Source organism: Pygocentrus nattereri, chromosome 6 (genome assembly GCF_015220715.1).
Source record: "Pygocentrus nattereri isolate fPygNat1 chromosome 6, fPygNat1.pri, whole genome shotgun sequence".
In the NCBI taxonomy this organism is placed as follows: Eukaryota; Metazoa; Chordata; class Actinopteri; order Characiformes; family Serrasalmidae; genus Pygocentrus; species Pygocentrus nattereri.
Genome location: NC_051216.1, coordinates 41893433 through 41965521, shown reverse-complemented (window position 1 = coordinate 41965521; position 72089 = coordinate 41893433). Strand labels below are relative to the sequence as shown.

Genomic DNA, 72089 nt, shown 5'->3' with positions numbered 1-72089 from the left:
ATAGACTTTCACTTTTGAGTCTGTTTTTGAGGTGAAAGGCATAAAGCAAGTGGCAAACTAGAGAAATGGCTACGATGAAAAGCCGAGCAATTCTGAAGATGAGATTAAGCCAAACAGCAGTTAGAACCATTATCAAAGCAATCGGGCATCGCAAAATCAATAGTGTGGAACATCTTTACAAAGAAAGAAACTACTGTGGGAGCAGCTACGCAATCAGCCATGAGCGGGTCATTAGAGGAAGACCATGTCATCATGTCAACTCACAGCAGAGAAATCATTACAGCTGTGAAGAAAACCACCGAAATAACAGCCAAAGAAACAATAAGATACAAACGGCTTATCTGGACCAATGACAGAAAAGCCAGACTGGAATGTGCAGACAGCGAGGTAGAAGCCAAGATCACCAGACCAGCAGAGTTCTGGAGGTTTTACAGCCAGAGTGAATCGATAAAGAGGCCCACTACTGAGATCTACTGAGTTCGACTACTGAGATCTACTGAGTTCGACTACTGAGATCTACTGAGTTCCACTGCTGAGATCTACTGAGTTCCACTACTGAGATCTACTGAGTCCCACTGCTGAGATCTACTGAGTCCCACTACTGAGATCTACTGCGTTCCACTGCTGAGATCTTCTGAGTTCCACTACTGAGATCTACTGAGTTCCACTACTGAGATCTACTGAGCTCCACTACTGAGATCTACTGAGTCCCACTGCTGAGATCTACTGAGTCCCACTACTGAGATCTACTGAGTCCCACTACTGAGATCTACTGCATTCCACTGCTGAGATCTACTGAGTTCCACTACTGAGATCTACTGAGTTCCACTGCTGAGATCTACTGCATTCCACTGCTGAGATCTACTGAGTCCCACTACTGAGATCTACTGAGTCCCACTACTGATATCTACTGCATTCCACTGCTGAGATCTACTGAGTCCCACTACTGAGATCTACTGCGTTCCACTGCTGAGATCTACTGAGATCTACTGAATTCCACTACTGAGATCTCAGAGAAACTTTACAGAATCAAGATGTGAGAGTGTGTTTCCGGTTACTTAGTCAGCTTAGTCAGGTTACTTTGTGGTTAGCTAGTCAGCTGGCTACATTTCTTGGTTAGTTAGCTAGCAATTCTGGTTACTTGCCTAATATTTTATGGTTAGGTTGTTAGCTGGCTAGGTTTTTTTGGTAAGCTGACGAGCTTTTTGATTAGCTATCTAGCTGTTTAGTTAGCATTTTGACAAATGTAGATTTTTTTACTGTACAAACACTGCTGTAGAACTGAATAAGGAATTTCACTCATATTTCTCAACTTGAAATGCTTACAAAATATCAGCTACGTGCAATGGAAAAGGTTCATTATTTTAACGGGATATGTGTAGTAGTAGTGCTTCATGTGTTAGTCTAATAAACAAAAAAAAACATCTTATATAGTCTAATAAACAATTAAAATGTTATATTTCCCTGTAACGTCAAATTACTCATGTTTATTTGACTTACAACAGCTAATTAGCAGCAGTGGAAGTTGATGGAAGCTGTTTTACATGATAAACTGGCAACCCTCTTACTTCGGAGACAGAACCATGACACTGATACAACTTGAATTGAGGTTATTTCATTTGCAATGCAACATTAATCTGATGAGCATCACGTGATTATTGACAACTATAATATCACAAAGTTACAGTTGCATGGATGATTTAACTGAGCTAGGCCGCTACTGTAAGAAGAGGCACGTATATAATCTTCCTTTTTTCAATGACAGGTTTTATGTTTATATTGATATTTTAAGAATTGGTTGGCTGTCTACCAACATACAATGAGTATTAGATGAATATTTTCTGAAGGAAATCTGAAACCCATTTTGAAACAGAGTCCTGCGCACACATGTCTAACTATTCAAGCATTAATCCGGGAGATTAATGCTTGAATAGTTGACTAGCAAGTCATGATACGTAATGCACATGTTCTATGTAGAAATCCCCCAGAAATCTGCTGCTGACTCACAGTTTCATTCCTGGGGAGATTTAACAAAAAGCGTCACATATTTTTGTGTATCCATGGCATCAAAGCTCTTGCATACCATGGTTAGGAATCCAACATTGGGTTCACCACCATAAACCAACTGACTAGGTTGGTGTAATCTGCATTTAGTGAAATATTTACCCATGAAATCATCTGTTTTTAATCCAGTGGCTTTTGCAGTGTACACACACACACACCCTGATGGTCCAACCTGTCACTAATTCTGGCTAAACACAAAGGCGAAAGGCTAATCTATTCATTTATATGTATGTATGCAAAGGCAGCGTCTCTATTAAGACAATGCAAACGGATGGAGAAGTTCATTTTCATCGTCCCAGTGTCTGATTTAGTCACGCATGAAGAAATACTAGAATTAAAAAACATTCAAGAGTGCGCGTGGTGGCTGCTGATAGGCCGTTGGAAAAGACGGCCAACGTTCATTAGTCTGAGGAGGTCTTGAACGGGATTTCAAGACCTTATGAGTGGGTGACTTAGAGCTTTAATCAGGCCTGCGATTTTGGTCCAAACCCAAAAACAGCTGGAGAATTTTCTGATGCGATCTGAATTACAGTAGCAAATCTGAACCTAGCTCGAGCTTGACCAAATTCTGTCCAAACTCGACCCAAACCAGCCCACAGCATCAGGTTTTGAGTCTGAAACGGACCCAAATCCAATAACATTCTGTCCAAAATGGACCCAAACAGGCCATTGTGTGTAGATTATATATTTTTTTCCTTATCCATGATCTATATATATCCATGATATAATCTCTGGTATATATATATATATATATATATATATATATATATATATATATATATATATGTGTTTGTGTGTGTGTGTGTGTGTGTGCTGGAGCCTATCCCAATGCGTATTAGGCACAAAGATCAGGGAACATCCTGGACAGGTCGCCAGCCTATCACAGGGCAGACATAAACAGTTGCAGCCAGGGGCAATTCAGCATCTCCAATTCGCCTGACTGAATGTCTTTGGACTGTGGGAGAATACCCCTGCAAACACAGGGAGAACATGCGAACGACACACAGGACATTTTTGTCTGAGTGATACAGCTAATATGTACAGTGACCTTCCTCCGGTCACAAAATATGATCATCAGTGGTCAGTGGAGATGCAACTGAGACACATGGAAATGCCAGGCATAAAAGGCTATACATCTTACTGTCCACTTAAGATCAGATCACTCAAGATAATTGTTAATAACAAATGTACACAGGGCCAAAGACCTGGAAATGGTGATGAAACTTAAACTGACCACTCAATTTTCTCATGCTTTCCATAGGCTGATACTATATAAGATAGTTTCACAAGCTTTATTGAGTTATTCCGTGATCTTGCTCATCACTGTCGGACTGGAGGCTTTTAAAGGCCTTGGCAGATTTTTTAATTACTAATTAGCTTCCCGAGTTCATGCTAGGTGGTTCCTTGTTATGATCACAGCACTGGTTTTGATTCTAAACCACGAGAAGGCTGCTGAATTGGTAGGAAGATTAGGTTCAATGAGGGCCAAAGAACATCCTCAGTATCATATAACACATCAGCCTTGGTTTTCCATTACTGATATGCTGAAATATTACTGGAATTCTTGATATTGACTAATAGCTGCCTTTAATCCTCCAGACTTGTTAAAGCGTGTCCTGTTGGTTGATTCGTTTCAAAATCAGGGCCATTTCATCCACTAAGGCTTGGTCACTCCAGCTATTCAGATTTTATACACGGTCTATGATTTAGTTGCAGTGAGTTGAGAGCCACACATAGAGCTGAAAGCAAAGGAGATTCAATTGACAGGCTTATGACTGACAGCTCAAAGCTTCTCTGCTGACACAGTGAGGTGACAGAGGGTGGAGCCATCCACTGTGACACGCCTCCTGAGAGCCCATCAATAACTTTGATTGACAGCGCCAAGTGAGCAGTAGCTCTCTGGAGCTTTGGCTAAGTGTCAGTCGAAGACATTGCGATAGACTGAGAATGAGGCTTCGGTGTGAGTATGACACCAACTGAAACACCCAATACACTCAAGTGGATATAGCCTTTAGCTGGTTCTAAAAGCGTTAGCTTATGGTTATATGTTTTTGCTTTAAGGGTCAGTTGAACATATTGCTATAGATTAGGAATGAAGTGATGCTAACATAGCTTAGTCAGCTAACTGGATAATATGCAGTTTGCTTTGCTGAAACAACTATTAGCTAGTGCTAATAGCATTAACTTACAGTAATATACTTACAGTTGGGCTGTCGTGGGCTGGAGGTTAGGGATCCAGCCTTGTGACCGGAAGGTTGCTGGTTCGATCCCCAGAGCCAACAGCACATGACTGAGGTGTCCTTGAGCAAGACACCTAACCCCCAACTGCTCCCCGGGCGCTGGGGATTGGGCTGCCCACCACTCCAGGCAAGTGTCCTCACTGCCCCCTTGTGTGTGTGCTCACTAGGGTGTATGTGGTTAAAAGTGGAGGTGAAATTTCCCCATTGTGGGACTAATAATGGTCACTTAATTTAATCTTTAAAACAGGACTCTTTTCCACTTTAATTTCAGTTGAACGCTATAGATGAGGAATTTTGATGTGATGATAACATATTTCTGTTAGCCAACTGTACTATATGCAGCTCACTTTGGCTGAAACAGCCATTTGCTTGTGCTAATAGCGTTAGCTAATGGCGATATATTTAGAAACAAGACTAAAATCTTGTTTTCTGCTTTAAGTGTCAGGTGAACATTGAGATAGGATAGATTAGGGATGAGGCTGTGGATATAACATGGCTAACTCTGAGATATTCAGCACTCAGGCTAACACAACCATTAGATAGTGCTAATAGTGTTATAGCATTATCTTAAAAAAAGACTGAAATCATGGTTTCTGTTTAATTGTCAGGTGAAGATGTTGAAGTAGTTAAGTGATTAGACTTGAGTCAACTTAGTCCGGGTTTTTTAGCTAGCTCTGAAATAAGATATATACTGAGACTGGCCTAGTCATTGGCTAGTGCTGTTAGTGTTAGCATACGGTTCTATTCTTAATAACAGGACTGAGGTGTCAGCAGAACATTGTGGCAGATTGAGGTGAGGCTTGATCTAGCTCACTTAGCTAGCTGTAGATTGCACAGTAGGCTAATACAGCCAAAAGATATGGCAAATATTTATTTACATTTATGGCATTTAGCAGACGCGGTTATCCAGAGGAACTTTTACACAGGTAGGCCAAGGTGGCGTTAGGAGTCTTGCCCAGTGACTCTTATTGGGATAGTGTAGGGTGTGTGCCCTGGTGGGGGACTGAACCCCAGTCTACAGCATAGAAGGCAGAGGTGTTAACCACTACACTATCCCAACCATGGCCCATGGCTAATAGTGTTAGCATATGTCTTAAAACTGACACTGAAGTCATGTTTTCTGCTGTGTTAGTCAAAGATATTCCAGTAGGAGATGATGCTTGAGGATAAAAATAATCCATCTCAGTTAGCTAGCTCTGAAAAATACAGTACACTCAGGCTAAATCATTAGCTAGTGTCATTAGTTTGTGATCCCTGCTGTAAAAAGCAGTTTCTGCTGGTTTATGCTGATCTAGTGCTGGACTAATGCTGGTTTGACTGGTCAACCAGCATAGTCTTGCTGGTAGAACAGCTTACCAGCATCCAAAACACAACATTAGCTGGTTTTGCTGGCAAATAGCTATGCTGGTCTATGCTGCTTTTTCTAGCAGGTATGTTAGTTAGCATATGTTTATATTCAAATCTTTTGTGCCATTTGAAGACATTGTGAGAGACTGAGGATGAAGCTCCAGAGCACTCAATCTTAGTTAGCATTGAAATAAGGAATAGACTTAGGCTAATCTAGCCATTAGCTAGTGCTAGTACTGTTAGCACATGGCTATAATCTTTAAAAATAAGACTGAAATTTTGTTTTCTCTTTTATTAAGTGCCAGTTGAAGAAACTGTGATAGACTGAGGATAAGGCCTCAGTATGAATTCCAGCTAGCTAGCTTGGAAATAGACTAAACATTGGCTAATCCAGCCATTGGGCCGTGCTGCTGGTGCTAGGATATGACTTCATGTTTAAAAACAAGATGGAAAACTTATTTTGACTCATATTAAGGTAACAATTCTCAGCAGAAATCACAAAATGCTGACAGCTAAACATAAATAGTTTCATGTTGCAAAACTCTGACAGTTAAACATAAAGAGGTTTAAATGAAGATGTTTTTCAGAGCTAAATTGTGAGCTTTGTTACGAACGTCTATCTGTATTTAGCTTGCGAAATATCAGTTTTCGGATGTGAAATCCATTTGGGAGCAAATTAGAAACTGACACCAGGCTATGAAACAAGAGAAACATGATAAAAGTCCTGCCTAAGGCAACTCGAACATCCGAGAAAAGAACAGATTCCCAAAATATCTTGACAGCGCTTTGCGTTTTTTTTTTGTTTGTTTTGTTTTCTTGCTATTTTTCCAGCCTTTATGACTTTTTCCTTGACTCGAAATGGCTGAAACAGGTCTGTGTTTCCTTGACACTTCTCATAATCCTGATTTTCGAATGCACAGTCACTTGATGTGTCAGTAAAATTGAGTCACAGTTCACACTCACACACATATCTACACACCCCGACCGAAACGTGTGCCCGCACACCCAAAAGGGAGCACACACCCATGTTCACAAACACACCAGCACACCTCGACAGAAAGCCAAGTGTGCTTGCACACTGTCCAATTGTCCTGCGCTGAGAGGGTGGGGTCCCATGCGAGTACGCATGTGTGTGTGTTTGTATGTGTGTCCAGGTGTACAGTAGCGGTCAAACTGGCTCAGGAGATTTCAGACAGCGCAGAAACTCAGACGGTGTTTGTAAATAAGGACAGAAACGCAATCGCAGGGAAGGCAAGGTGTGGAGTCTTCGATTCCACACAGAAACCCAACACTGCTCGGGCAACACCCTGGGCTTAATACGGCTTTCTTTACACATTCAGTGCCAATAACACCAAATGCTTTATTCCAACACCAAGGCTTTCATAAAAAAGCCTTTTATACAAAGCAGAAAATCACTGGGATAATAGCAGTGTTGGGGTTGTCACTCAAAAAATAGTTATCCATTACAAATTCACTGCTTCTCTGAGACTGTAACGAGATTACTTTACTTATTCTTTCCTGGAAAAAGTAATCTAACTACTTATTACTTTACTTCTGAGTTACTCTCTAAAACCCATTTAAGTCTATGTCAACTGGAAAGCACAAAAGAAAACCCTGCAGTCTTTTCAGGTCTTTATTTAGTAAGAAACAGCCAATCACACTCATCATTTAAAAGGCCAGTAACTCTGGCTTTAGAGTGTAAAAATGGTTTGTCAATTCAACCTAAAATATCACCTAAAAGGGTAAAAAGTAAAGTCTACTTTTATTCAAACTTCATAAATTACCTTGAATAAACAGTTCTTTCATTCAAAATCATTTTCTGAGTGAATAAAACTAGTTCAGTTGTTTGTTACTACATAAAGTAAAAATTTGTAGGTTCAAGTGAAACCATTTTTACAATGTGCTCTTAACACACAGCCAATTACACATTATGAAAATTATATATCGACAACTTTACCAAATTAGTTCAAACTGCAGTCATACAGCAGAAACAAAATGCTAAAATGCAATTAATTAGTCAAACTATTTTTACAAAGAGGATGTTTTGATCTATTTAAACCCAAGGCATTAGTAGGGATAGTAATCCCTAAAAGTTCAATATATACAAAACTATCAAACCATAACTCCTAAACGTTTGAAGAAAAAAAAAAGAGAGAAGAAAAATTGTATCTCCAAAGTAATATATTTACAGGAGAAGGAAAAAAACTTGCTTAGCTTGTAATGTAAGTCAATGGAACCAGAATCTTTTCCAAGTAATTGTGGGCCATTTCTTTTTGTCCAATCATCATGAAACTCACAAACAATGTAAAGGGCAACAGGTATTTTCAAACTATGTCAAAAACTGAAAAAAAATGGAGATGCAAGGTTCTGTTCTGACAGCAGTGATAAGTTAACCTCAGGAAAAATAGTATAAGAAAGTGGTCAGTAATTTTCTAATGTGATTATATAATTCACATTTAATGCTTCTTGAAGACACCAAACAAACAAAGGCTAAACATTCTCAAAACTATACCAAATCATTATAAAGTAGTTCTTGGAATTGTCACAGCACTGATTTATATTCCCAAGCCCAAGAATCCCATTAAACTGTTGTGAGTCTATAGGAAGATTAGTTCCAATGAAGGCTGAAGCATTACCAACATAGAAAAAAAATCACTAAACGTGAACCATGGTAACACAGAATCTGCTAGTACCCACCCAGATAAGCATGACTTTTCATTGATTTTCCATTACAGCTCTGCGGAGAGCAAAGTATTTAAAATTAAGCACATGTGGCTAATAGACAATTATCTGCCCTTAAATCACCAGACATGTCAAAATGTGTCCTGTTAGTTGCTTCATTTCAAAACCAGGTGCATTCAGTCCACTAAAGCCTCGGTCAGCACAGATATCCACCCCAGCCATTGCACAACACCATGTTAATTCAGTTATGAAGTTATTTGCTTTGGCAATAGGTGATCTCATTAATGCAATTGTGCGGTGTTGTGCAGGTTGTGACACTGTGGGACATGAAACCTGACCTGAATGAAACTTATGTAGGTTATAACACATGTTTATGGACACTGTGGCCAGGATGTGAAATCTGACCTAGTAAAAATAACTAGTCATCCACCAGATCATTTTCATGGAGATAAAATAACTAGATCTTGTATGTGGAATGACTGGAGCTGCAGACAGTTAAGCAAATAACAGCCCGAGGAAAATAAGTAAAAAAGAAATACAGACTACAATGAAAATAAAGACTCCTAACAACCACCCGGAAGACGTGGTGGACACCAAAACTGGCCCCATCAGATAAACAGGACTTTCATCTTTGAGAGAGAGGAGAACATCAAGCTGCTTCAGATCTGAAAACATCCACAGGTGTTTCTGTCCATCCTTCCACTGTGAGAAGACGACTCAGCGCTATGGGTCTGAAAGGATGTGTAGCTGTTCAAGAAGCTCTTACTGAGGAAAGGAGGCGGACACATCAGACAAAGAAGCTGCTGGTGTTCTCAGAACAAACCACCCCAGAGTCCAGACCTCAACATAATTGAATGTGTTTGGGATTATTTGGATGGTAAGAAGCAGAAAGTGCCAAACCAACTTCTAAGACTGAACTTTGGATGTGTGGAAAAGTATCCCTGAAGATTTCTCTGAAAAACTGAAAGTGGGTGTTCTGTTTACTTTTCTGCCAAATATATATTTTCTGTTGATTTTTTTGTTGTTGTTTTGTTTTGTTTTGTTTTTTTCTCAAATAAAACGTGGTCCTCTTTGCATAGTTCTGTAGCTAACAAGCACTACAAGCTTATGCATTACACAATCTTGTCCAATTACAATGAAGTAAATAAGAGAAAATATTTTCAGAATATAAGACTTTTCAGTTTAAACTAGAGCTGGTGTGGATACAAAACAAAGAAAGACACTTTTCCCACTGTTATCACTTTATCAATTTCAGCATGTAGAACCAGAGCTTTCTGTGTCCTACCATATAAAAGAAGCACAATGTTATTTTTCCATTAAGGGCGCAGTTCATATTGGTAAGCGCGTATTATTGATTGTTTAATCAAAGTAATGAAAAAGTGCAACTGATGTGTGACTCATATTCCTATTCATGTGTTTTCTTGTTCAGAAAGAAATTTTTCAGCTTTCTTGGATCATATTCTTTACATATCAAACAAATGCACCAACAACAATGAGACATTTCAAGAAAAATTGATGCATTGAGTTGCAACAGTGACCAGCACAACTCAAAGAAATGGCCCATTCTGCTAAAAGAAGGTTCAACACCGACTCACAGCCAAAACTACAAAGCAGGTACAGCCCAGAGCTCGGAGCAGTAAATAGAGCAAACAAAGCACAATTAACTATGAGCTCTGATAGCAGCCTCTTATACTCCTTGAGACCACCAGTGGTTCCAAAATGCACTTCATTATATTCTTCATAACTTTCATATTTCATAAGCTACATTCAAAAGGTGGGTGTCGTATGAGGCTGTAACTGTCTTCTTTCCAGTCAAATAGACGGAGGATGCGATTTTAAATGTTATAATAAAAGAAGCTGAACTATGTCTGCTGAAAGTCGACCCATTTTTCCACAAATCTGGGCTATAAACTACGAAGAGATGGTGTCTCTTCAGAGTTCTGCTCTGTAAAAATTGGTTTTATACAATAATACAAAGAGCGTCTAAGATTTTTGGCTTTCAGCAGTAAATTGTATGTATATAGGGATATGTGCAATCATAAAACATGTTCTGTTAATTTGAGGGGAGCTTTTACAAAAAAAATAAATAAATAAAGTAAAAATTTTGCATTTATTTCGTGCAGTTACTGAATGAATTGCCTTACGATTTGGTCACGTAAATTCAGATGGACAAACCAAAATATACCCTTTACTGATAAATTCACAGTCCAGAGTTGTCGTCTCAAAGCAGGCAGGGATCAAATCCAAAAGGCATAGAAAATACGAACAGATATACATAACCCGGTGCATAAAGTCCAAAAAGGGAGAGACAAAGGTGTAGTCGAGGATGTAGGCAAAAAGGTCAAAAACCAGGAGTCAGAAGAAATGGCAAACAATCCCGAGGGCAGAGCAAAAAGGAAGAGTCAAAAAAAAAAAAAAAAAAAGGCAAAGGTCATGCACAAAATAGAGACAATGGAATGAATTCGCAGTAGAAAACAAATGGATACAATACCTTGCAACCATCCTAGTGTAAGCCTGGGCTTATTAACTATGCTAAGCATGTCATATGACCAGTAACACAGGTGACAAACAGTACTCTGGAAATCTAGAGCGCTGATAGGAGCGCAAAATCACGTGAGGAGTCAGGTGATCTCCCGGAGAATTCTGGGAGATTGAGTCCTTGTGAGTGTCTGAGTTTGCTGGAAGCTTGGAAGTCATGTGATTGAGTCCAAATCCAACATGGAACTCATGTTAACACTAATGTCTTCTTTCAGGTCACTTTAGAGTGTCTGAAGTTTGCTTTGAGGTTTGACGTTTTTGTCCCGATTTATTCATTTTTCAAGATTGCTTATTCTAACTTAAAATTTTTTTCATCAAATCTCACACGTAGTCGATCAGCCAAGATGTGCCTGGTGTCTAAAATTTGCTTCTTTAGTTTTGAGCTGGAGTTCAAAAGGCTAAATTTGTATTAAGCTATGAGGCTAAAGTAGCTAACTAGTAGGTGAAAGTGGTGTTGTTTGGCACAGTTTTCACTCTGCCGTTTATCCCAGATCACCAGCTTTTGCCTACGAAAGAATACACCTGGAAATGAGTTGCTTAGGCATGAGAGGACCATTTGAGAGAAGCTCCCCATTCACTTTCATTCATTTCAGGCTAGCCATCTGTTTTAGAGCACTTCACGGTCCTGTCATGTTCTAGGGTTAGGGTTAGACTGGACAGTCTGTCATTTAAGTTAAGTTACGTGATACTTTATTAATCCCACAAATGGGGAAATTCCACCTCCGCATTTACCCCATCCGTGAAGTGAAACACCACATACACACTAGTGAATAGACACACACACTAGGGGGCAGTGAGCACACTTGCCCAGAGTGGTGGGCAGCCCTATCCACGGCGCCCAGGGAGCAATTAGGGGTTAGGTGTCTTGCTCAAGGACACCTCAGTCATGTGTTGTCGGCGTCCTTGAGCAAGACACCTAACCCCCAATTGCTCCCCGGGCGCAGGTTTGACCTACAGGTTTGACAAACATATCATTTTGCTTCTATAATTCTACAGCATATTTCACAAACATAGTTGAAATACTAAGTATTATGTGAAAGATGCGTCATTATCCCTTTAAATGACATGTTTTATTACACACTTCTATAATTTAACAATAACCCAACCATTTTGCACTGAAGTCCCTGTAGATACTGAATAATAAGCCTTAGTATGTAATAAGCCTCAGATTTTAAGGGGTTAAGGTGCCTGCATGGTAACTAGTTCTTGCTATCCACCGCATGAGGAACCCCTCAGGTAGTGACACAAGTGACCTCACCCAGTCCCCATTTGAAACACTGGGATGACTGGGTCTAGTTATACATACTGCCAATGGTATATCCCTGGCATACCACACGTTAGGCTAACCCAAATAGCATTAGTCTCGTAACAAGGTATAACGCTGATGTAGCTAATGAGCTAATGGCCACTTATACCCTGCAATAACAGTGTAAACAAGAGACGGGTAAATCAGATAACACAACTTTAGCTCCAGACAGATCCCAACATTACTTAGATTTGCCTTGTTGCTTCCTGTAAGCAAGCCTGAAGCAACACACTGCCTTGCTGTCTGGCTCTTTTCTGGGCCCACAGTTCAAGCGTCTGCATGGAGCTCATTTAAAGTGTATCATCTGACCATATTAACATAGATATTCTCTGGACACCAAGTCCTACATCTGCAAGCTCTTGGGGTCACTCCCAGTAGGAGCCAACCTAGTGCGAGAAGCTTTTAAGCCACACATTTATCATGCCTTCAGTTTGATATCGTGCTATTTATTCTGCGCCGCCAGGGGATAGGGCAGGAACAAAGGCTTTTGCAGGAGAAGGCGGAACTCGACAATAAACCATAGGCAGAAAAAAAAGGAAGAAAATGGCACAGATAACTTTCGAGGAAGCCCCCGGAGACCGGCTCTCTCAGCGTGCCGTGTGACAGTTTTAGCAAACTGTTTATCCCTCCCTTTTTAAGAATTCATTGTTGTTGATATCCCAACAAGAAGAGAGCAGAACCTGCAAGAACTTGCAGCTTTGGTGGAAGTGGAAGTCGCCGCATTACAAACAGCTTTTCTTTTGCGGTTTGGAGTAAAGTGACTAGAAAAATCTATTAAACGTATCCAAAACACCTCATTCACCTGCAACGTGTCATTTGCGGCTTTGCTAGAAGAACAGCGGAGGTATGAAGGAGGAAAGTTCAAAGCGAGCAAGCAGATAGATCGGAATTTGATGAGAACGTGGGATTGTGCGAAGCAGATGATTCTCTGAAAGAGAGAGAGAGAAAAAACCCAAACCACACATACTCCTCCATTGCCACAACAAAGATGAATAGAGAGCAAAGCTCAGCATGCTTCCAGAGAAGTAAATGTTTTTCCACTGTCACCCCTCTGCGCTACGATCTTCAGATAAACTCGAGGAGAGCAGGGGAAGAGGCTTGAGTGTTAATTCTTCACTTCTCCTGCAGATTTCTGCTTCCCCTCAAAGCCCTCATCTTCAAACATCAAACACGGGCAGGCTGAAAGTAAGCGCATTGTGTCCTCCGACTGTTCAAAAGAGACTATTCAAATCGACTGCATGAAATATGACCCCACCAAAATAACTCTGGCAGGCCAGCAGATCATTTTCATGCAGATAAAATAACCAGAGATTGTATGAAGAGCGGACTGGCGCAGGGGAGGAATGTTTTTATATGTAGATTTCGGCCCTTTTTTCACTTTTCAGTGTTCAAACTAAACCCCACTGTACAGTTACCACGTCTTGACCAAATAAAGTGCAAATATGGACAGATCAAGTTTCTATCTAGTTACATTTGGCTTGTGGTATTCAGCACTGTCCGATGTCAAAATGTTAAGAAAATGTTTAAAAAAAAAGCAAGGTTAGGCTAATGTAGCTAACAAGTTTGGGAGCTGGGGCTGGTTGGCACTAGTGATCTATGGGTTTTCTGGAGTCCAACTCGACTCCTGTCACTGCAACCAATGGAGTCGACTCCTCAACTCCAAATAATTTGAACCAAAATAGCTCCAGAGCTAATGATAAAGGGATACAACAGAGATAAAACCATAAACATTTCCCTAATTTTTAGAGAAGCTAAAAATTTTAGGAAAGATGGGTGGCGTGATCAGTACTGTGGTCAGAATTCTCTGAAAAGGAACTGTTTTTAAACACTTTATCAATTCTTTGGAACGGAACCAACCAGATGCTAACCTGTTCTTGTTTTCAAAAGCCTGAAGTTATCGTATTCGTATTCTCCAGCTTCTTATCCAACTTTACTGGTCCACCTTAACCTCTTAAATGGCCAGGGCCTGCTGGTATGTCCAAAGTTTTATTAACCACTCCTATAACCTATGAATAACTCAAGCCGTTTGAATTGAAGTCCCTGTAGTTACTGAATAATAAGCCTTAGTATGTAATAAGCCTGGGACTTTAAGGGGTCAAATGTCACAGCAGTTACCTTAATGCTGCACTGGTGTCAGAATGTAACTACAGCGCAATTTAAGGTGGAACTGAAATTTGAAAAAGAAGCTGCCAAAAATGTTCAACAACATTTTTATGAAAAATATTGTTTGTTTTTGGTGTTCACTTTAGTTCCTTGTACTGTTTCATTGATTATTGTGATTTAAATCATGAAGAAAATGAAGAGCTGTGGCGCAGGATGTATTAAACCCAACTGCGCTTGAGCTTTAGGTCACGAACTGATGAGCAGACATTCTTCTTCAAGATTTTCTGATAGAGAGCAGAATCTCTGGTTCTATCGATTGTGACAAGTCAACCAAGTCCTGCAGAAGCAAAGCGGCCCCAGACCATCACACTAAAAGACATCACAAAAGTTCCACTTTTGACTTATCAGTCCACAGAATATTATGCCAAAAGTCTTGGCGGTCATCTAGATGTTTTCTGACAAATGCAAGACAAGCCTTTGTGTTCTTTTTGGTCAGCCTTTGGCTGCCTTGCAGCTCTTCCATGGATGCAATTTTTTTCCCAATGTCTTTCTTATTGTGGTATCATGTACTTTGACCTTAACTGTGGCAAGTGAGGCCTGCACTTATTTAATGTTTATCTGGGTTCTTTTTTGACCTCATGGAGGAGTCACTCCTGGGAAGGTTCACTATTGTTCCAAGCTTACTCCATTCGTGGATAAGGGCTCTTACTGTGGTTTGCTGGAATCTGTGGTTTCCCGACTTTCAGGTAGATTTCAGTGACTTTGTTTTTCATCTGTATTTGAATCTCTTTAGAACATGGAATCATGTGCTGCTTTCTGAGACCTTCTAGCCTGCTTCACATTGCCAAAGAGGTTCCATTTAAGTGATGTTTTGATATAACAGGTCAGGCAGTAATCATGGCTGCATAACCGTGGCTAGTGAAATAGAACCCAATAGTTTGTCGAATTTGGTTAACTGGTTGATTTAGTAGCTAAGGGAGCAACTACTTTTTCACACAGCTTTCACACAACAATAAACGGAATAGTTTTTTAAAAACAACATTTTATGTTTACTTGGGCTATTTTTGTCTAATATGTAAAGTAGCTCTAAACAAAATGGATGAATGTTGATCAAGAGGGCAGTTACTTTTGTGAGACTAGCATTTATTACTGCGCAAAACGAATGCTTGAATCATCACACAGTTGCCTCAAATCTTGTAGGGTTGTTAAGCAATCTCAACTAGACCCATTTACATGGTTTCTGACGCTGTAGGACACACTAACATGGTGATTGAATGTCGATTTTTTTCAGCGCTTTTGTCCATTTTTGCGTATTGGTTGTATTCTTGAAATTTATAACAGAAGCTGAGAAAGAAAGATGAGAAAGGCTCGAAGGTTCCATAGGAAAAAACATTTTATTGAAAATCATTTTCAGTTTGTAACAGACTGGTGGAATGTGTGTCATTTCTTTTTGAACTCTTTCACAGCCTGACCAGCTCTTACTGCACGGGAAAGGGGTGGAGCTACAGCCACTGGGAAACCATAGCAACAGACAGACAAATGGCAGAAATGGGAGGAGTCAAAGGAAAAAGAAACAAACAAAACGAAACTCAACCATAATACTGAATTTTTGCGTCCAAACTGGATAGAAATCAAATCCAACAGAAACGAAAAAAAAAAAAACAAACAAACAAAACAAAAAACTAATTAAATAAATATCTATGGTACACACGTATGGCACAAATATGCAGCAGTCAGTTTGGCAACTCTCTTCTTTCTCTCGTTTTCTTTCTTTTCATATTTTTTTTTCCTTGAAACCAAATCACCATGGAAACAGTGCAAAAGGGGTGGGGTGGTTGGGAAGGGTCGAGGACTTCCGACGAGCGCTAGCTAAAATACATAGCAAAAAATTCCAATTTTATACAAAACATCTTACTTTAAGAGTTTATAAAAAAATGTTGTATTGGGTTGGTTGTTGATATTTACACAAGCTATTTAGCAAAAAAGTATGCTTTTTTTGTATTTTTTTTTTTACCGGTGTATCATTTTTTCCTCTGTCGTTTTTCTTTGCTTTCCTAAAAACGTGTGAATAAGGCTATTGTAACAACCCGGGATCCATATACAATACAAACATGAATGTATTTACAGCTTCTTGCCTACAGATGTACGGTGCAAAAAAATCAGAGTCCTCTGAACTCGGGATGACAGTACGAGCAAGGCATTTTACAGTAAGCCTGAAGACGCTTCGCCGAGCATATCGCGAAACGTTCCAGCGTTCCGGGTCCCGTGCTAGCAGGAAAACCACCAGCGATGTCATACGAACGTTTCGCGACTCGCTAGTTCAGAAAAGCGTCTTCGGATTCAAAGAAACTAAGAAGATTGTCATTTTTATCGCCCATATTAGGACAGCAACCAAACAGTGACGTGTGTGTGTGTGTTCCTGTAATGTGTCAACTAGTTTCAGATGAACTGCTCAGATCAGTGAGTTTTTTTTTTCACAGTTTACTTCAAACCTACTGCACAAAGTAAACAAAAAAGAAAGAAATCTGCATTTAGAAAAAGAAATAGGTAAGAAAAAAAAACCAAACACAGCGGGATTGTGGTGTTTTGCTTGTGTTGTATTGTCTTGTTTCTTTTTTTTTCACTCATTTCACTGGTTAAGAACACTTTTCTATAGGTGTATTTCTTTTTTTTTCTTTTTTTTCTCTCTCTCTCAATTACAAAAATAAATAAAAATTGCATATTTTGCTTATTTTGTGGCCTCTTACAGAGGCACAAACCTCAGATCACACAAGGCTTGGCTTCTTGGCGAGATCAGATGATCTCGATGAACAGATGACAACAAAAACAAACAAAAGAAACTCATGAACAATTGGCCGATATGTGACCATGGTGGGGGGGGCCCACCAGGCCAAAGTTTGCCGAGTTAGCGAAAATCTCAAGTCCACCACTGGTGAACGGATATTTATGAGTGAAGTCGATGGGAGAACTCGTCTGCAGGGTGGACTTGCTCGGATACGTTCACATAGACGACCGCACACACCATCACATTGTCAGAGAAGCTTGACCGGAGGAGGGTTCTCGTGAGAGCTGTGAATGACATGTACAAAAGAGGAAAGGGTTGTGGGAATTAACCCAGCCAATCCCATGGGAGCAGCTACAGACTCAACTTCCTGCCCTTGGGCTGCTTCTGCACTCTCAGAAATAAAGGTTCCTGAATGGTTCTTGGCTTGGAAATACATTTCTAAGAAAAAACCTTACATTGGTATAAAGACACCTTACATGATGTAGAGGTTCTTTAAGCTCTCAAAGGGTTCTTCACATTTGGAGAACCAATAGAAGGTCCATCAGGGAACCAAGAGAGCGGGGTGCCAAATCCGGGTCCTGGAGATCGTCCACTCTAGACAGTTTAGATCTGCCTGGTTCTGATACTCAGATGCACCCAAAAGCATTTTCTAGTGTGTTCGATTGGAATTAGACCTAAGTTCTGCATGGTGGTGGATTCACAGGACCATGATTTGGCTCCCTACCATAGAAGAACCACCTTTGGTTCTCCTACGCCAATGAATCTCAAATGAAAGTCCACATTTTTGCTCCAACCCAACTCACATCAGAGACAGACCAAATATATGGACCATCTAAGGATCCCTGAGGACTGGTTTAAGAATCACTGAGGAACCCTGAGGAACCATGTTGGAGAAGATTTGTGAACTTGAAGAACCTTAACAAAAATGTTAGATTTCATCCTCCCAAGTTTCTACAAACTTCAGGAAGGTTCTTCAGGCTCACGCATCTCATTAACAATGGTTCTCTAAAGAGGCAGCCATTAAAAGGTGTTTTAGGCAACTAAACATGGTTTTTATGGCATCGTGCAAAGAACCCTTAATTTTTAAGAGCACAACAGTCCTCATTTAGTCTCCACCAACACCTCTTTTTCTGTTTTCCTGGGTAGTAGCATGAAAGTTGCCGCTTTATCTGATTTACAATTTTAGCCTGAGCTAATTCCCATCTGCTTTGCTTCCTAACCCTCGTCCACTGCCCTGCTACCCACTTGAGAGGGCCTAATTTCAACCCGGCACTCTCTGAGCTTCATCAAATCAGACAGGCCCAGCCAGAAGAGCTGGTTTACTTTAGCCCTGGTACGCGAGATTCTGCCAGACTTGCCTGTGTTCACCATTTCTGGCCCTTCCTTCTCATTCCTTTCAGCTATTTTAAACCCAACATGCTGTTTTTCTCTGGGGCCTTCTTCCAAAGTTGCCCCTTTCCTGCCTGTGTGTGTGTGTGTGTGTGTGTGTCTGCTGCATGTGTGTCTCGAAGTGTGTGTTACATATATATATATATATATATACGCATATATAAGCTTGTGGTTCAAAAGGCAACTATTTAGATTAAGATCAGTGTGAATGGGGCAAAAAAAGTATGTTAACGTGAAAGGAAAAGAAATTTTGCATTTGCATAATGTGCCTGTTTGCTAAATCATTCATATCTTCTTTTTTTCCTGCCTGGCCATTTGTGTGCTCTGTGTATCATAAATAAATTCTACTTTCTCTGTTTCTTTCCACATTTAAAGAACAAAATCTCCTCCTTTTCAACTGTACAGCTAACAAAAAAATGTTAATTAAGTCTTCTGCATTCAATTAAAACAAGTAAATAATAATAATAATAATAATAGCTATAATAAAAATCATTATGCTAACGCTAATAGCAATATGTTGGATGACCCTGTGCTTTTTTTTTTTTTTTTTTTTGCGCAAAGTATGGCAGCACCAGTTCATCGGAAACGGGTCCGGAGTCCGACCCCACGTTGGCCACCAATACATGTGTAGGCAGTTGGAGACTTATTGCCAGTGTTAGCCTTTCGCTGACATGCTTCTATCCTATAGGCTTTCACTCCACTGGTGCTGCCATTTAGCTCCTCCTCCTTATCAGTGTCTGGTGGTTGAGTGTGTGTGTGTGTGTGTGTGTGTGTGTGTGTGTGTGTGTGTTCTGCATGGACCAGGTGGAGGTGTTTTTAAAAGTGCTGCTTCAAAAGTGTTCACATGGTTTCTCCACTGTCCCAGCAGAAAACAACCTCAAACAAACGTTACCCCCTGTCCTCTAGCCCTTGGCTGCAGACTTACGCAAATGAAATGTGTGTATGCCAAATGTGTGTGTGTGTGTATATGCCTGTGTGTGTGTGTGTCCCACGCAACATACGAACAGCACGAAGTAAACCAGCACAAAAGGATCTCTATGACGATACCTACATTCTACAAAAAGTGAACCATACTGGAGGAATGACCAAGAGAAATGCGAGTTAAGACGTATGACCATACAAAAAAGCAAAGCTTTCAAGTAACGATTGGTGAGAGTCATTTCGTCAAAGAGAAAAAATAAAACAGGTGTGTCGAGATGAAGGGAGGGTGGAAACGGACAAAAAAAAACACGAGTGACCAAGAAGGCGAGCGAAACGGGTGATGTCCACTTTTTACCAAACAGGAAACTCCAGTAAATGTCCGATGAGGCGATGGGAAGGAGCTTCCCGTCTCCGAGTGGCCTGTAAAGTCCAGCTTTCAGCAGCGGCAGCCGACCAGCTGAGTCCACGTCTCAGTCGAGGAGACTCCCGTGACCGGCACCAGTTCAATCAAGCGTCCTCGACTTGCTGTCCCTCTCGTTGCTCTCTTCTTGTCTCCAGCTGTGGAGTCCATGAAGTGAAGTTGAAAAGAGGGCTTTCGGCACCCTCATCACCCCCCTCACTGCTTGAACACGGACCCCCAAAAACACCCCCCCGGCATGTCCGATCACAAGACACGCTATAGGATCCTCCAGGTCCTAGACAGCCATGTCAGTGTTCACGTTATCAGGGGAGGTTTAAGAGCAGCATATTAGGAGCCTCACTCCACCATGAGGAAAATCTATACTGGTGATAATAACAGTAAGGAATATTCGGAAAACAAAACGGGCAAAAAAAATAAACGACAGCCACGAGAGGAGGCGGGGCTAGCTCGATCCCGCCCCTGAGGGTGGAGAGGCGGTCCATCGAGGAGGTGGTGGGGGGAGCAGGTCAAAGGTCAAAGTGGGCCCTCATGGTCCTCAAACCTTGTAGTAGATGTTGGCCGGGCTTTGAGGGGGCATTTCCTGTACGATATAAACGGGATGGCCGTAATCCCCGCTAACTTTTTCGTAGTGCGGGCAGAAGACGCTGTCAGCAGTCCGCAGCGGGATGATGATGTCACTGGGCTCGGAGCCGTTGTTGTTGCCGCCGGCTCCACCCCGTTTGGGTGTGGCCAGCGTGCTGAGGGACAGCGCAGTGGCGTGTTGGGGCGAGTGTTTGCGGTGGCGCCGCCGGTATTTCAGCAGAAGCACCACCAGCATGACGATGATGATGATGACAATGACGCTGGCCGAAGCGATGCCGGCGAACAGCGCCACCTCTGAGCCAATCACGGATGAGGATTTGCCACCGCCACCGTTATCGGCCGTCTCGCCCTCACGATGGGACGCTCCTGAGGGGAAGGGGAGAAAAGAAGAGTCAGTTGCATGGTCAGAAAAAGGAGCAATACAGCCCCCCAGCACCCCCACTTCCCACATCCCTTGCTGCGATTACTGTTTTCAGCTATATGACGCAGTGTTGTCCATTTCGGAATGAGGCAAAACTAAGTTGGATCAAGCTAATCTCAGTTCCAGTCCACTGCTGCAGCACTTAAACTGTAAAAAGCTTAAGCACCGTGTACAGAGTGGAGCTCCACAGGGGCAAACAGTCCCTCACTTAACCCAAACCACTGCTGTGAGCTGTCCCTGAGGGACACAGGCTGGACGCCTGGAGCAACTGCTCACATCTAGCGCTTTAGACTGATTTACAAGAGGATTACGTGGCCTTAAACACTTCACTCAAATGAGTCTGACGCCCATATGTTCCTGCATGTAGGGCTGGTTGGGGGGAGGGGATGTGAGAAAGAGTGATAGAGATAGAGATAGAGATAGAGACAGAGATAGAGAGAGAGAGAGATGTGGTGGTATGCAGACAGGGAGAGTGTGTGTGGATGTGTGTGTCTCGCTCTGGCATGTTTGGTTTCTTGTCAGAGGGATTTGTAAAAGCAAGAACACCCAGAGGTTTTGTGTTGGCCTGCTGGAACGACTGTCTGCGCTCTGTATAATAGATGATTGTATCATTTTACAGCAAATGTCACTTCTACAGTAGCTCAGCAATGGACTATCAGAGAGAGAGAGAGAGTGGGGGGGGAGAATATGGGGAACATAGATGGGCAGATGTGTATTGCTTAATGGGTCATTTTAAATTACTGGCTGAAGAATGGGTGACCTTTCCTTCACACAAGTCTTTACACCATACATATACAGAGAGGTTTATTTTTATACAATATCAGAAGTCATATCTCAAAGTACTATGTAACAATAACATGCTCCATATTTGTTGTATATATGTAAATGCTTATATGTAACAAATATATGTTCTATATATTGTATTATGTCATATATAAGCAGCTATATATAACAATGATATATCCAATGCGTATGTAGAGATGGTTTTATGTAAATACTTACACATAATAAGAAAATACCTCCCTCCCATATATATATATGTATATGTGTGTGTGTGTGTGTGTGTGTGTGTGTGTGTGTGTGTGTGTGTGTTATCATTTTTCAGTTTTTGACAGAATTTGAAAATGTCTGCTGTCCTTTACATTGTATGTACATTTCATGAAGAATGGACCAAAAGAAATGGCCCAAAATCACTTAGAAAAAATTCTGGTTCCATTGACTTACATTAAAAGTAAAGTATGTTTTTACCTTCTCCTGTAAAGTTACCATTTTGGAGATACGAGGTTTTCTTCTGACAACAGTGATGTATAATGTGTATGTGTAATGTGTACATATATGTTATAATAACTTTTTAAAGAACTGAGACGTGTAGCTTTTATAAAACACACACCCTCCTCCAGTGTGTGTAAGCTGATAGGTACCTGGTTTGTCGAGCACTTCGTTGGATTTGGAATCTTTGCCCGTGTCTGTGTGTTTTGGCGGATGTCTGGTGGGATAATCTTTAGGAGGAACTGGATCTGATGGGTCTGAAACATAGAAAGAAACATCAAATAAAGAAACATAACAGCCTTCGTACAGAACCACGCGAAGCACCGCAGCAGTCGAAAATGTATGTTTTCCTATGGAATTTGGTGTGGATTTAATTACAGCAGATGCACTCAAGATTAATTCAGTGACCTTCAACAGAGACAAAAAAGGAACAGGAAGGAAAGGACAGAAGTGGGCGGGGATAGAGGTGACCTGCTGTAATTACTGTGGCTGTTTTATCAATGATCATTGTCAGTAATTACAGGGTGAGCGCAAAAGTGCCCAATGCAACAATCAGGGAGTGAAATACTCACTCTGTCCGACCTTCATGACGATTTTCATGGATTTTGTTTTACAAACTCCTCCTTCCTGGTTCTCCAGGCCTTCCATCGTGCCATTCGATGTTGCTGAAAGAGAGCAGATGAAAACAAGGTCAAGTCTCTGCAGTGTGTATATGTGTGTGCGCATGTGGACAGTGGAAGGATCAGAATCTACAGAACGTGCACTACACATATTCAGCTTAAAATATGCCATGAATTTTGCACAGGGCACAGTTTATGTTTGACATTATTCCTTAATATGTTAAATTCTGCAAATGAACAAAACTGCATTAAAATGTCCAGATAATATATAATAATATAATGTTCTATATAAGTATACACAATAAAGCGCTACATATATATCACTGCTCTCAGAACAAAACCTTGTATCTCCATTTTTTTCGTTTTCCAGTTTTTCGCATAGTTTGAAAATACCTTTTGCCCTTTACTTTGTAAATTTCATGATGCACGGACCAAAAGAAATGCCATAAAATTACTTGGAAAAAAATCTGGTTCCATTGACTTACATTAAAAGTAAAGTAGGTTTTTTCCTTCATCTGTAAAGTTACTATTTTGGAGATACGAGGTTTTGTTCCAATTACAACAATATACTATGTGATATATTAACTGATAGATAGATAGATAGATAGATAGATAGATAGATAGATAGATAGATAGATAGATAGATAGATAGATAGATACATGGCCAAGGGGAAAGTTACAGTAGCATAATATCTATATATGTAGTATTACATACTAATAAAGTTATAATAACTTAATAAGTTGTAATACTACGTAATAGAATTAACTGGCATCTGCTATGAAACTGAGTGATGGTAGTTCTGTAGAAGTGAGTAATTGACGTGTGGGCTCATGTAGAGACCCTCACAGTTTAAGAGGTTAAACAAACGCCATTAATACATTTCAAATTAGATTCCAGCGTATGAATATGTCTGGAAGTCTTTGAGCAGAAACCCTGCAGCTAAGAAATATAAAAACTTCAATTTGCTTCCAAAGCAGCCGTCTTTGCTCAGAGGCTCTGGAAGTCCTGCTGTTTTCTGACCTAATCACACTTGTGCAGGATGCTGGGTCGTGGTCCCCTGCCGAATTCGGACCTCCATTCATGTTAATGGAAAATGCTGGAGATCCGAATTCAGCAGGGAAAAATGCTTGTTTTTGCGTGGTGGACATGGAGCCAGTGGGGGTCAAGAGAAAATGAACAAAATCAAAAGCAGTTTAACTCTCAGAATTAACAATAATTGCCAGGGAGAAAAACAGCACATTACAGTTTAATATGAAATACGCCTCAGTCACTGCGTATCGAAGTGACTGGATAAACTGGGTGGAAAGTACAGAATCTGAACTATCAATACAGACCATAGTTGTGTGCTCTGGACTTCTTTGCAGAAGGCAGAAAAAAAGAAAGAGTGAGTGAGGAAACAGAATAAAAGAAATATATATATACATTACATTTGATTTTCTATTTAGGCAAAATAATCATAATATATTGCCATGGATCATGAAATTCTAAAATTATGAATAAAAAACTAAAGATTCCTTGTGATGTATATTTTAATGCATGCCATACATATATACAAGTACTATACAGTTAATATATATTATCATAAATAGCACATAGATTTTCATTGTTCAAGTTATTATTGTAAATAAACATTGTTATGAAATATTATTATCTTGAATAAATATTTAAAAATGCCTTTTGGTTTGTAGGTTCTATCATTTATATTAATACTGAAAAAAAATTGCATATTTTAAAAATGTTATTAATATATTAGAATGAAATATTCTAAAATTACAGTTGTCCAGGCATGGGCTATAGGCAGCTTTAGCACGCTCAGCAGGCTTGCATGAACTTTCAGGCTGGGAGCTCCGGAGCACCTTGTGGCCTCAGAAGATCAATACAGCCACGCTGTGTGTGTGTGTGCATGCATGTGTGTGTGTGTGCATCTAGTAGGCTTGCAGTCCATCAGGTCAGTAACACAGAACTAACGAGCTGCCAGGGGCTTTAGAGTCTGGCCTGAGTCCAAAACACTGTGGCATTAAGAGAGAGAGAGAGAGAGAAAACCGTAGCTCCCCCACCACCACCACCACCATCACATCCAACCCCCTTCCCATCTCTGAGAGTCGCTGCGGAATTGGAGGAGAATTAAAAAGCAGGTGCTTCTCTTACTGTTTGTGTATGTTTGAGAGAGAGAGAGAGAGAGAGAGAGAGAGAGAGAGAGAGAGAGAGAGAGAGAGGGGCCCTTTAATCCCTCTGCTGTGGGTTTTCTCTTTGTTATTGACTTCATCATTTCTCTCTGTCTTCATCCCTTCTGCTTTTCTAGAAGACATCAATAACTTCATCTCTCTCTCCCACTCTCTGCTTCATTTCTCTCACCCCTGTCCTTTCCTTTTCATCTCTGCTCTCTCTCTCTCTCTCTCTCTGGTTGAGTCAGTAGTCAGACACTCCCCTTCCTGTAATAACTATAATACTCTCATAAACATTCTACACATGCTGGAATGTTAGTTCTTGTCATGTGATTATTGATCTGTGTGTGTGTGTGCGTGTGTGTGTGCGTGTGTGTGTGTGTGTGTGTGTGTGTGTGTGTGTGTGTGTGTGTGTGTGTGTGTGTGTGTGCATGTTATTATGGGATTGATATGAAGTTACTCAAAGGAACACAAGCTTTTAAGAAGCTTTGCATGTAATGGGCTTGTCTTTTCTAAAACACTGAAAAGCCACAGGTCAGAGAGAGAGAGAGAGAGAGAGAGAGAGAGAGAGAGAGAGAGAGAGAGAGAGAGAGAGAATGAGTGTGAGAGTGAAAATAAAGAGAGAGAGGGGAAGACCAAAGACAAAAGCAGAAAGAGAGAGAGAGAGAGCATAAAGAATTAGAGGTAGAGAGAGAAAGTAGACGAGGGAAACAAGGAAAAAAGAATGAGAGAGGAAAATAAGGGAATGAAAGAACATGAAAAAATGAAGGAGAGACAGAGGAAGAGAGGGAGAGAGAGAGAGAGAGAGAGGGGACATGATAGCAAGAGAGAGAAGCACAAAAAAATATGAGAGAGCAAAAAGAATTAGAGGTAGAGAAAGAAAATGAGAGATACAAAGGAGAGGGAACGAGGGCAAATAAATGAGTGAGAGACTGATTAAGAACAGAATGAGAGAGGGAGTTAGAGAGAAAGAGATAGAGTTTTAGAAAGTTAGAGAGAGAGAGAGAGAGAGAGACAGAGAGAGAGTTAGAGAGAAAGAGAGAGTTTTAGAGAGAGAGTTAGAGTTAGGTAGAGAGAGAGTTTTAGAGAGAGAGAGAGAGAGAGTGTGAGAGAGTTTGGGTAAGAGAGTTAGAGTTAGAGAAAGAGATAGAGAGAGAAAGTTAGAGTTAGAGAGAGAGAGAGAGAGAGAGAGAAAGTTAGAGAGACAGAGAGAGAGAGAGTTAGAGAAAGAGATAGAGAGAGAAAGTTAGAGAGAGAGAGAGGCAGAGAAAGTTAGAGAGACAGAGAGAGAGAGAGTTAGAGAAAGAGATAGAGAGAGAAAGTTAGAGAGAGAGAGAGAGAGAGAGAGAGAGAGGCAGAGAAAGTTAGAGAGACAGAGAGAGTTAGAGAAAGAGATAGAGAAAGTTAGAGAGAGAGAAAGAGAGAGGCAGAGAAAGTTAGAGAGAGAGAAAGTTAGAGAGAGAGAGAGAGAGAGAGAGAGAGTTAGGGTTAGAGAGAGAGAGTGTCTGAAGTTTTGTGTCCGTAATCAGTCAAACGTCTTTGTGCGTTTTCTCAGACTGACTCTTGGTTTTCAGCCTTCTGGACCTCAGAGTTCAACTGTGGCTGGGAAAAAAATCTCCTGAGAAGTGAAGACACCATGAGTCCGCAAACACACACACACACACACACACACACACACACACACACACACACACACACACAGCACGTCTAACTACGCCCACATTTTCAGGATCGATACAGTTTTGATTCTGATCTCGACGTCTATGTTGTCTTCAGAGCTCTGATTATATACAGCACAGACTGGTGTGGCTCAGATAAACAAAACCTCTCCAAGGGAACTTCTGCAGCCTTCTGTGCCGCCTTTTAACAAAATAAACCCCAAAAAATCACAACCCTTACAGTTTATAAGGTTCAGAAAAAAAGCCTAGTCATTTGAATGTGGGTGTGTCCATACCATAAGCCCCTGCCCATCATGCCCACTTCACTCTGCACCCAGACAATTAGTTCTGAGTAATACAGTTTTTGACTTGAACAGAATGTTTCGGTGATTTTTTAATACTGTACTTTAACAGCGTTCTTTCAAAGTGAAATTCCTCTATAAGGAATGTACTCATCATATTTTGTATTAATTGCTCAGTTTAGCACAGAAAAAAACAAAACATAAAATATAAAATGTGCCATAACTTTTGCCCAGGCCTCATTTTGTTTTTTCCTTTCCCCAATATGTGAAATTCATCAAATAAACAGTAACTGTGCCTTAAAATGTGCAGAAGTGCGTTCTCTGTAGAGGATGTGTGTCTGTTTTCACTAAGAAAATCAATGCCATTACAGACCAGGGTGCCCAAACTTCTGCACAAGCTGTACAACTTTCTGTGAGGGAGCTTTTAGAGGTGGACGTCTGGTTCCTATCACCGCCACTGTGAACAATTCTGACCACTGAATTATGCAGAATTTTTGAAATGTTGGAGGAGTTCCCCTTTTGTTCTGCTATTAAATGAGCTAAAAGCTGCTCTCTCTTCAGTACAGCTTCTGCTAACTGCCCTGCTCCAAAACAACCAGACCATTAATGCACAGGCAGCCATCCGTGAAAAGAGAGAGAGAGAGAGAGAGAGAGAGAGAGAGAGAGAGAGTCTATGATATTAATGACGGGGTCGTTTGGTGGCCTCTTTGCCGGAGAGTCTGACCTGATCGCCATGGCGCCAGGGTCACCGAGCAGTGAACCCTTGTGGTCCCTAATGAGCACAGACACTAATAAGAGACAGCACAGACCCCGGGCAGTGCGCGCACACACACGCGTGGCCTCGGCCATACTGTGCCTGTCACAGAGTGTGAACCTACCTGACTGCAGCTGTGACCCGCACACCTGCCTAGCATCCATGGCAACAGCATGCATGTGGACACCCACATTAAAGGGCCCATATCATGGAAAACTAAACAAGCCAGATTTTTTTTTTTAAATAAGAGGTTGATTTAGCATGTAAACATTGTTACGTTTTCTCTCTCCAGTCCTTGCAGTCCACATATGGAAATTACACAGACTGACGGTTTTGAATCTGCTGTTTTTGTGATGTCACAAAACTAACAGATTTCAATTTATTAATGTATTCCATATATGCTTAAGTTATAAGAAGTGTTTCAGCCTGGCCTGCTTTAGAGCAAGGCCTGCCAATACAGAACAGAGCTCATTTGCATATAGCAGTCTTAAAGGGACGGTAACAAAAAAACCCGGTTTATTTCTATGAGGTACAAAAGTGAACAAATGACATAAGTGGATAACAATGATAATATATGAGAAGAAATTTAGAATGTCTGCATTTTAATGTGGATTCCTGTTTTTGTGAGTTCTTTTTATGTTTTTTTCTGTGTAAGTGTATGAAAATGCAGCTAACCCAACCCTAATCTTAAAGGTATACTCCAAAATTAAAGGAGTACTCCAGTGTTCTTCCAAATTAGTCTCAATTTGGCACATCGGAACCATATAGTCGTTTACCACAGAAAATAATTTGGATATTTTCTTGTACTTTGACTCAAGACTCCTTTACAGTGAAAGCCAATGGGCAGATGTACAATAGAGAATTAGTTTTCGGTTCTCTTCTAAGTATGAGGAAGTTATTGTCCACGGTAATGAACTATATTCTACTGATGCAGTAGGGAGCAACTAAGTTGAGAAAACACAGAAGTACCCCTTTAACCTCAAAAATCGAAAGATCAGCTTTGGCTTTGTAACATTTTCTTATAAAAGCTGCAGCTTTTTAAAGGAAAACAGCAACTAAAAGTGACAACAATGAACAAATGTTAATGTTTTTATCCTCTTGGGGACATTTGGTCCCCTTAAAGTGCTAAATACATACAAGCTCACAAACACATACTGTTTTAAATAGTCTTATGTTTTAGATACTCCACTTTGCAGATGCCCACAACTCATGGCCGAGGTCTAATTTAAAGTGACTAAAAGTAATTAAAGCACTTATGGAATTCTCCCCCCTGCGTCCTCACGTCGCTCCATTAGCACTCAAGATTCCTCTCCTTCTTCCCTCGTCGCACTCCATCCCTCACTTTCTCTCTTTCCTCATTTTCTCGCTCCCTTTTCATTCACTTGTTTTCCTTTCTGCCTTCCCTTTTCTTTTTTAATCAGCTCAGCCATTTTCTCTCTCTCTCTCTCTCTCTCTCTCTCTCTCTCTCTCTCTCTCTCTCAGTCTCTCTCCCCATATTTAGATCATGTTGCTCGCCCGCTCTCCCTTAGTTCCCAGCTCTAGGGCAGTCTGTCAGACGGCATTAGCTCAGGCTCATCTGCACGCACACACAAACTGGCTCGCCCACGTCAGACTGCAGATGAACAATGGGAGAGCCATTTCAAAGCTTGACAGACGTACAGTCGCATGCACACACACACACACACACACACACACACACAAACACACACACACTCGCAGACTTAGTGTTGCCAAGTTGCCCCGATAATCCAGGTGCTGCTCAGCTCTTATTGACAACAGTCAGACTAATTTAACTTAACCATTAGGATTAAACTATTTAATTAATTACTTATCGAACGGCAGGCCAAAAAAGCTCAATTCCTTCCTTAACGAGTTCACAGCAGTCGCACCCTCCTGCACTCCGCAGCTCTATGGCAGCACACACACACACACACACACACACACACACACACTCACACGAAAGTCTCCAGCTGCAGGCCATCATTGTACTACAGAACAAGAGGCAATTAACATCTACAATGGAGAAAAATGGTCCATTTCTCCGACTCATCTCTTTCTCTCTGTCTTCCCCGTTACTCTAATTTCTCCACTCTGCCGCATTAGCATTAGCTTGAGAAGAGAGGACCGAAAAAAAAGGAAGAAAGAAAAATGAAAGAGTGTTAGAAAAGGGGCAAATCTGCATGAGCAGCAGAATTGGATTTCCTGCTCTGTAAGTTAGAGGCGAACTTTTTCATCAGGGCGAAATTCCGGCCTTTTCCGAAGCGAGGGAGAAAATTGCATGTGTCAATTCCGAGAATCTGGAATTAGGGAGCGGGGAAAGGGTGAATACTCGGGTTGCTTTGCATTGTGGTGGTGTCTGTTGTGTGTATGTGTGTGTGTATGTGTGTTTGTTTTCGTACATTTTCAGGACTAAAATACTCTGACTTTGTAAGAAAGCCAGGGCCAATTTACAGGACCAACAAAATGATCCTGAAAGTTTTATTTTTACAAGAATTATGTATAATGCATATGGGGCATATTATTATTATTATATATAGGTACTTTTCTTAAATATTCATAATATTGCAAATATATATACACATATACATATACATATAAAATGTACCTCCTGACAGTGTACAAAAGCAGATGTGGCTGAATTTGTTAGATCTCTCATTTTCCCACTTACGTAACTGCACATATATAGCTTGTGTATGCCTGGAGCATATGTGTGTGTATGTGTGTGTGTGTGTGTGTGTGTGTGCGTGTGTGTGTGTGTGTGTGTGTGTGTGTGCGCGTGTGTGCGTGTGCACAGAAGACGCTGTGGTTCAGCATACAGTAATTCTATGGCTGACTGTGAAAACACAGCCCACATGCAAACGCCTTGCAAATAAACCTCAGCTCTGCCTCTATTCGAGGGTACGAATATAGGCTACCTTCAAAAACTCTTCGGCCTCTTCACAGTTCGTATGTGGTACATTCCACACCCCTACAGCCAAAGTGCTGGAACATTCCAGCCCAAATATTCCCAACACAGCCATAACAAGACGCATTCAATCTAAACACAGCAATTTACTAGATGCTAGAGTGGCTAATGCAATATAATCTCAAACATGAAGTGTTAATTAACAACATGCTTTCTGTGTTATCACTGTTTTAACCCATTTTGTGCCAGGTCACAAGAGCGCAGCACATCTCTGACTCAGACTGTGTTACTAGAACTCATTTTTGCTCAAATGTTTAAAAAAATGTTCAATGTAAAAAGCTACGCTACAAATATTGGACACAGATGTGTAATAAAATATGTAGTAAGGTTGCATATGGGTGCGTAGGCTTCTACAGTCTCAGCACGCTACACGCTATTGGACAAAACTGAAGTGGTCAAAAGCAAATAAACATGCTCATGACAGCACAGCGATGTGATTGGCTGAGATGAAGAAAAATGAAAAAAACGTACATAGCGATTGGCTGGGATGAAGCCAATGGATCAAACAATCTAACATTTATTGGGACATAAAGTTTATAACTAACAAACTGATTTATGATTGGCTGGGATGAAATTACACGTATAATGATTGGTTGAAATGGAGTTATGTGGACAATAATTGGCTAAAATGGAGTTATGTGGACAATGATTGGTTGGGTAGAGTTTTGAGGATGATGATCGGCTAGGGTGGAATTAAGTTTCAGTTTTGTGAATAACGATTGGTTGGTGAATAGTTAAGTGGATTATGATTGGCTGGAGTGGAGTCATGTGAACAACGACTGGTTGGTGCTGAGTTCAGTGGATAATGATTGGCTGGAGTGGAGTCATGTGAACAACGACTGGTTGGTGCTGAGTTCAATGGATAATGATTGGCTGGGGTGGAGTCATGTGGATAACGAGTGGCTGGTGTGGAGTTCAGTGGCTAATGATTGGCTGGGGTGGAGTCATGTAGATGACAGTTGGGTGGGGTGGAGGGTGGATAATGATTATTTGAAATGGAATTACATCAATAATGACTAACTGGGATGAAATGACACAAATAATGAATGAATGGGGCAGAGCATTGTGGATAATGATTGGCTGGGGTGAAGTTATGCGAATAATAATTGGCTGTTGTACTTACAGATGATGTAGTAGTCTTTTCCTCTGAAGAACTCCAGGCCCCAAAGATTTGGGCTAAATTCCTGGAACTTGAGGGTGAATTTGACATCCTGGTCAGGCTTTACGCAGTTTAGTAGCGGCGTATCCGCCTTGGTGACAGTACAAGTGTCCAGCTGTTCACGAGGAACCATGTAGAGTTTATAATACTCCACTCCTTCCATAGAGCTGCCCTCCACACGAGGACACACAATGTCCATTTTGTCCCCGATCTGAGGGTACAGTATTAAACCTTGACCTGGTACAAACCTACAGAAGGAAAAGAAAAGAGAGGGAGAAAAAAGGAGGATAAGGTTAGTGTAAAACAATTACTTCATCTTGTTTAAACACTGAAACATTCTAGTGATCAAAAAAATAAACTGGGTCTTAAAAAGCATGGCGCACTGAATAATTTACAAGAGTCAATCAATTATTAATCAATTATTATGAATAATAAGGATGGGTTCAGAACGAGCTCTGGAGGTTAAGGAAGGAAATGAGAGTGAGTCTCCCACTCAACAGAACTGACTTACGGCACATGAAAAGGACGAGTAAAAGAAGCAGTACAATGATTCCACTGACTCTTTCGAGGCTACAAAAGACAACATAAAAGCTATTGGTTCATACATGGTGCTGATACTAGAGTCATATTTGAGTCTGTACATTCAAGGCTGGTGTTATTCTTTGTAATACTAAGCAGAACAACAAGGGAACTGCTTAAACTGAGCGACGTGAGGAGAAATAGTGAATGAAATTTGATTAGACGTAAATATCATGATGAATCGATCTGAAGGTGGTGGTGATTCAACTGAATTAGTTCTTATCCTCGGTGTAAATAGCGCCTCCAGTTAGTTTTGTGTATTCATTGTGTTTTAAAAACGATACCAATATAACTATAACCGAATCGAATGAAATCAAATGCTGGAGAAATTTGAGATTTAATGGTGCACTGAATCATTTCTTAAAGCACTGAAATGAATTGAATCATGGTGGAAATTCTAATGTAGTGATTCACTTTCTGTAAGAATTGCAATCAAATTGAATCATGGTGAAATCTGCTTTAACATCATGCAGTGAATAGTTCTGATTTGTGCCAAAATGATTCATTAGTTCATGAGGGTTTGAATCATTTCTTTAGAAATTGTTATTTTAACTGAAGCAGGGTGAAACGTGACATATAACGATGCATCAAATCAAATCAGAACAAATGGGTTTGAAATTTAAAATTTCATGATGCACTCAATCATTTATTAAAGAACTGGATCGAAATGAATTGTGGTGAATCAAGTATTAAAGAATCAAACTGAAATAAATCTTATTTCATGATGCACTAAATGAATTTTTAAAGAACAATTTAATGAATTTAATGAAATCATAGTGAAATTTGCGATATCATGATACGCTGAATCATTTCCTAAAGAACTGAATCATTTCCTAAAGAACTGAATTTCCTAAAGAACTGAATTTTATGTAAAATGAAATTTTACATAAAACAAACACCAAAGTTTTTCCTAAAGAATTAAAACGAATCGTGTTAAAATTTGAAATGTCATGATGGGCTTAATCATTCTCGAGGAAGTGAAATGAGTTCATCCATGGAGGAATTTCAGATTTGACATGCATCAAATCATTTCTTTAAGAATCATAATCACATTGAATCACAATGAAATCTGAAGTAGTATGAAACGTTTCATAAATGGAACACAATGGAACTGAATTGTGCCAAAATTTGAGATTTTATCATTTACATAAAAATCATAATTGAATCTAATCATTGTGAAATTTCAGATATAATTCATTGAGTCGTTTCCTAAGGAACTGAATCAAACCATCGAAATTTGACATATAACAAACACCAAATCCTAAAGAATCAAAACAAATCATGGTGAAATTTGAAGTTTCATGATGTGCTGAATCATTTCTAAAAAAATGCGAATTGAATCACGCTGAGGTCACAACACCTCAAGAAAAGCTGAAGGTTTCCGTGTTTGATTATATAAGGTCAGGTTCCCAGGCCTCCACCTTAAGGAAAGAAACGGGAGCGGCTGAAGATGCCTGTGCGTGTGCGAGGTGTTTCTCATGCTATCTCTACAGTAGATCTGCTCATGCAAATCCTCTGATGAAGTCTCTGGCATGGGGAACAGAACAAAATTCAGAACACAAGATCAGTATCTGTCCTGCCCTTATCTCCTACTGCTGTGTTTGGATAGACACGAACAGGCATACACTTGGTGTGTGTGTGTGCGTCTGTGTGTATAAAGTCACATCCAGCTCCTTTGATGTGTGAGCGCAGCACCTACTGAGCGATATTGTCGCTTATCAGCTCGGCTATTTTCAAATGGAACACTAAACTGCCTTTTGGTCAACATCTTTCCGAATGCTATCTGCGTATACGCACACAAACACTGTGATATAACGCACCATATCCTGTTCTTTTGTTTAGAGAATCCTGTATTCCTTCTAAAAGGTGCTTGAAAATGAACCATATACAATTCAATCATGTACAGTATTGGACAAAACCACAGTTATTTACTGAATGTCCAGTCAAATCATCCAGCAAATATAAGTTATTCATTTTCAGGAGATTTATCTAGGGAGATTAGATACAAGATGATCTAGCATGATGGGAAGTGGAAAAAGTAGGAGTTTCCAAAACTGGAGTTCAAAAAATGGTTAAACGCTACAGAGAAATTCTCCTAGCAATCACCTGGAAGACCAGGTAGACACCAAAACTGCCCCCCATCAGAGAACCAGCACTAAAGCTTCCATCTTTGAGAGAGAGGAGAAAATTAAGCTGCTTCAGATCCGAAAAAACATCCACATAAGTTTCTGTCCATCCTTCCACTGTGAGAAGACAAGCCAATGTTATGATTCTAAAAGGATGTGCAGGTGTCAATGGACTGACGACCCCTAAATCCAGACCTCAACATCACTGAACGTGGGATAGTTCAGATCGCAAAAAGCAGAAAACTTCTAAGACTGAACTTTGGAGGTGTGGACAGACAGTTAAATGTGTTTCATGCTCCTTTCCTGACACTAAACAACGAAGAACTTGTACCTTTGGCCGTTTTGACTGGAAATGAATGAAAGGTGGTCTGACTTTTGTGCAGTACTATTGCTTGGTCCCTCATTATGGAAACTCGGCCAAGACGGCGTGAAACAGAGAGAAAAGCAGAGCGAGAGACGGAGAGAGAGAGAGAAAAAGACAGAGGAAGAGCGAGGTCTGTTGCTTCTTTACACACTCTTTCAGCCCACACCCATACACAAACCCTCCTGCAGTGCTTTAGTCATTCCACTAAACCACTGCTTATACAAAGTCACCCCCAAAGGCGTTGCTACATACATAAACAAACAAGGCCATTACAGACCGTCCCCATCTCCAGAACTCAAATTTACACACAAATGTGGTCGATTAGCCAATATGATCAGCGCTTCTTTGGCTTTATACTGGGACAACAAGGCTAACAAGAACTGGAAGCTTACTAGCTTTCATCGTTAGCATTGCACAACACTGTATGACATACTGTTGGATTGCAGCTAGAAACAGCAGTAGCTGCTACATTAAAGACTTCCCTTTTATAGACGGCTTTACCACATATGCAAGTACATTTGAGATTATTTAATTTATGGTAAAGCTGGTGGCCCACTAGATTTTTTGCTGAGCGATTTCACTGCTGAATGGGGGCAGTCATGGGCTGGAGGTTAGGGAACCAGCCCTGTGACCGGAAGGTTGTCGGTTCCCCTTGGCTTACAATCCATGAATGAAGTGTCCTTGAGCAAGACACCTAACCCCCAATTGCTCCCCGGGCACCTTGGAGAGGGCTGCCCACCACTCCGGGCAGGTGTGCTCACTGCCCCCTAGTGTGTGTGTTCACTATTGTGCATGTATGTGGGAGTTTCACTGCACAGGTGGGTTAAATGCAGAGGTCTAATTCCACAGTGTGCAAACACAGTTGAAAAAATTCTGCTAAGAAATGAATGAAATAGCTAGCGTAGTGGTTGCTAGCTACATTAGCTAGTATACAAGACTTATACAAGTCACGATAGACTTTCACTCATGGTGTACGACATAACTGCTATCTAAGGCATTACATAAAATGGCTTGACTAGAGTAGAGCACATTAGTGGTTGTAAGCCTTCCATTGCTAGCTACATTAGCTTGTAGCTGGCTAGTTAGCCAGTTCCAGACTTATGTATGACTTGCTACTATCTACAAAGATTAATAAAATAGCTAGTGTGGGGTCGAATGCTTCGGCTACTGGTTATAACCTTCTCTTACTAGTTACATTAGCGAGTATACAAGTCCTGGCTAGTTACAACAGACTTTCATGTGTGGTGTAGAACACATTAGCTAGTAGTTATAAGCTTCCATTGTTAGCTACATTAGCCAGTATACAACAGATAGCTAGTTGCAAGCCTGCATTTGTGGTGCTTGTATCTATAAAAAGTTTGAATAAACTTCAGTCTGTGACTAATTTTACATATCACTCATGTTTATGTTCAACAGTGTGTTACGCAGTATAGCATGATGCTAGTAATGAATGCTAATAACATTGTTAGCTACATTAGCCTTACAGTCAGACACTAAATATGTCTTGGCTGATTAAATACAGTTGCGTGCAAAAGTGTAGGCACCACTGTAGATCTGTGTTCTCTAAAGGGAGCATAATTCTGTTTTAATGTATATTAACTGTTTATTTGCTGAATTTAACAAGTTGAAGAAAAAAACAAAACATGAAATAAGTGGTCTGTGCAAAAACAGTCATGGCACATTTTATGTTTTATGTTTTATTTTTATCCAGGCAGGGATATGTTAAGCTCAGCAAATAAACAGTTTTGCGCTAAAATCTGCTTAAAATTTCCATAAAACTCAACTAAATATGATTCATTTCATTTGATCGAGAGGAAAAGGAGGAAAATGTAATGTGTACATTTGACTTTGTGCCAAGCTACTGGTTTAAACTGAGAAGCTCTTGCAGCAGTTACACTTCAGGCCTCCAGCAGGGCCTGTGGAACAGAGCAGTACTGAAAAAGTGGGGGAAGGCGAATAAAAGCTAACGTCCGTCTCATGTTTTTAAATGGCTTTAACCCACTTTAGAAGGCACACTTAACCCCTCCTCCACTCCTTCTGCTTTCCTCCTTTTTCTCCTTTCCCCATCGGTCAGCGCCTGATTTACGTCGGGAGTCGTAAAATGTCCCTGGACGTGTGGAGCCGAAAGAGATGGACAAAGCCGGCCACGCGTATAGCTCGGTTGAACAAGACTGCAGCTGCGGAGAGGCGTCACAGTGCGGGCCTGTGTGTGTGTGAGTGTGTCCTGAATGTGTGTGTCTATGTGTGTGTGTGTTTGTGTGCCCTGAACGTGAGCTGAATGTCTAAAGAGGCCACTGAGCTGCTGGTGGACATTCAGGGCGCTGAAGTAAACGCGCGCTCGCAGGCCAAGAGCGTCGCAGCTCCAAGTAGTTCATCTTCTTTTCTTTCTCACTGACTCATCAGCTTACTTACGCTCTCCTTCCAACATGTGAAAATATGCTTTTTTGGCACGGCCGCTTGCCAGCGCACTTAAGAATGAAACAGCTTAAAACAAGGCGGCTGGCCGCGGACAAAGAAAAACTCCAAAACAAATAACCGTTTTGACATCACCTATAAATGTGACTGAGGAACTGTATCTCTCACACACACACACACACAAACACAGAGGTTTGTTTTTATGCAGTGCCAGGACATCATACATGTAAGTGCCTATATGTAATAATATTTCCCAGCTCTTCTTTACACTGTATGAAAATACAAATGTGTTAAGAATTTTTTTGCCTTCTTCTGGAAAGTCACATTTTTGTGTGGACAGCAATATATATATATATATATATATATATATATATATATATATATATATATATATATATATATATATTTATATATATATATATATATAAAGTATGTAATGACAATATATATATATGTAATAATACATACATATTTGTATGTCGCTATATGTATGCAGATATCTATATAGTTTGTCCCATATGTATTATATAAATGCAGTTACCTATGTGTAATCTGTATAATTCCCAGTTATATGGCATAATTATAAATATATATCCCATTATATATACATCCCATATATGTTATGCATGTAAGAACATGTAAATGTCCCATATGTACACATAATGTTGATAACGTGCCCAATATATGTGTTTTCCTACAAAGTCGGGTCATTTCAGTCTTGAAGATGTACAAAAACAAGCCCACACTTAAACTCGATGAAAGGAAACTAAGCCTGTAGCGCAGGTGTGATAGACGGACCAGGCCTCGGAGACTAAATCAGCCAGCACACATCTGTTTTCTCCGTCCATCTTTTTATCTCCGCCCTCTCTCTCTTTCATGTCTATGTCTGGGTCGACGGAGTTCGGGACGGGGGGCAACTTCCTCCAGTTATGACCGTGAAACCTGTTAGATCTTTTTCACTCGTTTACCCCTCTCTCTCTCCCTCTCTCTCTCCCTCTCTCTCTCTCTTCCCTGACAGAACAGGATCCCATATCTTCCCTTCACATATTTCTCTTCCTGTCATCGCATCTCTTTGTCTCTAAATCTTTCTCCCTCCATCTGTCTCTCCCTCTTCTCTTCTCTGTAGTTTTTAATCTAAGGGCTTAAAACTGGCAGCAGCACTTAAGCATAGTATACTTATATTATTTGCAATGGTAAACGTAAGGAAGTAAAAGAAAGTCACTAATCATATTTTCTCATTTTTATTCATTATATATGTATAAAACTTCTGTGAAAGTGGCAACAAACAAGCATGGACTGAAGGGAAAAGCAAATAAGTCTGAATGTGAGTCAGTCGTGGAAAATGGCAAACAGTTGAAGTATCCATTGTTCTGGTTCTTTGCTAATCCTAGCCGCTAGCTGTGTGGCCCGCTGGTCAGCACTGGACAGACACAGTGACAGCAGTGGCCTCTGTGAGCCCCTATGGGCCTCTGTGGGCCTCTATAGGCCTAATCCCGTCCCGACGGGCCGACAGCACTCTGACCCCTGGCTCTAAAGAAAACACAGAGGATGGAGGGATGGACGGGAGGGGTAAAAACAACAAAAGAGAACGCCCAGGCAAAATGGAAGAGAGGAGGGGTTTGACTTCCAATCATCTGCCGGCCGCTGAAATTTCCGGACTAAAGGCCCGGCGACAAATGTTCGAGGGCTTTAGACGAGTCGGTGACCATCACTCCATCCCTGTTCTCTCTTTTCTCTGTGTTCACTCCCTCCGTCCTTCAGTCACTCTCTCTAATCCCAGGCTATCAGTAATGAGCCCAGACTGGACTCAGTCTCTCTTTCTTTATCTCTTTTTCTCTCTCACTCTCTCTGTGTCTCTATCATCCTCTCTCTCTCTTCCACTCCTTTACTCTTTCACTCCTCTCTATCTATCCCTCCCATTCGCTCTCACACCTTCTTTCTATCTTTCTCTCCATCTCTTTATCTTTCTCACTCCCTTCTTCTTTTTCACCCTTTTGCAGTTTTTCTCTTCTCTCCTTTCTTTATATTTCTCTCCCTTTGTCTTTTTCTCTTTTTTCTCTCCATCTCTCTCTCTTTCACCCTCCCTCTGTCTCTTTCTCTCTCCTTTCTTTCTTTATCCCTTTCTCTCTCTTCCTTTACCTTTCTTTCTCTCTCTCTCTCTCTCTCTCTCTCTCATATCCAGAGTTCCACAGATGCCATGTTAATCCCCGACTTTCATTCAAACCGTTGTCACATAAACCTCCCCCCTCCTTTCTTTTCTATCCTCCACCTTTCAGCGTGCCCTATCAGCACTGCATGCCTTCATACTTTTCTCTGAGTTCATCCCTCTCTTTCTCTCTCTTTCCCACAGCCGTGGAGCTCCACTGGCGTCGGACTGAGGGGGATGATTTGACATAAAGAAACATTCCCTGAGCCTGAAATCATTTTCAATATCAATACTTTACAGTATTTATTACTACATCACGATACGCCATGTAATATAATGAGTACAGAACATGTTATAATGTGAGAAATTATCACACAAACAGTAACATACGGCCATCGTCTGGCCTGATTCAGACAGACAAAATCAAATAAAACTGTAAAAGTCCAGCAGCGTCTAACAGCGCTGGGCTCCTCTCAGACGCTAATAGAGCGCTCCCTGTGATTGTAAAGGGGGGGTTAGGGGGGTTTAGGGGGATGGTTATTATTCATGGCCGATTCATCAGGCTCTGATAGACTATCTGCATGTGTATGCCTCCGCGGACGTGGCCCAGCCAGTGGCCCACAATGCTCGGCAAAGAGATGTAATCTCATAATGAAGAGAGAGAAAGAGAGGGGGGGGGGGGAAGGGGGGCTTCGCTCGTCCTTTGACTGAAAATGTGTAGAGCAAAACCTCCCTTTTGTTTCTCCGCCTCAACTACAAAATGGATTAGCGGAGAGAGAGAGAGAGAGAGAGAGAGAGAGAGAGAGAGAGAGATGGAGGGGGGGGGTCGCGCAAGAGACAGAGAAACAAATTTACAGAAAGATAATCAGAAAGAGACAGACAGAGGAAAGGAAAAAAAAGCAGGAAGAACGAGAGAAGGAAAGAGAAAAAAGAAAGATAAAGGGACAGAGAGAGAAAGACAGAGGGGAGAGAAAGGAAGAGAGAGAGAAGAGTGAAATCTAGCAAGAGACAGAAGAAAAGAGAGATAGACAGACAGAGAAAAAAGAACGAAGGGAAAAAGAACAGGGAAAAGACAGAAGGAAAGAGAAATATAAAAGAGAAAGAAGAAGGGACAGGGAGAGAAAGACAAAGAGAGAGAAAGGGATAGAGAGAGATAGAAGAGAGAAATACAGAGAGAGAGAGAGGAAAGAAGAGAGAGAGTGCAAGCAATAGAGAAAGGGATACATAGAGACAGAAAGAGAGAGCGAGAGAGAGAGAGGGAAGTGGGCAGAGAGAGGGATGAGGAGAGAGAAAGAGAGAGAGGGATGAAGACAGTGGGGTGGAAGAGAGAGGGGGGGCAGAGAGAGAGGAAGAGAGAGAGAGAGGGAGAGAGAGAGAGAGAGAGAGAGAGAGAGAGAGAGAGAGAGAGAGGAAGAGAGAGAGAGAGAGAGAGAGAGAGAGAGAGGGGAAGAGAGATAGAGAGTGAGAGAGAGAGAGAGAGAGGGAGAGAGAGAGAGAGAGAGAGAGGCTGGGTGGTTTGGAAGCCGATCACACCAGCAACTCTCCGAGATCAGACTCACAAAAGGCTGACGGGCCAGATCGGCCGATTTTCTCCATTTTCTCTCTCCTTCTCCGAGATGTCGGAGACAGCACACACACACACACACACACACAAGTGAACATCCACCAGACACAGTCTTACAAGAAAACCACCAGTGTTCAATTAACTCCCGCTGATTTAAAGCTTTTCCTACAGAGTTGAGCTCAGTAGCAGCTAATACAGCGCTGGAGAGTGTAGTGTGGGCTTACGGGCTGCATTCAAACAGCTCACTAACTGCCTTAGATTAATTACAGCTATTATTTCTACTGATAATGTGACTGCTACTGCTACAGCCACTCATAATACAATAATCCTGAGAGGAACAATGAGGTTCCAGCATATATGATTATCAGTAAGGATGCAAGATGCTGAGATATGAGCATAAAATATCTGCATTTTATTTGTTTTATTCTTGTTATGTAGAAATGCATGGTACTTTTCTCCGTAGTACTAATCTGGGTGGTCTAAAAGTCTATGTACGAGCATCGGTATTGACAGATAAGTACATATATAAAGGTGCATATTACTATTATTGTATATTTTGGTCAATTTATATTCTTTTAGATCATCTGAAAATGCCAGTCTGACTTCAAATGCAAAATGCCACAACAAACAGACCAACAGACACAGTTCAAAACGGTGTATAAATACATCTGGTTCCCTTAACTTACATTGAAGGTTTTGTCATTTTCTTCCTTCTCCTGTAAAGTGATATTTTTTGGAGATATGAACAGTGACGACAGCTTTAATAATAATACTGCAAAATTAGTTAGAGAAAAGTTTGAAAAATGAAAATTGGAAAAAAATGTGACCACCAAATCTGCTGACAATGAGTCCTGAGCACGCTGAGAGAAAAAGAAAGGGAAGTAATAAAGTTGATCATGTGATCGAGTTTACAGTGCCTGTGTTACAAGCATCGCACTAAACATTCCCTGCTCCCACGTCATGATAAAGCCCATAACAATGTTGGAAAACCAGGGAAATACCCTGACGCTCCACCAGCGGCCTCGGACTGAAGCGCCCAGAGGCCTACGTGATACTTAAGAAAACAAGCAATTGGTGAAAATGATGAGATAATGGCATAATGGCTTAATTGCAGGCGCTTTATAATTGGTCTAAATCAATCCATTTGAGGACATATGCAGTCGTTTAGCGCTCTAGGAGGACTGACAAAATCAGTATTTGTCAAGAAGTACTGTCACTACAACACGATACGCAATTTATAATAATGTTATAAAGTATTAATACATCCGAACATGGTATATAGTGAAAATGTATTTACAACAACATATGACCAAAATCAGACTGTGCTGTTGCCGTATCTCCAAAATAGTAACTTTACAGGAGAAGGAAAAAACTTACTTTACTTTTAATGCAAGTCAATGGAACCAGACTTTTTTCTAAGTCATTTTGGGCCGTTTCTTTTGTTCCATTCATCATGAAATTTTTACACAATGTAAAGGGCAACAGGCATTTTCAGATTATGTCAAAAAGAGAAAAACGACTAAAATGGATGGAGCAGCGATTTGCTCACAGTGGTCCACATTATCAGCCTGACTGCTTGCGCTTTGTTCTTCTCCAGGTTTTCCAACTCATGTTTAGAAGCTCCAGCTCAGAAATAAATACATAAAACTTTTCCACAGTCTATCTTATGAGACGTGCGACGTATCAATGCGCTGCCCTAAATGCGGCCTTCACAAACAGCCACGGCCACATTTGAGGTCAGTACTTTCTGAAACACTGCTTATGCCGCTGATATGTTCCTAAATGATTAATATAACGCGAGTGTGAGGAACGCAGCCTTCTGTTAAAGTAGGTTAAGTCTACAAGGCTAGGGCACACGCTCATCGCTGCCTGCAAGTGATTCAGCGAAACACAGAAACAAGCATTTCTCTCTCTCTCTCTCTCTCTCTCCCCCTCTCTCTCTCTCTCATGATCAAACCATTAGGTCACTGAACGTCTTTATAACGGGTTTTATGGCTTCATTAAAATGCGTTTCTAAAGCGCATTCCCTCGCAAAAGAACCCGAGGGACTTTAGAGTGGATCCGCATGCAGGCCTGTAAGATGTAGCAAAAAGACAGAGCAATAACTAAGAGGAGAGAAGAGAAGAGAAGAGAGGAGAAGAGAAGAGAAGAGAAGAGAAGAGAAGAGAAGAGAAGAGAAGAGAAGAGAAGAGAAGAGAAGAGAAGCGGTCGCTCCGTTCGAGTTCCCCTGTGGGAATTTTCAGAAAGCAGCTTTGTGTAATAATGGAGAAGCGGCCTGTATAATGCTGGGCGGTGGGCGAGTCTCACTGCATTACTGGTAGTGAGTCAGTCTCACTACATTACAGAGAGTGGATTCCACTGGTTTTTGGGCGAGCCTCATTGAGTTACTGATAGTGAGTGAGTCTCACTGAATTACTGATAGTGGATTTCACTGGTCAGTGAGTAAGTCTCAGTACTCTGTAAGCATCTCTGTAAGAGTTCTAAAAGCTAGAACTCATAGCACTCCAAGCCTCACTGCTAGAAAAGAGGTGGTAGAACCTTAGTGAAAGAGAGAACCTTATTGGTGGAAAGGAATTCTGAAACGTTAATTGAAGAATAACCCAAACTGCCTGAGAAGGGAGCACTAGAACAGCATTGGAGCAAAATTGGTACTAGAACTCTGCTGGAAAATCCAACCTCATTTGGTAGTGAAGAGGTCCTAGAACTCTAATAGAAGACCAAACTTCTAGCTGAAATAGATGGACTAGAACTCTAATCATGACCAGACCAAACTGCCCCAGAAAGGACATTAGAAGTCTAATAAAAGACCAAACAGCACTGCTAGAAAATTGGTACTAGAATTCTACTGGAAAACCCAACCTCACTGGACGAAAAGATGTCCTAGAACACTTATAGCAGAACACATTTTTGTTTCTATAAAAGAGGTACTAGAACTGTCACGGCAGACCGAACCAAACTGCTAAGAAAGCGGAACTGCAGGTGGAAAATTTCACCTCGTTCGGAGAAAAGAGGTACTAGATCTCTAACAGAGATTCCAGTGTCATTGGTAGAAATAGGGTTCTAGAGCCCTAATAGAACACTGAAGGTCAAGGCTGGAAAAGTGGAACTCACATGAAAAATCTGATCTGATTGGTATAAAAGTGGACCAAACCAAACTACTGGAAAGGTGCTGCGAGAACTCTAATGGGGAACCGAGCCTGGTCGACCATGTATGTATATGTATATCATGTTATCTGGGCAGCGCAGCGCGAGCTAGAGCGCGAGGCTTCAGAGCTGTAAATGCTGGATCACAGGGCAGGACAGAAATGCAGCCCCCAAATATGCAGATACACCCTAAAAACAGAAATGCACTGCGATGGGAGGCTGACAGTCAATGTATTATTATTATTATTATTATTATTATTATTATTACAGTAAGTCCAGCGGGCCTGAACGCTTTGGCTCGAACTTCTCAGGCGGCTCTCTGCGCACGAGGGTGAAATGAACATGCATAATTTAGGCTGGTGGATGATGTAGCGAAATGAATATTGGCCTAAAGCTGCTTCTAAAAACATAAATAAAATAAAATACAATGTATATTTAAAAAATAAAAAATACAAGTAACACAATTTGCGCACAAAAAATTAAATAAATGTAAATAAATTACAATAAATCAAAATAAAGGTTTGTGGCCTAAAACGGGGCTTTTAAAAATGATTTTTACAATTTTCAGTGAGTTTTTTTTTGGTGCCGTGACCATGCAAGTAGCGCGGACACGCATTAAAACATCTAACGCAGTTTACACCCACACACTCCAGCCTGGGTGAGAGACACGGGGCGAGAGGGGGAGAGAGAGAGAGAGAGAGAGAGAGAGAGAGAGAGACACTCACTTGGTGTTGGTCGTGTTCCAGTAGATGGACTCCAGGATGATCGCGCGGGTCGCGCTCAGCTCGCACGCGACCACCAGCAGGCTGAAGCAGCACCTCCAGAGCAGCGACTCCGCCATGATCACACACGCACACGCACACGCACGCACGCTCACGCACTCGCGCACTCAATCGCACGCGGGCGCTCTCGCGGTATCCCAGGCGCAGTAGCGATCCCCCACTCCAGGCGCGAGGTAGGAAAAAAAAACAGGATAATAACAGTAAAAAAAAAAGTCAAAAAATAAACAAACAGTAGAAAAAAGCCTCCAGCGGAGCCGCTGCGCGCGGATCAGGGGCAGTTTCACTCCTGCGGCTCACACACTCCGGACAGTCCGGCCAGCCAGCGGCCACTCCAGCCAGCGCGCGCCAGTCTCTCCTTCAGTTTGGGTTCAAAAAACAGAAAACACACAGACACACACACGCGCGTGCAGAGTGAAGGAGTGTGTTTGTGTGTGTGTGTGTGTGTGTGTGTTAAGTCTCCGTTCGGTCACCAGCTGAAGTACATTTCCATTCCTCAGAGGCGCGCGCAGATCCGGACACAGGGAGCAGGTTAAATCCGGCAGAAGGCAAAAAAACAACCAAAATAATATTATTATTATTGGTAAAATAATAATAATAATATTAATAAATGCACTAAATCCAAGCCAGCGAGGTTTCTCCTTCTCTCCTTCTCCTTTTCCTCGCTTTTACGCCGAGCGCGCGCAGCTTCTTCTTATGATTATTATTAGATTTTTTTCCCTTTTGTTGTTTTTTTGAGGTATATATTCCGTTTCGGGCTTCAGGCGAGAAGAGACCCCCAAAAAAGATGTTCAAACAACACGCGAATGTCCAAACGCTCCGAACCCGCTGAGGATGAACGAGGAGAAGAGCAAAAACAATAAGGATAATTAAAAGATGAAGTGAATGGAGCGAATAAAAGATGAGAGCAGATGAAAAACTAAAAAAAGGAATGAATGGAGATGGTCGAGCGGAGCAGCAGGCTCAGGTGAGCGCGTTCATGAGATCATGAGTGTCAGTCTATAGCACTCTATCACTCTCTCTCTCTCTCTCTCTCTCTCTCTCTCTCTCTCTCTCACTCTCTCTCTCTCTCTGTGCTGCTGCTGCTGCGGAGTGCGCGAGCGGAGCGACTCGCCGGAGAAAAACCCGGAGTGGGAGAAGCACGCGCACGCCCACTGACAGCCGATTGGACGCGGGGACTGAGGAGGGGGCGGGGCCTGGAGCTGTCGATCAGAGCGAGCGATCGAGCGAGCGAGAGAGAGAGAGATTAGAGAACGTTAGGCTTAATAAAGAGTTCAGTTTGGCATTATGACGTCATATTGGAGCTGAACTTAAAGTGTACAGAACGGTTTGAAAAAAAAACGATTTTTTTTGTTTTTTTTTTCTTTTTAAAAACGCTTAAATAAAAAAAAATATATATATATATATATATATTTTTTTTTTCCCCAGATTTTCCACCAACTCTGAGCTTTTTTTTCCCTAAACAGTCTAAAATATCCGTATTTATATTTTTCCTTTTCTTTTCTGCTCTTTCTTTTTCCTCCCTCGCGGTTAATAAAGAGAGGACAACTGAGGAGTGATTGTGAGCGACAGCGCTGAGAGGGGGAGGGGAGGGGGGCGGTTGGGGTGCGCGGTGAGTCATTCCGCGGACAACAGCGCCTCCTGCCGGAGGACACAAACACGACAGCGGCATTACAGCACAGACGAGCTTTACTGCAGTAAAACATGATAATATAATAAATATAGTCGGACTCTACGGAGCGCGCGCGAGAGGCACAGAGCGGCGCGAGCGGCGGACACAGTCTGACCTCTACTCGAACCCCTTCCTGACCAACAACAGCCTGAATTTGGCTTCAGAAGGAGAAAGGCCACTGAACGGGAACTGCTTGGTGCGGAAAGGTGCAGTTCAGTGCACGCACTAAAAAGACCGGGTGCTTCTTCAGGGGTGTTCTAGAATCCATAGAACCGTAAAGAACCATTCTCTATGCAGACCCAAGGACACCCAAAGAACCACGTGCATGTTTAAATGGTTCTCTGCAAGGCGAAATGGTCCCGACTGATGGAGAACATGTAAATGGTTCTAAAAGGCTTCTGCTGTTGTTAGAGGCTTGACTTCGTAACCATAGTAGAACCATTTTTGGTGCTGTATAGAACCATTTTCGGAACGTATCTAGCGCCACAAATTCTCCAACGGTCTGAAGAACGATTTGACCATGGAAAGAACTATTTAAGGACGCAAATGGTTCTACATGGAACCCTTGTCTTTATTAAAGAACCCCTGAAGAACCCCCGTGTTAAGAGTGCAGCGATAGCAGCAGTGCTGTTGTTATGGTTATAACCGGCTGATAAAAGAGTCGCGGTGAGGCCTTTAACACCTCGGAATCACACACTGCAGAGATAATGAAGTCCGAGGAGAGTGTGTGTGAGTGTGTGAGTGTGTGTGAGCGGTCAGTCTAAGTAAACGGTCCGTCTTGAGTGTGTATTGAGTGTGTGTTGAGTGTGCGCTGTTAAACGCAGACAGAACTTGTTTATTTTATATATATATATATATACACACACACACACATATTATATATATGTATATATATATAATATATAATATATACACACATATACATATATATACTGTGTGTATATATATGTGTGTGTGTGTGTATATATATATATATATATATATATATATATAAAATATGTGTGTGTGTGTGTGTGTATATATATATATATATATATATATATATATATATATATATATATTGTAAAGTGTTATAAAAGAGTTATTGGAATGTAGAAATGAAACATTATTATTATTATTATTATTAAATATGAACCGTTTCAATATTTAAACGGTTCTTTCTTATAGAGAAACTGCTGTATGTGGTTCTCCGAAGTCATTTAAGCGCCTCACTGCTGCCGTGCGACTAAACGGAAACTGGACACGTTTTCTTTCGTTCCGACGCAACTTTTAACAACTCCATTTAAAATTAAATGCGATTATCTTACACTACTTTTAATATATAATACCTAAATGAAACACCCGGTTCACCCGCCAGCTGAAACACTGCGCTCGGTAAACGCAGTAAAACACCCAGACTGGAGCGCCTCCGTCAGTAAAGCTGGCGGTTTCCTCTGCAGTCTGAGTGTGTGTGAGCACCTCCTCTTCGCCTCGGACCTGAGAAAGTCCGACTGAAGTTCTTCCCACATCAGTGTGAGCGCTTTCCCTCACTTTCTCTCCCAGTGAAGGTAAAACAGCTCCAGCTTCCAGCGCTCTGCGTTCAGCTAGTCACGGTAGGCGCGGTGGTTTAGTCCAGGTTGAACTGATGCCTGTCGCTGAGCCAGCATTCCCAAGGCTACATGACCCCTACATACACCTACATAGACTTTTATGAAGGTTTACTCCAACAGGCATCAGATGTCATAGACAGAGAGACCACTTGCGTCCATTCTGAGGTCATTAGGGCAACTGTGAGTTTACAGTGGGCTCCAAAGTCTTGAGCTGTGGTGAAAGTGCTTTTTCTTTTTTTGCATTCTTTTGTTTTTTTACACCTATTTCTGAAGTATTATACACTTTCATTACAAACTAGATCAGCATAACACTTCAAATGAATTGTAGAATAGAATGATTTGCAATTTCAACATTTATTTTTAGCGCTTTCAACATGAATCTTAGCACTCATGCCCCTTAGTACTTTGGCTTTAATGACAACATGGGCCCCACAAGTTGGTGCAAAGCCTCAAACGGGCAGATCCAATCCATCTGAAAGTCGTCTAAAAACAAGCTTCAGCAGAAGGAACTCAAATCAGACATTTTTCATGAAGGCCAATGTCAAAAAATGTGCTTACATTTGAATAGTGACCTAAAAGCTGGGCGTAATGTTAATTTTTACATGTTTGATTAAAGAATTTCAAAAATTGGTAAAATAGAAAAAGGACATTTGGAATCCACTGCAGAAAACACTGAAACCCACAGGAAACTCAATGAAAGAATGGCTTTACTTGGCCCACAGGAGCCACTCATGAATGTGTATCCCTGTCCTTATGGTGTGTTTCCAAGTTGCAACTAACCCAATCCCAACCACAGCAACCAAATCATCACCTGGTTCCTTTACATTGTCTAACAACATCTGCATTCCTTTGGTCAAGTTGCTAAAAGTTTCCCACAACATCAAAACATTCATGTTCCGAGGACATTCGGTCCCTCAAAAGAGCCAAATGAGATGCACAGTCAGTCAGTGCTCTTAACGAACGGTCAGGAAACCCTGCAGCCCCACGCTGAGCTCATAGACTGCATGCTAAATCCATTACCCTGCATGGGGCAAGCGCAGGAGTCACATTCAAAGCCCTCAAAATCCTTCTGTTTTGGTGGAGGTGATTAAGTTCACACATCGCAATAAACTCCACTGATCAGAGCCAATACACTGCCGAGCGCAGAACCCCAGACTGAGCCTCGTTCATTAAACCAAACTCATTTGTAAGTGCAAATCCCCATTTATGCACACGGTAGTTAAAGATGGACCCACATGAGTAAAACTATTGCGGCTTTTAAACTTTGGCCTTTTTAGGAATTAGGAATGGGATACTATTAACCCCCAGTTGCAGCCCCCACCCACAATTCGAATGGTTTTCAATACCACTGCAGTATTAAAATATACCACACACGCTGAAAAGTTCTAATACACACCAAAACATCACGTACGGTTAACTGAACTTCTCTTTCGTTTAACATTTAAATGTACATGTACTAAAACCATAATTCATGTTTACATGGCCATTTTTCAATTTTCATTCTCTGTTCCGACTCAAAACGCAGACCAGGCTGAAACACTCCTTGTAACTTCAGTGTGAGTGAGCGGGGCTAAAGGCTGTAGACTGAATTGGCGGATAAATATCTGTTTAAGTGACATCACAGAAACAATGAATTGAAAATAAGCCGTTTCCAAATATGGATTGTGTCGACTGAATGGCATATTACTAAACTTTACCAAAGCTTACATACTACATTTACGGCATTTGGCTGACGCTCTTATCCAGAGCGACTTACAATTTGATTATTTTTACACAGGTAGGCGGAGTTAGGAGTCTTGCCCAAGGACCCTTATTGGTATAGTGTAGGGTCTTTGCCAAGGTGGGGGATTGAACCCCAGTCTACAGCATAGAAGGCAGAGGTGTTACCCACTACACTAACCAACCACATACTACAGCAAACTATAGGGGGGGTGGATTTGTCATGCACTGAAGGGAAAAAAGACAGCATATTTCAAACTGTTTCAGATGTATTTTATAACATACTACATTTTGTTACTTGAAAATTTCAAAAATACAGAACAAGCTATGTCTTGCTGCTGTGGGAACAAAAACTTGCATCTTCATTTTCAGTTTTTGACATAATTTGAAAGTGTTGCTCTTTACATTTTGTGTAAATTTAATGATGAATGGGAAAAAAAAAAAACCTGCTAAAATGTCCAGGTCCATTGACTTATACTAAAATAACGTGTCTCCTGTAAAGTTACCATTTTGGAGATACGTGGTTTTGTTCCGACAACTGCGACATATATTGTCGCTGTCAGATCAAAACTCCTATCTCGAAAATGGTCATTTTAGAGGAGAAAGAAAAAAATGTTTCTAAATGGTAAATGTAGTTTAATGCAATGATATGGTTTTCAAATAAAAAATGCTATTTTATATAACTAGCTCATTGGGTGAGGGGGTAGAGTTACAGTAACTTTCTGGTGGGCTAAATCAAACGTCCTCACAGGCCAAACTTCGGCCAATGAGCCAATTTAGCCGCGCGGGATCATTGTAAACCACCTCATACACCCAAGAGCCCTCTTACAGCGTGAAAAACCACAAACAAGAAGGAACGACATCATAGTCAAAGGATTTATTAATGAACGGCTCAGTTCCACTTTACAAGACAAGGAGGAGTTAACCACGATATGATACCACCTAACTAACACACACACGCGCACACACACACCCTAAGCAATCTTACCTGTGTCTTCCGATTTCCTTTATGAACCAAAACAGTTCAGCAGACGTCCACACAACCCACACCATTCACCCATGCTGTCTAAGCAAACAGTTCAAATGAAACTGTTGAATAAAAAGTCTCCCTTACACGCATCTTCCTATATGCTGCGGGATCGTTACAGTGGTGAGTGAACGATGTCAAAAGTAACGTAAAACAGGACGTTTCAATGATCACGATTTGCAGGAAACAAATGGATGAAGCAGCACGGGTCATTCAGGAGCTCTCCTTGGTTTAAGGTGCCCGCAAAACTGATATCCCCCCTCCCACCCCTCACCAATGCACACATACCTCATATTTCATTTCAAATAATCTCCCAACCCCGCTTCCTCAACGTTTCACTCCCCCTTGCGGAAATAAACGGATGGATGGATTAAAGTTGTGTAATTGGAACAAACTGTGCTCAAGTCTAAACCAAAAACAAGGGAGCTCCCAAACACCTTACGCAAGGCTTTCTAAGGCTTTAGTACAAGCGCGCACGCACACACTCCTGCCCGCACACATACACACAAGCCCACTGTTCTCTTCGCTATTGCCTTTCGATAAAAACAAAGCGGATGGCCCCGAAATGTCGGGAGGGAAAAGCTTCCTATACAGCTGTGGCAGAACGTAACATAAAAAAAAGTTGCTAAAACTGAAAGAACCAGCCAGTCCGTGGAGGTGGCAGCAAAGTTCAGCATGGCAAAACTTCCTCAACCGAGGGTTTGGGAAGGGAGCAGAGTTTTTCCGAACCCCGGAGGAGAGACTGCCAGAGCTGGATTCTCATAAGACTCCCAGAGATTCGCTTCAAAATGAAGTTTTCGTCCAGAAGGAGAGGGTAGCAATGGAGAGGAGAGGAGAAAAGAGGAGGGGAGAAGAGAGGAGAGGATGATCAGTCCGTTGCTTTGAGTGCGAAGGAGAGGCGAGGTCGGGACTTGCCCTTCCCCAGAATCATCTTCTGCTCTTCCTTTTGCTGTTTCTGCCTCTCCTGCTCGAGTTTCATACGCTCCTCATGGATCTTTCGCTGCTCCTCCACTATACGCAGCTGATCCTCTGCCTAGGAAACACAGAAATGCAAAAGTTCAACTAACGCACTCCGATATACATACAAGTTTTAAATGGCAAGTTAACAGATGATGTTTACAACCCAAGTATACAGAGTCTGAAGTCTCACGTATACAAGCAAAGCACATCGCTGAGGCCGTGTTTTTTTGCTAGCCTATAGTGGACAGTGCTTGCGTGAGAATTATGGATAAATAAAAGGAAAAGGGAGCACAGCTCTCCGCGAAACAAGATGTGAAGTATTGGTACAAGTGCGAGAGGCTACAGTCGTGGATGAACATGCAGCCACTGTTGCTCTCGCTGGACAGTAATGACAACATGAAAAAAATAATACTGAATTATTCAAAATATTATAATAATTAAAACACTGGCCACCTTCAGAAATATAACAAAATGCACGGCTTATTAAAAAAAATCTCTCTGAGGTCAAGTTTGAGGAAATTAAAACAATTAATAGCGATTAACTACATTTTTTAAATATATAATTTTAATTGCTCGACAGCCCTAAAAGATGTGAAAAAACAATACAGACTATATAGTAGCTTCAAAAAGCTATGCGCACTATGCAAAGGTCACTCTGGGACAGAGCTGCAAGTGCCAGGCTCCCCCAAACATGACAAACTGGGTTTGTGCCCTTTAAGTCCAAATCAAATAAACAAGAGCTAAAGCAAACACTTTAAGGGAGGTCACAGACTACTCCCATTTAAAAAACAGTGGAGGGAAATAAAGCTTTTACAATGACACAACGCACTGATAAACATCAGAATCCATACACGCCTGGAGCCAACTAAACATTCTGCCAGTGTTAAGCCAAGGCTGCTTCTACAGTTAGAACAAACTGCTTTATTTCAAAAGACAAGGTGGCCTTGGGAAATGACAAAGCTTAGTAAACAAACATCTGGATGACTGCACTGAAGATGGAGAAAATCATGTGTATATGATCTGGTGTCTGCCTATTATTATCTATTATTATATCTGTAATGTACATTAAACTGTCTGTCAACCGTTTAATCAAGTCTGATGCAATTTTCTAAAAAGGACATGAGGCTTAAAGTGTTTGTCTATTTTAGACTGTGAGAATATTTAACCAACGTAAATAAGTATTTCATTTTTGGCTTACATGACAGTAAAGATGACAACCAATTCACATCATATTAAAAGCTAGTTAGCCTATACATACCAGAGCCTGGCTGATTTGAAATGTGGTTCTAATAACTCATAAGCAGATTTGATATTTTACACTAATTCTGGATTAACATTTCAGTTTTACTCTCCAGGAGTTTTAAACTGTGTTTTACAGACTGTTAATAGTTCCGAGCGCTCAAATTTCATGAAGAGCAACCCTCACAATGTTAAATAACAGTACAGAAATAGCACTTGGGACTGCCCCAAATTCTTTGCTTGTTTTAGTTTCAGTTATTATTTCTTTTTTATCTACATATTTCTGGTGTAGCAGTGATCAAAAGGAACATGCTATTTATTAGCACATCATCTGCACTATTTTCAGTAGAATGAGTTCAGTCAATGTCAACTGAAATAAATTTTATTACCAAGATATACATAACACGCTATACATGTATAGTCTTGGAAGAAACAGTACTTTTAGCATTTCTTTTAGCAAAATCTAAAACATGGACCACAAAGACAGGACAGGGAGGCTTTAACAAAAACAGAAAGCCTCTTTCATGCTTACAGTGAACTCACAGTCATAACCAAAATACCAAGAGAGGCTTTACAGATTTTTTTTTCTCCAGATAAATCTTACTCAGGTTATGAACAGTATTACATGCAAGTTAAGGTTCCTCTGCATTTAACGGGTTTTGGTTTTATAGGGGATTTTTCTCGGATTTTACAGTATCTGAGAAGGCCAGGGGTGCCTGTGAAAAGGCCTGTGCTGTGGATTTTAAGTGAAAATAAGAACATATTCTTTACAGAGAACACACTTCTATACATTTTAATACTCAATTACTGTTTTTTATTTTGCTAAATTTCATGAAACAAAAATAAAAAATGTGAGAAGCTTCTGTCTCATTTCATACTTTTCTCCAATATGTAGCAGTAAAATGCAGAAAATATACAAAAGTTACTGTGCAAAAAAAATTACCAGAAATGCAAACTTTTGTATACAACTATGAAAAGCAAACTTTATTCATTATCTTATCAACACATTGATAATTGAATAAATAAATCTTACCAGTTTAGCCTGAGCTTCAGCGATCTTTCTGTTGTTTTCTTCCAAAATTTTCTCCAGTTCCTCCCTTTTGGATTTTTCTTCTTCCTACAGGGGTGACACGATGGCATGTTAGGCCGGGCAAAACAATTCCCTGAACACAATCTCCATACACGCAGTCTCACGCACACACAACCACACACACACACACACACTCCTACTCTCACTCCACAGTCAGACTCACTCATAGCACAGAAGCGCTTTCATCCTGTTTCTCACTCTCTGCAAATTTCACATTTCATTTGGCAGAATTCTTAGGTAAATGCAAAGAATTAACCCCCTACATCTCTCTCTCTCTCTCCCTTGTAGTGAAACGATCAAAAACCCTCCCATGAAAGACTCCAATCACACATTTACAATCCCCGCAATGTCTTACTCAGACATTCATTAAGCGCATTCATGAACATACATACAGAACAGGCATTTTAAGACAAACATCAACTAATAAAGACTCTCATTTGTTTTGTAGATGGAAAAAAAAAAAAAAGACAGGCTGATTGATTTTTTTGCCTTTCTAATCTATCAGCATCCATCAGCAAGAAATTTCAAAAGGAAACAAGAGACATAAAGAGTAAATAAAACAAAGGAGAGATTGAATAGTAGTAGCTCACCAATGCTTGTATACCTACGCCTTTTTCCATTGACTGTGTACTGTACCTACACAACTGCTGATTAAAGGGGGGGTGAGTATTTACTGCCTGGTCCCGTGTGTGTCCCGTCCTGGACAGCGCTGCACTTCCCCTTTAAAAACTCTGCTCTGAGCTGCTAGCACAAGCTAGCGCTCTTACACAGCAACACCGCATGCAGTATAGCACAGTCCAGTAGAGTGAAAGTGATGGTGTGGTGGACAGGAGAATGAAGCATGTAAGTAAAACACATTACCATGTGGGGACATCGACAATCGCGGGACATCAGGCTATTACTGTTAAAAATGGTGTTAACAGCTGCAAGAACACATTCATCACATGGAGTGTATTAACTGCATCGTGCTTTAGTGAGTAAAGGGTCTAGTTTGAGGTGTCAGAGGTGTGTGTGTGTGTGTGTGTGTGTGTGCATGTTGTAGGTGAGTTTGCATGTGGGTGCACCCAAAAAACTGGCAGTCCTGAGGAAAAGCAATTTGTGAGGACACAGAAGTACATTTACAATACTGCACTTTTAACAATGAGAACAGTGTTAAAAGAAAAAAAGGGGTTAGGAGACAGCAACAAAACCAGCAGCAGACCTTAAAAATGAATGGATAAATAAATAAATATTAAATAAAGACAGAACTGGTCAAGTATAAAGGGAAACGTGAAAGAGAAACTCAAACAGAGACTGGCTAAAAATTAACCACATCCATTAACTAAGCTCCTACATTAAAAGGTTCAGATCATATGATGGGTTGAGCTGCTGGAGAGGAGAATGCTAGAACATGGTGATGGCTAATCTGAATGGGCTGCACAAGGGCACATATCTAACCCCGTTAGTGCTGACCGACCGGCCCTTTGTGTGTTGGTGTGTCTGGGATTTTCTAAGGGAATTAGTGTCCAGTTCAAGAACTCAAATTCACTTCATGATTAGTGCGCAAACTGTAAAATCCTCTTTTGAAAGGAAGTCAGTCACTCTCAGAAATATTAAAGGTGGGGTCATCGATTTTGGTGGATGTTGGCCATTTCTGAAACTCGACAGTCTCTCCTTTCAGTTTTCCACCCACATCATTGCCATCATCACACGTGAAAGCAAACTGCCTAGGCTAAAACTCCTGAATGCTCCTGCTAATTTAGCTGGTTTACTGATCACAGACGTTGTAGCTGATCGTCATCAACGATGCAACACCAACAGCTAGCTAATGTTTCCCTCGACGGACACTCTAAGTGCTATGTGATAGATAAGCAACAATTTCTAAAAAAAAAATAAAAATACAAATAATAATAATAATAATAATAATAACAAATAGAATATTTTCTCGTTACAAAACGGGATTATCTATTACCCTTGCCCCCCCGAGCGCTGCCTCAAGCACGCAAAGCGCTCTGCAGCTTCTATACTATATTAAGCTCATATTCTTTCGTTAGCTCAGCATTCATTGACCTAAAAATCACACACTAAACACATTACCAGATGTTGAATTACTCAGTAGTTAAATTATTTCATGAGTCTGGTGTGGGTTCAGTTTATCTGTCGGTTTATATTTTTATAAAAGTATGGTCAATGGGTAACTTGTCAATCATTGCTGATATCTGATTACATCACCCTAACTTCAGGCACACTATGCAAATGATTATTTCTCTAGTTGATACACAGCAAGGCATTTCCTCAGCTCCCTCCAGCACCAGTAAGCCAAGCCAATGTTCACTCCTGTCCAAAATAAACTCAGTCACTCTTCATCACTTTTTCTTCAAATTCTGCTTTTCTGTTGTCCTTTCTTGGTTTCATTTGCAGTGTATTCTACTGATGACTAGAACGTGAAGAGAAATATCACCTAATATTAAAGCATTCTAAATTAAATAAATAAATAAAAATAAATCGATGGCTCCACCTTTCGCAACCAAATTAGGTTTATTTCATGTGCAGCTTGCGAAAAACTGTTCGTAGATCTATGTAAAAACTACCACAACATGCAGTTCTTAAATGAGACGTGGGATTTACTTATTTTAAATAAATAAATAAATAAAAATCTCCAAAAAGACAAACAAGTCAACTGGAAAATATGCAGAAATATCATAATTACTACCACAAAGACAAAGCCTAACAAAAATATTGAAGGTCTGTTTTGTGAAAAAGTCGTTTTATTGAAAACAAAGGTAAAAGGAAAGAGATGAAAGACAAAGAAGAGCAGAGAGTAAGGAAGGCAAGAAAAAGGGGAGGGAAAAGGTGAAAGAAATTATTCATCTTTCACGGCCGTGACAAATCTTTCACACTGCACACCTTTGAGAGCAATCAGTGTGACCTATTATCCCATTATCTCATAGAGACAATCAACTGACAAAATGTGCGGCTAAAACCTTTCTGCTTTTGGACTTGAGCACCGTCAACAGCTATTGATTAACGCAACCCAGCCCCATCTACCTCTTGCGTACACATTTTCTATATCCGTCACCCTCGATTAGGGCAACTGGCTGTCAGTCTAACCCAGTGGCCTTCAAGAATGCACAGGTGGAAATTTCTTGGCACAAATATTTTTATAAAAATTTGCAAATATTCAGTTAATATTTTGAACAAAATCAAATCATGGGGTCCAAAACTTGGCCATGACAAATTAGACACTCCTTTATGTTTGGTTCTATTAAGAGCTTTGAGGCTGAAGCTTTAAAATTAGCTAAGAATCAGCCACTAAGGTAGCAGAGTTATAGTAGCTTTGACAGGGCTAAATAAAAATAATCAAGATGCCTTGAACACTGTAGGGTCATAAAAGGCAATCCGCAATCGACACGAAAGCCCCTTGCCGGCTAAACAAGGAGAAGACTGAGGCCCCCTGATCTAATCCATTATGGAAAAGAGGTGCACTCGTTGCCTTTGTCCTATCAATTCAGTTCAACCACCTGATTCTTGCCACTCTTTTAACACAGAGTCATTAAACTCCTCTCCACTCTCTCAAGGCTGTGAGTGCCAAGCTGTGCCACGGCAGTGCGATATACAGATTGCGGCGGAGTGCCGCTCCGTTACAAACGACCGAGCGTTACCTCTCGGGCTTTCTGCGCGCTGAGCTCAGCTTGCCTCTGCCTCTCCAGCTCCTGCAGCAGCTGAGCCTCCATGATGCGTTTGGCCTCCTCCACGCGTCGCAGTACCTCCCGCTCGATCTCGTCTCTCCGCTTCTCCAGCTCCTCCTCTACACGCCGGGCCACCATCTCCTCCACCCGCCGTGCTGTCTCCTCCTCAATCAGCCGCTCCTCGATCTCCTGCTGCCGTCTGGAGGGAGATGGAGGGAGAGGGCGTTAAATCATGAAATGTAGGTCAAAACTGTGCAATGCAAAATTATACACACAGTGAGCTTCTGCACACTCAAATGCTACCAGTGTCGCTCGGAGTTTTCTCCAGAAAACAGGCATTAATGGGCGGCACTGGGGGAAATAGGGGCTAAAAAATCAGGTAGTTCTTTTTGCCTGGCATTGGTGCTGCAAGATAAGTTCGTTCTTGTGTGCTTCTACAAAAAATTAATACATATTTATTTGGTTTCATAGCCTCCACAGAAAAAGCTGTTGCAGCAATGCCGACTGCTTCTCAGCCTTTAAGTGCACAAAAAATATATTTGCATGTCTGCTGTAAGTAGCTGCTAGTTTTTCCTTTTATTTCTATCAGACATAATAAAGCATAGTGCTTTTGAAATTTAATATTTTTTGCTTAGTTAGATTTCTGTTTAGATATCCATCCATTTTTTCTAAGCCGCTTCTCCGTCCGGGTTGCGGGGGGGGTGCTGGAGCCTATCCCAACAGTCATTGGGCGGGAGGCAGGATACACCCTGGACGGGTCGCCAGTCCATCGCAGGGCAGACAGACAGACACAGACAGTCACTCACACACTCACACCCAGGTGCAATATAGCTTGTCCAATCGACCTGACTGCATGTCTTTGGACTGTGGGAGGAAACCGGAGAACCCGGAGGAAACCCACGCAGACACGGGGAGAACATGCAAACTCCACACAGAGAGGACCCTGGTCACCCGGCCGGGGAATCGAACCCAGGCCCTCCTCGCTGTGAGGCGACAGCGCTACCCACCGCGCCGCGGTTTTTTTAGATATCCAAATGTCAAAATCGTTCAGCCCTATGGGCCTTTACCAATATGGGTTCATTTTGGCAGCCAATCAACATACAGAATGGCAGAATACAACAGAATATTCACGTGGAAGTAAACAAAAACAGCATGCTGTGGTTGCACCATGCATTTCTTTTTTACCTCAGCAAGCAGACCATTGATTTATAAAGATGGGGAAGCACTGCTGATATGCAGTAATAAAGAATCCCAGAGCTTGAACCGCTCAGATACTGTGTATACTCAACCCCAATATCACTGTATTAAAAAATTCATTACATATCAATTTCCCACCCTACAGCCTAGGAAGGGCTTCCACTGAATCCATGAGAGAACTGAGGTGCCATTTTACAGCATGCAAATTGAAAGTTGCACAAACCATTAAACAGGAAAGGACAGAAGCGTCTCCCATCTGTATTCACAACAGTGTTTCACAAGGCCACAGCATCACTTCCAGAAAAGTCAAAAAACCTCAAAACATCAACGATCAATGCTGATTTGATTTGTGCACGCCAGCCTATGGAATATGACACTGCAGACCTTTCTCCAGTGTCTCCTCTTTCAAATTTTATTGGCAGGACTGAGCAGGGGTCACCACAAGCCATGAGGTGGGGTCAGTCTCACCCCAACCAAAATGGGCAGAGTGCTTTTTAAGGTTCAGATGGCAATCTAGACAGGCCTAAGGCCAAATCTAAAGCTACAGCTCAGGCCTTTTTGTCCTTTATATCCACAACTCTCTTTAGGTCACAGAAGCTGTGGTCAAACACAAAGAGAAGACCTGAAAACGCTCAGAAAGTCATAAAGGTTACTGTCAGCTGCCGACTTCTGTGATTAGATTACCAGACATGACATCTGTTTGGTTAAGTGTTAACTGATGAAGTGGCCAGACGAACAGGCAGCCCAGAAAACTGCTCATCTTGCTCATCAATATCCACAAGCTCAAGAACACTCCATTTGCTTAGATTAGATAAAAATTAAATTAATAGGAAAATATATTTAAGACTCAAACCATGAGTTTTCTAAAAAGAAATTCTTGTCCTCATTTATTTGTTTGCTGTTATTCCCTTAACCCATTCCGTTTTTATCTATTCCCCTAAACTACACCGTACTGCACCCCACTGCCTGCTACGTCTATCTGCCAGTACCAAACTGTCTACCTGTGTTCATGTCCAAAAGGTTTGCATGACCCAGAAGGATAAGTGGTTTAGATGTGTGTGTGCTCATCCAACATTTCTTCTGAATTCAAGGGTAAAAATACAGGAGTTCATTCCCCTTTTACGCCTCTACTCATCTAGGAAGTCTTTACACTAGACATCATAACATTGTCAGAAGAAACTGATTACATTCAGTCACAAGTACATTAGTGTGGTCAATGCTTGGTGCTTGATGCCCTTCTAGCCGATGCATGGCACTGGCCTGGTGACCTTAAGCTCATGTGCAGCTGCTCCTGAGTGTTTCAATCTATTTGCCAATGTTTTTCTATGCAGACAATACGAACTGTATGCCTGTGTCTGTAAGGGGTGCATCTTCAAGTAGCTGAATTCACTCATTTGAAAGGCTACCTAGACACAGGTAGTGCAGATGAGACTGGGGAACACAGACTGCAGGAACAGCCCAAATTCTTTTATGACATATTTTGTCTAACCATTTATTTTCTTTTCATCATTTGCTTTTCAATATATAAGGATAGTTACCCAACAAAGGCAACAGAGACTATTAAAGGGCAACTTAGAAATCCAGCTTAATTCAACTGCTGAGATGTACACAAAGTTGTTCAAAGTGGTCTGATTTTTTTTTTTTTGATTTTTGATTACACAAAGTTGTTCAAAGTGGTCTGATGGAAAAGCTCCCCTCAAATTAACAGAACATCTTTTATTATAAGGGTTTAAAATGACATCACCCATCTATTTGACTGGAAAGAAGACAGATACAGCCTCATACGACGCCCACCTTCTGAATGTAGCTTATGAAATATCAAAGTTAAGAAGAACGACAAACTGCATTTTGGAACCAAGGACTTTAAGAAATTAAATAAAGCCAATCTAAATAACCGTTTACATCTGAACTATTTAGCTACTCAGTCATTTAGAAACATTGGTGGAATTCCCCCAAACCAATACATTATTAAGTGTATGACTTAACGTGTCATAACAGTGACTGTCATAATCACGTCTCACGTTCTCAAAGTCATGACTTAGTATCTCATAATTTCATAATTTTGACCTACTTTCTCATTACTGGGGTATACATACATACACACATATATACACCCACACATACATACACACACACACACACACACATACATATATATATATATATATATATATATAGGGAGAGAGAGAGAGACTTAGTATATAATAATTGATTTACTATGATGTAATTACGATTATTATGACTTACTCTCCCAAAGTAATTCCAAGTAATATACCAAGTCATAACTATGAGATACTACGTCATATTTATGAAATGTTAAGTAGTAATAATGATAAATTTCATCATTTGTGACTTACTTAATGACTATATTATGCTCTAGTGGCAGAAACAGCGGCTTCAACCCAGCACGGCTGGAGGACTGGGCTAGTTAGCTAGCTAGGTTAGCCGAGCTAACTAGGCTAGGTCAGTTAGCTTTAGCTCGAAGGGCCGCAGCTGCGGTCTTTATTCGCCGTTACTCGGTCATAAACGCTCCTGCAAGCCGTTTAACGGAAGACTCGTGCGTCTGTTTACACTCACATCTTCCTCTGTCTCTCCATCTCCGCCTTCCTCTCCTCCTCCTCCTTCCTCTGCTTCTCGTCCACGGCGGCCCGTTTGCTGAGCGTCCGCCCGAACATGTCCACTCTCTCTGGCGGAGAGCTCTTCTCCCGCTCCCGCTCTCTCTCCCGCCGCGAGGCCGCCGCCACCGCCGTGTTGTTGGACCGGGACCGCGACCGAGACCGGGAGCGCGATTCTTTGCGGCGGCTCCGTTTGGCTTCTCGGGACCGAGACCGCTTCTTGCTGCGCTCGCGGTCCCGGGAGCGGGAGCGCGACCGCGAGCTGCCTGCCCCGCCGCTCCGCGCGCGCTTCTTGCTTCGCTTGCCGCTCTTCGGGTGCTTCGAGCGCGAGGAGCTGCGGCTCCGCGAGCGCCCCATCACTCCGACACGAGCCGCCTTGTCTGCCTCTGCCGCTGTCTGAGCCGTTAAAGCTGGGCACCGGGGCCGGTGCTCGGTTTCTGGCTCGTTTCTTCGCTTCTGTTGGTTTTGTTTGTTTTCGTGTTTGAGCCTAAAGCGACTACAAGCCGAGCAAATATGGCGACGGTCCGGAGCTGTGCGTTCCCCCCACAATGCAACGCGCTCGGCTGTACTCGGCTCCTCTCGGCTCTTTTCGCGTAGTCACGGCGACAGCATCGGCGAACATCGGCTTAGTAAATAACTTCATGTTGAATAAGCGGTGATAAATAAATAAAGCTGGATTATGATGGTACACCTTGCTCGTAAGATTTTGGACCCACTTTTGCCTTCAGAACTGCCTTAATTCTTCGTGTCTTACTTTCAACAAGGTGTTGGAAACGTTCCTCAGAGATTTTAGTTGGTTATTTGAGTTCCTGTTGCCTTTCTATCATCTGGAACCAGTCTGCCCATTCTCCTCTGACCTCTCACATCAACAAGGCCTTTTCATCCACACAACTGACCGCTCACTGGATATTTCCTCTTTTTTGGACCGTTCTCTGTAAACCCTAGAGATGGTTGTGCGTGAAAATCCCAGTAGATCAGCAGTTTCTGAAATACTCAGACCAGCCCGTCTGGCACCAACAACCACGCCACGTTCAAAGCCCCTTAAATCCCCTTTCTTCCCCATTCTGATGCTCGGTCTGCACTTCAGCAAGATGTCTTGACCACCTCTACATGCCTAAATGCATTGAGCTGTGGCCATGTGATTGGCCGATTAGCTATTTGTATTAACAAGCAACTGAACAGGTACCTGTACCTAATAAAGTGGCAGGTGAGTGTACATGTTTTAAAACATGTGAAGACTTTTCGATTGAACAAATTAGCTAAAACCAGATAAAAAGACGACTGAATGAACATCGTTTCTATGCAACCTGACAGTTACAGGTAGCAGTTAGGTTGAGATGTTATCAAAGTTGCACGCAACACTTTCGGTTGCTCCACTGGTTAGCCAAATTAGCAGCAGTATTTCTGGTACACCACATAGTTCTCACTATAAAGTTATCCGCAAGGTGTCATTTACATGTGCGCAGCGTTTTTATCATCTTCACATCTTCACATGCTGTCTTTCTAGGGTTCTTTTCAATATGTTTTTGTTTTTGAACAGGAATGTTTATTAGCCATTACACTTCATTCTTTGCTCATTCTATCTAGAAGCACAAGAGTTTTTTTTTTTGTGGATGGTGTCTTACCTTCCTCTTCTGTAACGAATTTGATTCTTGAGATACCAATGTAATCTGAGCTATGTGTAAAATTAGCATCAAAAAAAGGAGAAAATAAATCTAGCTAGCTATGTTGATCAGGAGAGCATCAGGCCAAGAACAGTGGACCAAGCAGTCGTTAGCTTGCTCACAGCTTTTTAGCAAAATGTTAGCTTTTATGTTCTACTTGTTAGAATTTAGTTGTTTTAGTTGTCGTTAAGGCTCGGGAAACTGACAGAATGGAACTTTAGCAACCCTGACACATAGCTATGTGACGTGTTATCGCAATTTTGATTGGCTGTTCAATCATTTGCAACCATTTCAAGTGAGTTGCAGGATGTTCCATTAGGCAACTCAAGTGCAACTAAAGTTCTGCCATGTATGGCTTTGTTAGGCCTACAGTAGACCTCCTTTAGGGATCAATAAAAGTAAAACCATTTCCATGTTATGATAAAGTCTGCAAGCGAATTCAAAATTGATTTAACTTTACATTTTTAGGCCTTATTCAGTGAAAACAATGTCATGTGATGCGTTATCGTGTTTTAATTGGCTGTTGAGAAGCTTGCAACTGATGAAAAGTGATGTGCAGAAAGTTTTACACTAGGCAACTCTGGTTTTAATGTTTTGCCATTTGGCATTCCAGATTTCCCCTTGTAGGGGGTTAATATAAGGAATGCCATTACCATATCATGACAAAGTAAGTAGACAAACTAAACACTGACTTTACACGAACATTTTAGGCCTTATGAATGAGTCATGAGATGCACTGTGGTGTTTTAATTGGCTGTTGAGACACTTGTAAGTGTTTCATGTGAGTTGTAGAACATTTTACATTAGGCAACTCAAGTGCAACTAAAATGTATGTAAGTTTTTTTTGCATGTAAGTTTTACCATATAAGCCAATGTTTTTAATTTTTTTGGGCAATTAAACAATCTAGATTCACTATTCAGGTGTTAATATAAGGAATACCATTACCATATCATGACAAAGTCAGACAAATTCAAAACTGACTTAACATGAACATTTTTAGGCCTTATTTAGTGAACACAGTTATCTCTCTTACATTGCCAGACAAAAATAACCAATTTTCAAAAACGTCTGGTCCACCCTCTCCCGCTTTGGACACATGACTGGCATTCTTGGAGCTGAGTCATTTTAGCTAGAGCTTCAAAAATAGTCCTTTTTTGCATATTCTGTCAGCACAGCTCCTGAAAATAGCCCACTTTCAATGCTTTGCACTTTGAGGAAGACAGCAGTTGTAATGTCATTGTGTAATTCCAGAGGTCTTGCCAATCTCTGTATGGGCTGGTCAGAAAATAAACAGAGATATGAAATATTCCAAAAATAAAAGTACGATAAGCTTATCTTTAAAGGAAACAACATTTCTGTACCACAAGAAAACAAATGGGTGCATGAAGTGAGTCAACTGCCAGCACTACAAAATAACAAAAAAAACTACAGAAATTCTTGTAAGTGGTTTTAATTAATTCATTATATTTTTTTAGCAACAGTATCAGTGGCTAGGTTTCTAGACTGACAGTAGACAACCTGAAATCTCACGGCATATGTCCGTTTGCTTGGTTTACTCCATATACGAAGCTATTAAGGTCCATATGGCTCCCCAGTTAATGTTAATGATGACTTCAATAAATCATCCAGTGCAGCTTGTTGCTCATCAAAGTAGATTTATAGCTGCCCTCAGCAAAGCTGTTGTTGTCTGCAGGGGAGACGTTTGAAGTCAACATGAATCGGGAATAATGATGCATTTTCCTTGTCAGGGAGGGTCTCTGAACTAACTTAGCATATTCTCATAAGGGTGAGTGGAGGTGTAATATATAATGTTACATAATGTTATAGGTTTACATTATTTTGCCCTGCCTGCTGGTGCACAATGATTTAGTCAAAAATCAGATGCCGTTTTACATACCAAATGTGATTTATTTGCATGAATTATTCATCTGTGATGTTGGCATGGCGACAACCAAGATGATGAATTGGCTAGAACTGGAACATTTTCCAAAATGTTAAAAAGATTATAATCAAAAGCAGCTCAAACTGACCTACAAACATCAAGTTACATGTGGAAGCACTCAAGGTTTCAGCTTCTGAATGTACAGTGTTGGAAATAAAGGTTCTGTGGTGCATTTTTTTGTTCATCAAGGTACACACAATTTAAATGTCCCCTCAAAGGTAGAGCAGTTGGTTTTAAGGTCTAGTTATGAAACTTAAATATGTTTTCCCAGGTGAAAAGTACATATTTGTATCTTTATATAACCTAAAGTTTCAAAACAGAGCAATAAAAAAAGTCTGGAGACATATAATTTCAATGGATTATGTTGCAATTATGTTCCCTTACTAAAGGTACTGCGATGTTCGAGTGGCGAAGTTCACAGTTCAAAAACATTCATAGCAATTCCTCTTTTAGAAATGCTCTTTTCGCAGTTTTGTAATTCGGCTTATCCACACATTACTTGAGCTCTTACACAACCCCTCTATTGTCTTTGGTTTGTGAAATGGCTAACAATTCACTCCTTTCACCTGTTTCATCTGTTGGATAAATTGGCAAGTTTTCAGATTTACAAATAATGTGGCGTACTGTAAAGTTTTTTTCAGAGACATAGTTATAGTTGTTAGTCTATGAAGGACCAACTGGGTGAATCAATTTGCTCTAGCGGCACCCTGAAGCAAACCACTGCTGCATCTCTAGTTTACTGATTGTGGGTGAGTGACCTTTCCCTGAACTTGTTTTTGGGCATCTGTTTTCGCCTAATGGACAGCATAACATCATAATAGGTATGTTTTCAGGGATCTCTCAGATTCTGAGACATTTAGGATGTCTGAGAGGATAATGAGATGGTCCCAGCCCCCTCAGTACCCCCTGTATTTTGCAACTTGCCAGCATCTGCAGATCAAAGAGAAATATCACATCAGAAATGTTCACTTGATAGTATTGAGTGCTCATCAAATAGTATTTCGTGCTCACCACATAGCATATTGGTGCTCACTTGATAGTATCGGGTGCTCACCTGATAGTATCTGGTGTGCACCAGATTTTTACCTAAAAAATTATACACCACATCCCTTTTACATAAAAAATACACCACATCCCTTTAGGAGCTCCATAGAGGATAAAACACAGCTCACAATCTATGATCTCACCCAGGTTTGGTAATTCAGGTTTATTGTATGAAGATAAATAGCTTAGCTTCTCATAAAGCAGCTTTTTATGAGTTTCAGCACAGAGGATCAGGATTTCAGTTTGTTCATCACAAAATACTGTCATATCTGCTAAGAAATATCCGACACCCACCTGGTAAGCCAACATCTTGATTATCAGAAGGAATGTAAAGGTATAATTGTGTGTCACCAGCAAAGCTATGAAAATTGATACAGTGTTGCTTTATGACATCACCTAGAAGCACCATGTACAAAGAGAAAAGCAAAGACCCCAAAACTGAACTGGAAGCGTCACGTTAGTTATTATGTATGTAGTATTATGTAAGTACCAGTACCTGTAATTGACCTGTAATGTAAGCTTTTCTCCTGACAGTATATAAACTCAACATCCTCCAACTTTCCCCACAATATCCTCACTCAGGAGTCCCTCAGTAATTCCTGGCTCCAGTTAACTTCCTCACATCGGCTCAGCCAGCATGACAGAGCATCTACTACTGTCGGGAAGAACTGAGCTGCCTTTGAGAGAAAGCTTTCCCCATGCCCGTCTCCCGACTTCTCGGGATGTTTTAATCATTCATGAGGTGTGTACCTAGAGAAAGAGAGAGAGGGAGAGAGGGAGATGTCTTGTTTTTGTTCATTCCTGCGTGACAGCACAGGAGAGGCCCGTTCCTAAACCTCTTTGATAAATAATGCAGGCCCCCTCACATAAATGCTGGGAGAACGTTGTCAGCTACAGTTGAATCGTAGAGGGGAGCCGGGGCGGAAACACTTCTGAAACTTCTTGTTGTTGAGCGAAAAAGCGCAACACGAAACAGCGTTTTGGAAGGTTGGTTGTGGGGGGGGGGGGGGGGGGGGTAGGGTTGGTTGGGTGGATGGGCGATTGTGTTGACAGAAAGCTGATGGAGACCCTTAGGATCATTTTTTCATCTCCTGGCTGTTTGAAACATCACTTTTCCACGGTTCATCAATAACCTCAGAAACAACGTCATGGGGCCACAATTATAACAAGGACCTTTTAGACTGGGAAGTTGGGTTCACTCACATTGTTTTGATCTCTATTGTTAAACCAGCAGCAGCGTAAACAGCACAGCTGTGCAAGTTTGACGGCAAAGTGATTTAGATGACTTCAGCTGAACAATCTCAAGGCGACACAGTTTCCTCACCTCAGAAGCTCAGCCGAAAAGCTTCAAAAGTGAGTTAGAACTCCAACAAAAAAAGGCCCGGCTTCCAGCCACAACACACCTGAGTGCGCTTCCCTCCGAACCAACACAAAAGGCATTCACGCTGCTTCCATATACACCACCATTCGGAAGCGTGGAATCACTGTGTTTCAATAATGACAAACTAATATCTTTGCAGGTATACAGTCAAAAGCATGCAAAAGTCATGTTTTATTGATTTTCTGAGAAAATAAGGTAACACCTGCACTGTGTCACACATCCGGCAAGCCCTCAATAAGAGACAGACTTCACGTCTCAGAATCCCATGGGAGATCACGTGACTGAGCAACCTCACGCAGACGTGGACTTCGACAAAGGCTCCATTGCCCATAGTTTAATGGAAGCTCACGTGACTTCTGACTCTCACTTACGCTCCTATCTGCGTTCAAATTCCCCAGAATACTAACTGGTTTCACCTGTGTGTGTTGTCATATGACAAGAGCAATTAGTATACAGTATTGCGTGAAAGTTTTAGACATCTAAGCAAATTTTTAAACAATTTAGCTCAGCAGTGAGTTTATCACAATATAGAATAAAGTCGTATTCATAATTCAAATAAACCTAAAAACAATGAGCACAATTTACTGAAGCACTGATTGGTCAAATCAGGAGCTGCTTTTTAACTACATATAATACTGGGCTTCCTCGAGGAGAGGTCTGGAAATGGTTAAACAAACACACCAACATCCAGAAAATCACTATATATATATATATATATATATATATATATATATATATATATATATATATATATATATATATACAAATATTAACACTTTTCTCAGCAAATAAACTCAAACTAAACAAATAAATAGATTTTGAAAATGTGTCTTGGGTGCCTAAGACTTTTGCACAGTACTGTATAAGGCCGGGCTTTAGTTCTTTTCTTTGTTTCCCTGAAATCTACTGAGCGTTGTTATTCTGGTTGCCTGTATTCTGTGTTTTTGACCACTGCTTCGTTTATCCCGTTTCTGAGTTTTGCTTCGTGCTTTTTGTACTTTTGCCTATCCTGACTGATCTGTGTTTTTGAATCCTTTGGCCTGTTTTACAACCACAATTTTTGCTCTGCCCTTTTGATTGTGGCTTACATCCGTAAACATCTGGTTTCTGTTGACTTGTCACACTCTGCAGAGAAAACACTTAAATGTGGCACGTTTTTTGCAACTTTTAGGGTACAATTTCTATTTTTTTGAGTTTAACATGTTGACAATAACACACAACATAAAATGCGCCATAACTTTTGCACAGACTGTTTAATTTTTTCCACAAATGTGTTAAATTCCACAGATACGCATTGATTGTGCATTAAAACGTGCAGAAGTATATTCTAGACAGAACTTCACCGAAAACATTTGACCAGATTCACGCAAACTTTTGCCTACAACCGTATATGTAAACATATTCTAAGAAAAAAACATACCTTTTAGCGTACAAACACTGTCGCTGGGGTATCTTTAGTCAGGAACATAGGTGTACCATAATCCAGTGAAATGACATCTTCTAAAATGTACTCCACACACCCCGTCTCGTCTCCAGGCTTATAAATTTATTGTTCTGCTTTAAACATTAGATTATGGAAAGGTACAAATATGTACTTTTTCCACTTGGATAAAATGTATTTAAGGTACACAGTTGGACCTTAAAACCACTGTTGTATCTTTGAGGGTACATTTACTTTTTTTGTACCTTGAGAAAGAAAAAAATGTACCTGCACAGAACCTTTATTTCTAATAGTATACTGGCAGAATGTAACCGTCCCTTATCCCACTGCAGTTTTACTGTTTAAAGTGCATTCACTTCATAACGCCTGTCTTACTGTAACCGTGGGGAGTGATGTTGAGGCGGACGCACGTGCGGAGACAAGCGAGATTTATTATGGGCTAATCCAAAATCAGGATCAAGACAGTCCAGGTTCATAGTGCGAAGAGATCGGGGTGCAGACATGGTAAACAAACACAGAACCTCAAACAAAAACCAAATACCACGAGAATACGATACATCCAAACATCAAACATATCAAACCAAGACCAGGGCAAACAGGCAAGATGAGGGACAGGTGGGAAACAGGTGGTAACAATCAGGGGTGGAGTCAGACAACAAGGGGGCTGGACTGAACCAAAACAAATGCACATGGAAGATCAAAAGTAAACAAAAAGCACATGGGAGAGACTGGGAGGGGCCAATTGTGACACCAGGTTTTCTTTCTACTTTTCTATTTTAAAATGTTATGCAATTGTACAAACACACTCATGGGACAGTAAATACATACCTTTTAAACTCTTAAAACTTTAAAGGCTCGAAATTGTTATAAAATGTACCTTTGATGGTACATTTACATTGTTTGCACTATGGGGGCTTAAAATCTCTACTCAACTACTTAATAGGCTTTAAATCGTTTCCAGGATGTCACACCCTGTGGTGAAAAAAAATAAGTCATGGCTACATTGTATTAACATATGGGAAGTAAGATCCTAATACGTGGCCACAACATGGTAAAGTGTGGGAATGAGATCATGCCTTACTAAGTTGTGGCCACACATTAGGATGTCGTTCCCATGCCTTAGTAAGTTGTGGCTGTGACTTGAGTATCTTGTTCCTATGCCTTATTAAAATGTGGCCATACATTATTTTTATTTATACAGGATGTCACCAGCGGGGCTCCGTAGGAAGCTGTAAAATGCTTTACTATGCAAAAGTCAGTGACTCTCCTTTTATAACATTTCATTTTCAGGAAATGTTTCTGAGGACATCAGACAGCCTATGAGATAATCCACTTGCATGAGGAAACAGGAGTTTCTGAAAAAAAGAAAAGAAAAGAAAAGAAAAGAAAAACTCCTAACAACCACCTGGAAGACCTGTTAAACACCAAAATTGTCTCCATCAGATAAACAGCATGTAAAGCTTTCATCTTTGAGAGAGAGGAGAAAATCAAGCTACTTCAGATCTGGAAACATCCACAGGTGTTTCTGTCCATCTTTCCACTGTGAGAAGACAACTCACTATGGTAGGGCACTATGGGTCTTAAAGGTTGTGTTGTTGTTGAAGAAGCTTTTAAAAGCCCTTAAAAGGAAGTAGACAGCAAAGATAACACTTGCAACACTGAATGTCTTTGGGATTATTTAGATAGTGAGAAGCAGAAAATACAAATAACTTCTAATACTGAACTTTGGAGGTGTGGCTGCATATTGCCTTAAAAAACTGAAACGAGTCTCCTGAAAACAATGGAAGCTGTAATAATGGACGCACTGAAAATAAAATAAAATAAAAACTAGATATTATATTTAGTCGTTGAGGCTTCTGTGTAATTTCTTGTTGAATATATATTATATTGTCAAAAGTATTGGCTCCACTGCCTTTACACACATATGAACTCGCTTTACACCAGTGCATTTGAAGTTTTGCATTGCGCTTGGTGATGCAGCTGTTCAGCCTTGGAAACTCTCTATGCAATTCTTGAGCTAATCTGAAGGCCACATGAAGTTTGGAGGTCTGTAGCGATTGACTCTACAGAAAGTTGGTGACCTCTGCGCACTATGCGCATCAGTATCTGTTGATCCCGCGCTGTCATTTTACATAGTCTACCAATTTGTGGCTGAGTTGCTGTCGTTCCCAATCGCTTCCACATTGTTATAATACCACTGACAGTTGACTGTGGAATATTTAGTAGTGAGGAAATTTCATGACTGGACTTGTTGCACAGGTGGCGTCCGATCACGGTACCACACTGGAATTCACTGAGCTCCTGAGAGCGACCCATTCTTTCACTAATGTTTGTAGAAGCAGGTTGCAGGCCTAGGGGCTTTGTTTTATACACCTGTGGCCATGGAAGTGATTGGAATATCTGAATTCAATGATTTAGTGAGTGAATACTTTTGGAAATATAGTATATATTTTCAGATTTTTCCTGAAGCTGAAAAATGAATAACCTATTTAATAACTTGCTCTCATGCTCATTCAAACAGCTTGTTGTTTCTTGTTACAGTAGAGGTTCTTGAGGGAAACTGGAGCTCCACTCTGCTGTTGCTTTTGTTAGTTTGCTGCTCTTTGAAGCTGTGCCACAAGCACTGCCCAGCATAGTCTAGACAGTCTCGCTTTAAATCTGTTTAAAGGGTGTATTTAACAGAGATTTAAGTGGCATTAATAATTCATTGTGTTAATGTGTTATTAACACATTGTTGACATGACAACTTTAAATTTGCCTGAAATTTGTCTTATTATTCTTGCTAAGTGAACAGGATGTAAAACTTCCAAGCATATCTTCTGGTGTCTGGTTGTATAGTTCAAGTTAAAATATAATTTCATTGGTACTGTATATGTATTCACTGATTAACCTCAGTCTTTAAATGATTACCTGGCCATTCCGATGCTGCTATTATGCTTCTCTGTTTCCTAAGATGAATGCAAACCTCACTTTTGGAGTTAATGAAAAGTGGCGGCACTCTTTCGCCCCTCTTTTGCTCATTTGATCAAAG

At 41.0% G+C, this 72089-nt stretch overlaps 2 protein-coding genes across 2 annotated transcripts; both read right to left on the bottom strand.

The window, feature by feature from the left end:
- Positions 1–15655: 15655 nt before the first annotated feature.
- efnb2a (ephrin-B2a) lies at positions 15656–45881 on the bottom strand. The gene is made up of 5 exons (XM_017715515.2): positions 44756–45881; positions 31657–31940; positions 22641–22733; positions 22221–22325; positions 15656–20744 (listed from the first exon to the last, which is right to left on the bottom strand). Exons 1-5 carry the CDS (start codon positions 44869–44871, stop codon positions 20332–20334), a joined length of 1011 nt encoding a protein of 336 aa, XP_017571004.1. The 5' UTR covers positions 44872–45881; the 3' UTR covers positions 15656–20331.
- Positions 45882–50651: 4770 nt separating this feature from the next.
- Positions 50652–62142, bottom strand: arglu1a (arginine and glutamate rich 1a). Its single transcript, XM_017715516.2, has 4 exons — positions 61548–62142; positions 57747–57972; positions 54049–54132; positions 50652–51849 (listed from the first exon to the last, which is right to left on the bottom strand). Exons 1-4 carry the CDS (start codon positions 61940–61942, stop codon positions 51685–51687), a joined length of 870 nt encoding a protein of 289 aa, XP_017571005.1. The 5' UTR covers positions 61943–62142; the 3' UTR covers positions 50652–51684.
- Between the last annotated feature and the right edge of the window lie 9947 nt (positions 62143–72089).

What these genes read in the sequence shown, in the direction of transcription:
- efnb2a (XM_017715515.2), bottom strand. Translation starts at nt 44,871, where the DNA reads ATGGCGGAGTCGCTGCTCTGGAGGTGCTGCTTCAGCCTGCTGGTGGTC. An exon ending in CGTCATGAAGGTCGGACAGA is followed by an intron (nt 22,326 to 22,640) that starts GTGAGTATTTCA and finishes TCTATGTTTCAG; the next exon opens with ACCCATCAGATCCAGTTCCT. An exon ending in CGAAGTGCTCGACAAACCAG is followed by an intron (nt 20,745 to 22,220) that starts GTACCTATCAGC and finishes CCTTCCCCTCAG; the next exon opens with GAGCGTCCCATCGTGAGGGC.
- arglu1a (XM_017715516.2), bottom strand. Translation starts at nt 61,942, where the DNA reads ATGGGGCGCTCGCGGAGCCGCAGCTCCTCGCGCTCGAAGCACCCGAAG. An exon ending in ATGGAGAGACAGAGGAAGAT is followed by an intron (nt 57,973 to 61,547) that starts GTGAGTGTAAAC and finishes ATCTCCCTCCAG; the next exon opens with ACGGCAGCAGGAGATCGAGG. An exon ending in CTGAAGCTCAGGCTAAACTG is followed by an intron (nt 51,850 to 54,048) that starts GTAAGATTTATT and finishes TGTGTTTCCTAG; the next exon opens with GCAGAGGATCAGCTGCGTAT.